Source organism: Aotus nancymaae, unplaced genomic scaffold (genome assembly GCF_030222135.1).
Source record: "Aotus nancymaae isolate 86718 unplaced genomic scaffold, 86718_ANA_hifiasm-v0.15.2.pri h1tg000014l, whole genome shotgun sequence".
NCBI lineage: Eukaryota > Metazoa > Chordata > Mammalia > Primates > Aotidae > Aotus > Aotus nancymaae.
The window spans coordinates 97,492,110-97,564,198 of NW_026988425.1; positions in this window are offsets into that span (position 1 = coordinate 97,492,110).

Genomic DNA, 72,089 nt, shown 5'->3' on the forward strand with positions numbered 1-72,089 from the left:
TAAGAAGAAATAATATTAGTGATTCTTTAAATGTTTGATAGAATTCACATTTAAGTCACCAGGACCTGACGTAGTCTTTGGTGGAGACTATTCTGAAGTTAATAATTCAATATATTGGTTTGTTGTAGTTCAATTCAGATATTCTAATATTTTGCATTAGTATTCATGTTATTTTTCCTTTTTAGGAATTTGTCCATTTAATCTAAGTTATCTAATTTTTTAGAATATAGTTAATACTGGAAGTGACATCCTCTATTATACTATTTTTAGTAATTTGCATTGTTTTCTTTTTTTGTTGTTAGTATAGCCAAAGATTTGTCTATTTTATTATATTTTCAAGGAATAAATTATTGGTTTTTCTGATACTCTTCCACTGATTTTATATCATTTCATTTATTTCTACCTTGTTCTTTATTGTTTTCCTTTCTTATGATTTTTAAAGATTAGTTTGCTTTTCTTTTTTCAGCCATCTGCATTGATTATTAATTTGAGATCATTCCTCATTATTATTACTTTTTTCTAGTTTAAACTTTTATTTTAGATTCAACAGATACATTTGCAGGTTTGTTGTGTTGGTACATTGCATGAGGCCGGCCTTTGGCATACAATTGATCCTATCACCTAGGTAGTGAGCATTGTACCTGACAGGTAGTTTGTCAGCCCTTATACCCTCCCTCTGGCTCTCCTTTCTGAGTCACTAGTGTCCATTGCTGCCATCTTAGTGTCTATGTGTAGCCAATGTTTAGCTCTCACTTATAAGAGGGAACATGTGGTATTTGGTTTTCTGTTCCTATGTTAATTCTCTGAGGATAATGGCCCCCAGATGTATTCATATTACTGCAAAGGACATGATTTTTTTTTTTTTTGTATGGGTGTGTAGTGTTCCATGGTATATATGTACCCATTTTTCTTTATCCAATCTACCATTGATGGGCACCTAGGTTGATTCCATGTTTTTCCTATTGTGAATAGTGCTGTGATAAACATACAAATGCATGCCTCTTTTTTTGTAGAATAATTTATTTTGGGCAGTATATATACCCAGTAATGGGATTGCTGACTTGAGCTGTAGTTCTTTCTTAAGTTCCTTGAGACATTTCTAAATTACTTTCCAGCATCTGAAATACTTTATATTCCCACCTACAGTGTATAAGCATTCTCTTTTCTCCACAGCCTTGCCAGCATCTATTATTTTTTGAATATTTAAGAATAACCATTCTGACTGGTACGAGATTTCTTATTGTGGTTTTGATTTGCATTTCTCTGATGGTTAGTCGTGTAAGTATTTTTACATATATTTGTTGAGCACTTGGATGCCTTCTTTTGAGCAGTGTCTGCACATGTATGTTCTTTGCTTATTTTTAATGGGGTATTTATTTTTTTTGCTTGCTGTCTGTTAGATTAGTTAATTTACAGTATTGTTCAAGAGTCCTATTTCCTTTTAGCTTTCTGCCTAGTTGTTTCATTCATTCACTCTACCTGTGAGATGGTAAATGTACAAATATTGTGTATTTTATGTTTTTCTTTTTGTTTATTGTACTTTAAATTCTAGGGTAAATGTGCAGATCTTGCAGGATTATTGCATAGATACACACATGCCATGGTAGTTTGCTGTCTACCTTCCCCCATCACCTACATGAGGCATTTCTTCCTGTGTTATCCCTCCCCAATCTCCCCACCCTCTACTGTCCTTCCCCTAGCCTCCCGCCTGCAACATACCCCAGTGTGTGATGTTCCCCTCCTTGTGCCTATGTGTTCTCATTGTTCAACACCCACCTATGAGTGAGAACAACAAAAGCCAAAATAGACAAATGGGACCTAATCAAACTCCACAGCTTCTGCACAGCAAAAGAAACAATCATTAGAGTGAATCGGCAACCAACAGAATGAGAAAAATTTTTTTCCATCTACCCATCTGACAAAGGGCTACTATCCAGAATCTGCAAAGAACTAAAGCAGATTTACAAGAAAAAATCAAATAAACCCATTCAAAAGTGGGTGAAGGATATGAACAGACAGTTTTCACGACATTTATGAGGCCAATAAACATGAAAAAATGCTCATCATCACTGATCATTAGAGAAGTGCAAATCAAAACCACATTGACATACCATCTCACGCCAGTTAGAATGGCAATAATTTAAAAATCTGGAGACAACAGTTGCTGGAGAGGATGTGGAGAAATAGGAACACTTTTACACTGTTGGTGGAAGTGTAAATTAGTTCAACCATTGTGGAAGACAGTGTGGCAATTCCTCAAGGATCTAGAAATAGAAATTCCATTTGACCCCGCAATCCCATTACTGGGTATATATCCAAAAGATTATAAATTGTTCTCTTATAAAGACACATGCACATGTATGTTCATCATGGCACTGTTTACAATAGCAAAGACCTGGAACCAACCCAAATGCCCATTGATGATAGACTGGACAAAGAAAATGTGGCACATATACAACATAGAATATTATGCAGCCATAAAAAATGAGTTTGTGTCCTTTGAGGGATATGGATGAATCTGGAAACTATCATTCTTAGCAAACTGACACAAAAACATAAAACATGTATTGTTTTTTAATCACATGCTACTCTCTTCAATTCTGCAATTTTTGCTTCTTATTTTGAGGCTCACTGTTTGGCAAATATATGATTTTAATTGATGCATTTATACTTGTATTATTATAAAAATATCCTTTTTATTCTAGTACCATTTTTTTCTTAAAGTCTGTTTTTCTAATATTAGTATAGCTACTCAAGGTTTTACTTAGTTACAATTTGTATGATGCATTTTAACTTTCTTGTAAGCAACATAGGTTGTATTTGAATACAAAATGTGTCTCTTATAGATAGCTTATAGTTGGACTGTACTTCTTTTTTCTCTTTTGCCAATCTCTGCCTCATTATTTAATCCATTTACTGAAAAAGTAGCCCTAGCATTGCCATTTTCCTTTGTTTTCTATATGCTTTATATCTGCTTTTCTCTTTGTCCATTACTAATTTTTTTGTTGTTAGATATAAGTGCTGTAAATAAAAGTGTAGCAAAATAAGGAGAATAAAGATTAATGAGTCATGCTGCTATTTTACAAATATCGTCATGAATACCATTTTTGATGTTGTGGTGCTTGAGCTGAGAAAATAATCAAAGAAACTATGTAGATAAGTGGGGGAAATAATGCTAAGTATAATTTTAAGCAGTAAAGACCCTATAGGCAGCATTCTTGGCTTGATATATAGATATCAAAAATACCAGGCATAAATTATCCCTTTGATTAAAAAGACAAATAGGAGAAATAAGATACTAGTAGGAGATGAAATTAGAATGATGGTAAAAGCACTGAATTTATAAGAAGTGTCTGATAATAATAAGGGCTTTGGATTTCACTAGAGAGAGATGATACTATTTCAGAGGGTTTTCATGAGCTAACATATGGAATCTCACACTTTAAAGAGGTCACTCAGATTGCTATGTAGAAGGTATATCATAGGAAGAAAGGAGACAATGTAATGAGAGAAATTAGAAATTTACTAAAGTATTTCATGTGATCTTTGATAGAGGCAGTGTTCAATGTACACATTGTAAAACAGAAGACTTATTTCAAAGAAGAGTCATTCTCAAGTCAGTGAATGTCCTGTCATACTTGGCTGTGGTCTTTGAGAGAAAAGAGGATTCAAGGATGACCTTTAGATATTTGGCCTCCACTACTGGCAGAGTGGACGTATTATTTATTGAAATAGGGAAAATGGTGGAAGAAACATATTTTGCAAAGGAGATATTATAATTATGTTTTCTCTATGTGTTGTTTAAAACACTTAATAAATGCTTAATGCTTAATAGATAATGGAGTAAATATGTCAAGAGATCAAGAAGACAAACATGTAAATGTGGAGATAACTGCAATAAAATACCAACAGAAAGAAACTTCTATTCACGTTAGAGAAGTGCACATGGGAGAGTCCCATTTTTAAGGGATTTCTGGAGAACCTCTTGCCAATGCTTTTCAGCAAAGTACTACCAAAAGCACACTGTAGTCTACAAAGTTGTGTATATTACTCTTTGCACATAGAGAGGTTGCTTACTGTAGAAAACTATGAAGTATCTCTGTAAGACAGTATTAGAAAGAACTTAGGACCCAACTTGGGTTCTGGTTTCCTTTCTTAAGGATATATGGATTCATTGTCCATCAGCTGTTGTCAGAAGATGGAGCAATTTCATGAGTAGGTATCTCAATAAATTTTATCTGTGGAAAGGTCAGACTAGACTGAGGACAAATCTGTAACTGATAAATGGGTAGATGTTACTGATTTTAGCAGAACACAGGGACCTTGCTTTTGTCTCACTTCATCATGTTCTTAGAATGACCTTGTTTGATGTTGTGGTTTTCTGGGACATAATGTATGTCCATTAGGAGTATAACAAGACCTAACTATCAGTGTCAGTTTAACTTGTGATAATACTGAGAGGCCTTAGGTCAGAGTGTCAGACAATATTATAATACGACTGAGGCCTATCTACCAGTGTTATGTTAGTCCCCAGATATCAGGGCTGCTTTATTTCTGACTCACCAGGAATAACGTGCTCCTTGAAAATAAAACAGCAATAAGCTTTAAATATGTGCTGCCACCAAAAGACAAGAATCAAATAGACCTTTTCTGTTCCCCACCTTCCTCTCTCCTTCCTCAATTTCTCCAAGCCATCTTTCCAAAAGATGTCAGAGCAATTGAGTTAGAATAAAAAGAAGGATGATAGCTATAGGCACTTCTTTCCACTGAGGTTCTCATGCTTACATCAGGCTTGATTTGAAAAGGGCAGTTTCGTGATATTAGAATTTATCAATTTATCATAATCTATAAAATTGTCAATATTAATTACAATGGGGCTTGGAAAAGATGAAGTTATTATATGATTTCTTTTTTCAAAAAAATGAAGGCATGAAATATGGACCATCAAGAATCTTATTGAGCCTTGTTATTTGAGCCAGTATTCACGCGAGTAGCTTTGCTCCACTTGGAAAATACAGGTCTGCTTGATTCTGTTTGCACATGATCTCAACTACTCATGAAAAATAAGAAAAATTTCCTTCAAAGCCTCATTCACAGAGAAACACTCAAAAGATTTATATCCCAATACCACAAATGTCTTTTTCAGTCTAGTCTTCTCTTTAAAAACGTATTTGATTCTTAATCAGGATTTTAAAAAAAAAAAAAACATAAAATGCTTTTGCATGTCAATCTAAAGGCATTTTATTTGAATATTAGCCTCCTTATTGTTATTATTAGATTATAACAAGGTAACAGTTCTTAATAGCCACAGTTTTCTCTTGTGGGGTAACAGTTGATTTTCCTTTCCTATATGCCATTTGTATGTGCAATTCTAAAACAGATATTGAGAATAACAAGACCCTTATTATTGGGAAGTTGAGTTTAAATGAAAGAGACAAACAATTAAAATATTATGTGATAAAGATATAACAGAGCTAAGTGTAAAAGGAGTTTGGAGGAGATAATGACAGTTACTAGATAAAAGCAGAGTTCTAAAAGTTAAAACAAAATCAGGAATTTATGGAAATTGTTCTTCAGTGAAGGCATTTTCAAAAACTTTTCTGCAAGCATAACCAGGGAAACATAATATTAGAAATGCATTCAGCAAAAATTAAAAATTCCTAAAATAACCTGCTTGCACTTTAATCAGATCAAACACAGAAATGAAGTGGCAAAATATGCCAGCACACCTGGTCATTACCCCCTGTGGCTTAGACACTTTCCAAAAGGTTGGCATTGATGTGTCAAAGTAAGTAGCAGGTGGTCTCAAAGTCTCAGTTCCCTCTGGTGACGGATGTCAGTTGTTTCCTAATTTCTCCAAAGAAGGTGCCCTAAGCAAATTAGCAAGCAAAACCCACAAACCTGTTTTAACCACATTTATGCAAAAGAAAGACAAGAGAGCATTTTCACTTATCATAGAAAGACCTATCAACCCATTGAAATCTGCTTCAGTTCCTCACTGGCAGGTAAAAGCACAATATCTGAGAACTCTAAAACGTTTATTCTCTGTTAGAACAAACTGGGCTTTGGATTTTCTTCTATTCAAAACCTGATTAAACTTTTATTACATATTATGTTGTCCATTTGTTTATATCTGAGACAGATTTATTTTATTTTTATTTAATAGTTATTTAGACCTTGTAATGTGTCAATAACTGTTCTAGGTGCTTTACAAATATAAACGCACTTAATCCACCTAACAACCTCATGGCTACTGTTTCCATTTTACAGATCATGAAACTGGAATAAAGCAATTAGCTAGGTAGCCCAAGGTCACACAGTTACTAAATGGTAGAGCTAGGATTTGAAAGCGGGCTTGCTGACTCTGGTGGAACTTCAGCATATGGTTGTAGTGTTATGTTACCCAGAAGGATTTTCTCAATTTCGTTGATCTCAGCAATTGGGCAACTTGTCATTATGTATGTTTATCACAAGATCAGCTAAATGTAGACTTTTGATCATTATACAAATTGACAGTTCTCCTTTGACTCAAACCTAATAATCATATATCTTGACTTAATGTTAAATAAGGGCATCCTAATGAACTAGTTCCTTTCAACCATGACAGGTTTTAACTTCAAAATTTAAACTAGAATAAGTGACAGTCAAGGTGTTGTGGAACTTGATATTCTAATAATAGCATGTACAATTTCCAAATATGAAATATAGGATAGCTTTAATAATAAAATTTTGTCTTTATTTGTTAATTTAACATACATTAAAAAATCATGCTTATCAAACTTTCCTATAAATACCGTGAAAGTTTTCCAATAGGATTTCAAAATAATTCTTCCTCATACTTGGAGTTCTTATATTCTGATATTATGACATAGTCATGGTTACTTTCATTGCTCCTACCACATGTACTTTTAGCTATTGACAATTCTGCTTTTTAATTGTCTTTTATTGTATTTCTTTATTTCAAGTAGTCTTCATCAAGCCAGTTCTGATAATGCTACTCCATATTATCTGAAGTATTGATGCATAGACAATGTCACTGTCAACTAACTGAAATATATATATTTCTTCATCTCTTTTATATAAATTCTATGACATTCAGTAATAGAAAGTGGGTCTACTTTCCATACAGTTAAAGTACAGGAACTAAAGAACAAATATTAGCAGCCAAAAAACCCTAATCTGCAATTTCCTAAACTTGAAAAAAACATGAAATATTTTATTGTGCTTTAAAAAAATGATCTATCACTTAGGGTACTTTAATTATTTGTCATACTAGAAAAACAGGTGAAATCAATGTATATAGTTTTTATTTTTGTTAATCTCCTGACATTCAGTATCAAGAAAGTATATATGTAAATCAAATACTTTGTTCTTGAAAATTACCTCTTTGAAGGCTACAGTCAATGCTGATTATTATCTTGAAATGAAATAAAAACATACATTTATGCATATAAGCTAATAAAAATATCATTATAAATAATATACATTTTACCAGTTTTGGTATCAAAAAACTACTTTTCATGAAAAGTTTTAAAAAATACAACTGTACCTTAAAAGATAAGAAAATATATAAACTTTATGGTTATCAACATATAAAACTTAAATTACTGCTCTTCCTTTTGTTAATTTTTCATTATACATTATGATTATTATTATAAAGAAGCATTCAAGAAAACTTCTTAGCCAGCAGTTTCTTATGCACTCACTAATGTGAAGACTAGAAAGTAGTTTGGTAGTTATTTTATTGTATTTTGAGAATTTGGGGAGTTATTATCTGTATGAGAGATGAAACTCAGGTAAATAGTAAAAGGTAATACCCTTCCCATTGAAATGAATTTCTATCATAGAAATTTAACTCACATAATCATGTAAGTCTTTCCACCATAACCAAAAGTCTCAGGGCAATACTGAATTTTAGAAAACAGAAGAGAGAACATTAGTAGTATGCTGTGGATATATTTAATGGTCAGTATATATTTATGGAATTGGATTGATTTCAAAGCATGAGACAATTATGATGTAATTATACCAACTACTCTCGAGAAGTTTCTTTCTTAAAACTGCCAAACTATGGCAAGGCAAATTAAGCATCACAAAGTTGTGGGGTTGGAAACAAGGGTAAATAAATTAATATTTCTTGGTTTAATTATATAACCACAGTCTGGTAATGTTAGTGGGGATTATTTCAAGATAATTAATACTCTTAACATGTATTTGTTAGTTACTTTGGAACCCAAGCTACTGTTTCTGTGTTGGTATTTGCATACTTAGAACCTGACCATATGAAAAAAAGTCACAGATTAATTTTACAGATATTTATAAGTATTTCTTCTCCACCATAGAAAGGCAAGAATATAATGGGGAAAAAATAGAATTCAGAAAATTAAGTTCTCTAAAAATTCTTCCATTGTTATGAACATAACTATAAAAGCCCAGTATTTATGCTGAATTGAAACTTAAATTTCAATTTTAAGATTCCAAATATAATTAAACAATAGTGAATTTGAAAGTTAATAAATTCTCACTTTCCCATTCTTGTCTCTCTCATAGACACACACACACACTAATGTATATATAAATTATTCCTAAACATATTCATAAACCTTCACATATTCAGAAGGTGTGATTTTCAGATATTTGAAGCACAGAATTGCACTCAACTGGTATTTTGTAAAGTATAGGGAAGATTTAAAATATTATTCATTAATTGACAAATTATAAAACAATATTTTGAGTGTTTTCAGTATCTGCTATTTGCCCTACACTGAATTTGCTCATTTAAAGATAATACAGTCTGATTTCAGTTTAATGTCCCATAATAAGACAAGTGTACTATAAATAGAGCCTTGATGTTTTTAATTTTCATTTACTAATTATGAATTTTAAAGATTAGGAGAAATAAATTAGATTAATAGCTGACTCTAAATTTAGAATTAAACATAATAATTTATTATTTTTTAGGTTTTCACTCATTGAATCAATCTTTCTGAATGAACTTTAGTTAAATATTTAATAAGCAGGTAACACTTTTAAACTCTTGTAGTAAAAATAAAGTCATCATGGAGGTGGCTATTAACTGATGGAATAAACATAAATGACTAAATATATTTCTTCCTTGTAATTTGTGATATATCTTTATTACATAATTGTTCTAAGTACTTACACCAGTCTGTTACTTTATGTGATCAATAAATATTGCTAAACTTTACACATTTGACCAAGATTTATTTATGGTTATTTACCAAATATATACAGGTTTTCAGAAGTTGTGGGAACAAGTATGAAATGTTAGGTTTAAATTAATGTGATAAACAATAATATTTTAGTAAAAAACAGTAAATGAGAGGTTTTAATATCATAAAAAGGAACAAGATAATTAGAATCATTCAAGATGAATTGTGATTTCCCGTACTTTTTAAAGCTGTTATAACTTAGGTTGGCCTACAACATGTAGCAGAAGTGGAGACTGTCCTTTTCAAGCATAATGTCTAAAGCCAGAGTGAAAATCTTCCATTCTGTCTTTCCCTTGCTTTGATAATTGTGGAAGCAATGGTGTCAAGGAAGAATTTTCTTCAATCTGGATCTTTATTGACTATGATGAGCATAGTACCTTGCTTTGTCACAATAGTTCAGCAGCACAAGTGAGAAATAAAATGATGTTGTCTTATGCTCCTGAGACATTGGGGTTCTTTGTTGCTTCAGCATTGTCTAGTTTTTCCTAATTAATATTGCTTCAGAAGGTGCAGTCCCATAACCTAAACTTAAACTGTGTAGCATTGGCTTAGGAATGGGTACAAACTATAGAGAAACAGATATTGGAGCTTGAAAGAGGGTTATCTGCATTATAGAATGACAGATTTTGGTGAAATATTATCAGCGATAATTTTGAAGACAGATCACACAACTAAAGATCATGTAGCCAGAGATCCACAGGTTGAAAGACTTCTATCTGTGTTTGATAAAAAATTATAAAAAATAAAAACAAAAGAAAATGAGGATCTCAGCAAAAGCTGAAGAATAAGTAGGGTCCACAAATTCAAGAACATGCAGGATAGGACGAAGCAGCTGTTTGTCACTATCAACGTGTTAAAAATAAAATAAGAAGCTTTTAGTAGACAAGCACCTGATAAAATGTTAAATCCAAGGGTATGATGTTTATGCCCATTTTAAAAAAGACCTGAATGGATTAAGTGGTAGGTTCATCTAAGAGTGTAGCATCCACTAAGTCCTTTAAGTGTAATAAAACATTCCAGGAAAAAGACTGAATATGTGTCTACTCTACTAAGATCTGTGAGAGGAAATACAATTATGTTGAGACAAAAATGTATGATGAGATAGAGGGTCAGAGAAACAAAGGAATATAGTAAATCTAGTATAAATATCCAAAAAAATCTTCGTTTATCTATTTATATATGGTATGGATTGAATTCAAATTGATAAGATTATTTGCTTACAGATTGCTGATTTTATGAACTTCCTTTGTCTTGATAATAAATGAATTCATTACTGACACATTATCACAGATATTTGGGTGACTAGGAGAAAAACAGATAGTTCTACACATTATCACAGATATTTTCAGATCAAATAAAGATCAATGAGATTCATATAGAATAATATTCAAGTGCAGAAATTTAAATAAGAAGTATTCTTAAAGAAGAATTTTAATGTGTTCCAAACAATTTAATACACAATCACTTAACATTGCTCTGAGAAATGAAGGTACTACTCATGATATTCATTGACCAGGAAACTTCTAATTATCTTCAGGATGAACGTTTCTTTACCATAAGCATAGTGTCTATTATAACATAAATATTTATTTTCTAAAGTGTAACTCCCTTGGTAGGAGAACAAGATGAATGTGGGCAATGTAGAGTCAAATAGTTCTGATGAGCAGAGCAGCTACTGATAAAATGTCAACCTGATTTTCCACTCTTTAATATATCTACCAATCTAGCACAAAATCTAATTCAGGATTGGATTATCATATTTATACTCTACACTGATATTGAAAACTTGAAATATCATCTTTCAATCTCTACCTAAATTTAATTGTAATCCAATAGCTGTCCATTCTTTCAAAGTAATAGAGAAATTTTTGCAAAGGTCTCCAGGGTCGAGATTCTATGTCAGGAGCCCTGACTGTATTGTCTATATAAAAGAGTAATGCAAAGTCTATTACATTGTGAAAATAATCTTTTAAAAATACACTAATAATTCTGATTTTATATACCAAATGTATGTGTGTACATGTACTGCTTTATATGACATGTGTATGTATGTACATGTGTATGCATGTATATGTACATATAATCATGTGCATTTACATTTTATTCTGAAGCAACTGAAGTATTTTTCCTGAATTGTAGTCTATTAGTTTAGTATTATCTAAGTGATCACTTCACTTGAGTGTTAGATGAGAATATAATTATATTAATAGGTGAAAAATGCCATAAATTCTGCCAAGACCTCTAAATGGTAAAGGAATCACTTCAAAAAGCAAAGAGATTTCTTTTACTATTTTCCTTGCATTTCGAGCAATTAGGAACAATGGAAAACTACTAAGATTTTCAAAACCTTTCAAGAATGCAAAGTAATTTTCAAAACAAGGTAATTTTTAAATATTTTAAATTGCAGCAAAAAACTTGTAAGGAGACAAAAAGATGAAGGGAATGTTATCAAAGTCAGTAAGAAACAATCTGTTGGGGCAGAGTTTTTTTTAAATTACACTGAAAATATTTGGGCACAAAATTAGATGAGGCTTTCCTGTTACTTACTCTTCAGTCTTTTTAACCCTCACTCTTGCTATCTAGGGCAAGTAAGCTGGCAGAAACCACTTCTGCTTCACGTTTGAGAAACTTTAAATCGGGAAGACCATGACAGATCTACACAAGTTACAAGCATAGGAATGGAAATAGCAAACACTAGAGTTTGAAATGTAATATAATCTAATGTTTATTGAATGAGTGCACCCAAAATAAATCCATTTGTGATTATAGACTCTAAAGCTGCAATTTAGATCTAGTTGTATTTTTGCCTTTAACTTAGCATTTTATATTTAGAAACAAATGAGAATTAAAGTGTCTATTTATTTGGAGTCATAACAAGATGTGATATGTATGTCATCTTTCTTTCTTTCAATAGCAAGGCAGATATCACTTATTGATCATGATGCTTTGAGGTTGACTGCAGCCTTAGAATTCATTCCCACGCAATACTTTTTTTAAATGGCCACAACAAGTTGAATGAATAAGAAAGAAAATGAAACCTAGTATTATCTATTTCTTACATTTAAGTAAAGGATATATATAGCAGTACTGCATGCTCATGGTCACACTACTAAGTAGCCAGAAAGCTGAATCCAGAATGAAAGTAACTTTGACGTTATACAAATGTTTGGGGTGAGCCACGAACTCTTTGTTGTACATAGAAACCTTGTAATTAGTATTTGGCACTTTTATTGGGACAATAGAAATATTAAAACAGAAGATAAAAGAAACTATTTTGATATATCAAAACATTGATACCAGCACTAAGTCCAATTTCTCTCTTCTCCCTCCTTCAATCTCCATCTCTCATTCTGAAAACATATTTGTGTGTGTGTGTGTGTGTGTGTATGTGTATGTGTATGTGCATGTATGTGTGCGTGTGTGTATGAGAGAAAGAGAGAGGGCAAGAGAGTCTGAGACAGACAGAGATAATGTAATTAAAGTAGTTCTTCATGTCATGTTACATAAAATCTTTCCAACATTAAACACAATTTTAATAGTTACTGCGTGATACCTTACTGAAGTGAGATTTTGGAAAACATTTTGAAGATATATAAAGAAGTAAATTAACAATTAACAGCAACCTGTAAGCATGCTGCATATTTTTGTAATTATTTAATAATATATTGGCTTTTATTGAGAAAGTTATTCAAAATAATTAAATAAATGCATAGGTCAATGAGAGACTTTCTTTTATATTGAGACCAACCATCTTCAGAATTTACACTGTGTATTACTTCACATGGTAAGTTTGTTGGAGATGGGACATAACAAAAGCTAGGATAAAGGCCTCATTCTAGTCCTGGTTACATTATTTGATGTGATTTATGGCTTTTGGTATATCTGAAACTTTGTTTTCCCTCTGTAAAGTGAACATATTGGCTTTACTAATGCTAAAAGATTTGTCAAACCTACATTTCATAAGTTGTGAATTTACAGTGTGTCTAAAATCTAACTTCATTTATTATAGTATCCACTATAGACAGCAATATTTTAAGTGAAGTAAATAATTTGGAATATGTACATTTTATCTATGATGCTCCTAATAAATAATTTATAAATAATTTATAATCTTTCATGTCTAAATACTTTATCTTATTAAATTATAAAAGATGTTAATACATCTATCAAAGTGAGAGCTTAATATAAAAAGATCCATTTTAGTAAAATAATATTTAATAAAACTTATTTCATTAATGGAATCCAATGTTAAATGTGGCTAAAGCATTTCTCCATCCCTGACATGACACAATGCGGAATATGCACTGTGAAAGAAAGTGTCTATGAGACATGTTCATCACAGTGGAACAGGAAAGTCTGCCTGAAGACAGTGGAGTGGAAATAAAGGACATAGGAGTGTGTTAGACCACACAAAATGACAAAGTCTTTGGTGCATTATTAAACAGTCATTGAAAAAACAAGTGAGAAGTAAATTTTAATCATTTACTTTAAAAGTAACCAGTTTGAAATAATTTCATGAAGCTAACATTTTAACATCATAAAGAGGTTTTTGTAAAGTTGTATATACTAGCAAACATTAGCTATGCCTTCAATATACATACTAAAATATTGGAAAAATATCCTCTAGCAACTTCTTAATGCAAATCATTACACCATATACACTGGCAAAATATGTCAATTATCTGAATTCATTATTTTTCACATAATACTTTTAATTTTCTCCTGCAAATAGGTAACTTTTTTTTATTCATTTGTTTGATGCCAGCATGTGAACATATATTTATGAATGCTTCAAAATTGAAAAACTAGGATTCTTCTGAATCTCTGAAGTGTGCTTACTTTTTCCTCTAATCAGAACATAGACACTATTTGAAATTAATGGTAGATAAAAATTAACAGAGAATTCTAATATCAATTAAGGAAAATTTTGAGGACATACAATGAAATTAAAGGAACACACAAACCCAAACAATGAACAAAAAACTTTATAAAAGGTAGTCTTTCAGACACATGCGGTGGCTCACGCCTGTTATCCCAGCACTTTGGGAGGCCGAGGCTGACAGATCACGAGGTCAGGAGATGGAGACCATCCAGGCTAACACAGTGAAACTCTGTCTCTACTAAAAGTACAAAAAATTAGCCAGGCATAGTGGCACATGCCTGTAGTCCCAGCTATTCGGGAGGCTGAGAAAGGAGAATCCCTTGAACCTGGGAGGCAGAGGTTGCAATGAGCCAAGATTGCGCCAACCTGGGTGTCAGAGTGAGACTCCATCTCAAAAAAAAAAGAAAGAAAAAGAAAAAAGGCAGTCTTTTCTAAAAAAGAGAGGATCTTTTCCCCACTGAAATTATACTTTTAGTCAGAGAAGAGACTTCAGAGAAGACTAAACCATGGGGGAAGAGGGTCACATTTTCTATTATCTTGAGTTTTGTAAAACCAAATGAATTAGGAAATCTAGATTTATGGATTCAAGAGAAATAATAGTATCATTGAAAATATTGATTCTCTTCTCACTGAATAACTTTGGATATTTGGTGTTAATAGGAATGATGACTTGAATTCAGTGTTCCCTTTCACATGTTCTATCTTATGAGTAATAACTCCAGCTACTCTGGTCAAAAGTGCACATCTGGAATCAAATTAACCAAATTCCAGATAGTGCAAACCACATTCATATGTTCAGTATAATTATTTCTAAGATTTGGAGACTCAAGGTTGATTAATTTTTTTGGCTTCTCAACATGACTGTATTGTGCAACAAAAATATAGATGATAGAAATAATCACAGCAATATTGCAACTACAAATAGATATCATATGCATAAAATCAGAATGTAAACAATATTTTAAGAATTTTTTCTAAAGATAAACAACAGTTGTACAAGAAAATTAAAGTAGCCCGACTGATAGGTGAAATCTAATATTTTGTAACCTACAGGAATTTTTATATACCTCAGCCTAATATCTCATGCAAAAGAAAGTAAAACATACCACCTTCTTTTAAAAGGATTCATGATATTGAAAAACTTAGTAGTGTATAAATAACAATCTAAATCACTGCTAAACAAAACATATGTTATACAAAATCACACCATTCATTTACTAGTCTTTCACCCCACATATTAAAAACAATAATAACTGAGTACTGTTATAAAAAGTTCTTGAGTAGAATTTCTATTATACTCTTTTAAAATTATGGAATACATACTTTTAAACTGAGATGTCAGTTCTCTTAAATTTAATGCACAAATATTTGTATAACAAGATTGAATGACTTTGATTAATTGATCTTTATAAGATTTTATCTATCACAGTTGTCTGAGACACCACTATTAAGTTGAGAAGTAAAAAATAACCAAAACCTTCAACATATTACAATAGCTTAGATATGTCCTGAACAGACAGTTTATTACCCTTGACTTGGAATGTTTTAAAATTGCAATCAGATCAATTTATTTTCCTCTTAAATGTTTAACAGATATATTTGTTATAAATAATATACAAGTAATGATTCAGAAAAAATATTAGACATTTTAACTATAATTATGTTGCAGTAAATTGATATTAAATAGTTTTAAGAGAAAAACTGTAATCATATATGTCACATGCTGTTTACTGTGTGTGTTTGTGTTAATGCCTTTTGTTTTCCATATAAGTGAATTGGTAATTATAATTTTTTAATATTTTGCACTTTCTAATCAATGCAGTAATGGATTAAAAAAAAAAACCTTATTTCTCTTTTTGTCCTCCATTTCACATAGCATTGTATAGCATGCTGCTGATTTTTCAAATATTCATATGAAGGAAAAAGAAGGAAGGAGAAGCAGAAGCAGGAGGAGGAGGAGGAGGAGGAAGAGAAGGTGGAGGAGGAGGAATAAGAAAAAGAGGGAGATGAAGAAAAAGAGGAAGAAGAAGAAAAAGAAAAAGGAGGAAGAAGAGGAGAAGGAAGAGGAAGAAGAAGGATGAAAAGGAGAAGAAGGAGGAGAAGGAGGAGGAGAAGAAGAAAGGAAGAAGGAAAAAGGAAGAAAGAAGATGGGAGAAGGAGAAAGGGGAAGGAGGAGGAGAAAGTATTTTAGGCTACTGAGTTACTACTGAATGTTAGCTTTTACTGAAGTCAATTATCCCTTACTAGTTTACAAAAACGTAAAATCTACACTGAATGAGTATAAAGATTTAGTGGTAATTGTGAAATATATATATTTATCTTATTTTTTCTTTAAATTTGAATTTTTAGATTTTTTTCTCATTAGATTACTGATCATTTTATAATTTATCTAATAATGGAAATTCCACTTTTCATTTACCTGTATAACTTGCAAATGAATCAAATTCAGGTTAGATAATTTGAGAAATAATTTATTGGAACTTTCTTTTTCTTCGCTCATAAAGGCTTTGTCATTATGAAGTCTGACATGGACTCTTCAAATCTTATTGACTCACCCCAAATCAGTTTTGTTTGTGTTGTATATTTTTATGTATGCCATCTAATAATTCATCTACATGCTTTTTTACTCCGTTTTTCTCATCACAAAAGAAAGCACTTTTGATACTGAAGCACATTTTGTAGACAGTACATTTTTGTCAGAGCAAATAGGAGAATTATCAGTACATAACATAGACCTACAATAAATTTGTATTTAATTTCTTTGATGTTACATGGTTTGGGGCCCAAAATTTAGTCATGCAGAAAACATAAATATTATAAATTAAAAAAACAACAGTGAGACAAATAAGCTCAAGTGACTCATGGGCCAGACACAATCACATGAGAAATGAGAAACTCCAACTGCAATAACTATATACATAATTTAAAACTAAAGCATGGCCCATATTTTCTCTTTGCTAATTGTGTTGATGTTTGTTTATAGCATGAATGTACATTACATAGACTCACTGAAAACCAGCTTATTGTTTTTGTTCTCAAAGAAAATGAAAAACTAGCCTGTAGTGGGTTATTGTATGCAATGAATTTGGCCAGTACGAATGGTAACGGTCACTAAAATAGTCTACAGTTCAGTTTGCAAAACTGCTCCTACTCAATCTAGAAATAAGAAAAAATATACAGTGAAAAATTGTCAAGGAACTGGGAATCTGAGCATCAACGTAAGCTTTCTACTTACTCTGTTTGAATCTATTCCTCCAACCTCATTGTGGTACTGGCCTCCTGCTTTTCAAGATCATTACATAGGAGCACAAAATAGCAAATGCTAAATTCAAGTGGATAATACGGCTAGGCACAGGGCAATCAGGCAATCAGGGAGATTAACAAATTACACATTACATGCCTGTATTAAAATATCTCATGTAACCCATATATATGTACAACTACCATGTACTCATGAAAATTAAAAATATTAGAAATGTAGAGAAAGGCCAAAATCTTTTCAAAGGTCTAAAAGAATAGTCCAAAACTGATATGTGAAATATGTAAAGAAGAAGATTCCAGCAGACAGTAGAATAAGAGACGCCTTAGTTAATCTCCCTGATCCCCAGTTAAACAGACAAACACAGAGCCAAATCATGAGCAAACTCCCATTCACAATTGCTACAAAGAGAATAAAATACTTAGGAATAAAACTAACAAAAGGATGTGAGGGACTCCTTCAAGGAGAACTACGAACCACTCCTCAAGGAAATAAGAAAGGAAACAAACAGATGGAAAAATATTCCATGCTCATGGTTAGGAAGAATCAATATCATGAAAATGTCCATACTGCCTGAAGTAATTTTAGATTCAATGACATCCCTGTCTAGCTTCCATTGACTTTCTTTACAGAATTGGAAAAAAAAAAAAATCTTAAATTTCATATGCAACCAAAAAAGAGCACCCATAGCCATGACAATCCTAAGAAAAAAAACACAAAGCTGGAGGCATCATGCTACCTGACTTCAAACTATACTACAAGGCTACAGTAATCAAAACAGCACAGTATAGGTACCAAAATAGAGATATAAACCAATGGAATAGAACAGAGTCCTCAGAAACAAAGCCATACTTCTACAGCCCTTTGATCTTTGACAAACCTGACAAAAACAAGCAATGGGGAAAGGATTTCCTATTTAATAAATGGTGTTGGGAAAACTGGCTAGCCATATTCAGAAAGCTGAAACTGGATCTCTTCCTTTTACCTTATATAAAAATTAACTCCAGGTGGATTAAAGATTTAAACATAAGACCTAACACCATAAAAACCCTAGAAGAAAACCTAGGCAATATAATTTAGGATATAGGCATGGGCAAGGACTTCATGACTAAAACACCAAATGTAATAGCAACAAAAGCCAAAACAGACAAATGGGATCTAATTGAACTAAAGAGCTTCTGCACAGCAAAAGAAACTATCATTAGAGTGAATTGGCAACCAACTGAATGAGAAAAATTTTTTGCAATCTACCCATCTGACAAAGGGCTGATATCCAGAATCTACAGAGAACTTAAACAAATTTACAAGAAAAAAACAACCTCATAAAAAAGTGGGCAAAGAAAATAAACAGACATTTCTCAAAAGAAGACATTTATGCAGCCAAGAAACATATCAAAAAAAAGCTCATCATCACTGGTCATTAAAGAAATGCAAATCAAAACCACATTGAGATACCACCTCATGCCATTTACAATGGCAATCATTAAAACATGCTAGAGAGGATGTGGAGAAATAGGAACACCTTTATGCTGTTGGTGGAGTGTAAATTAGTTCAACCATTGTGGAAGACAGTGCGGCGATTTCTCAAGGATCTAGAACCAGAAATACCATTTGACCCAGCAATCCCATTACTGGATATATACCCAAAGGATTAGAAATCATTCTATTATAGAGACATATGCAGACATATGTTTATTGCAGCACTGTTCAAAATAGCAAAGACTTGGAACCAATCCAAATGCCCATCGATGATAGACTGGATAAAGAAATTGTGGCACATATACACCATGGAATACTATGCAGCCATCAAAAAGGATGAGTTCATGTCCTTTGCAGGGACATGGATGAAGCTCGAAACCATCATTCTCAGCAAACTGACACAAGAACAGAAAACCAAACATTGCTTGTTCTCACTCATAAGTGGATATCAAACAATGAGAACACATGGACACAGAGTGGGGAATATCACACACCAGGGCCTGTTGGGGGTTGGCTAGAGGAGGTATAGCAAGGGGTGGGAGGATAGGGAAGGGATAGCATTAGGAGAAATACCTGATGTAGATGATGAGGTGACGGATGCAGCAAACCACCATGGGACCTGTATACCTATGTAATAAACCTGCACATACTGCACATGTACCCCCAAACTTAAAATATAATAATAATAAAAAAGAAAAAAGCTTAAAATATATAGGAAAGTTGGCTGCTTTAAATTTAGAAAAAGAATGATGATTTGTTACTTTGAGGCTTAATATAGCTAACTCATGTATTTCTCCAATATAAGTTCAAAAACTATTTTAAACTAACATAAAAGGAAATCAACATATTTCACTAGTTTATCTTTATGTAAATGAAGATAAATATTCTTACAGATATACTTTGAAGTGAAAAGTACATTTTGATGTCAGTGAGTTATCCATTTCATATGTAACAAGCAAAAGTAGCACTTGAAAAAAGATGAAATGATGCAATTAATAGTCCGTTGGTTATAAATATGCTTAAAAGAAAAATTCCTCTATCATGGCAAACTTTGTGTTGAAAAAGGAAAGTGTCATCAGCCACCACAGAATACCTAAGAGAAAATCAAGTATTCATTTTATTTAAGAGAATATTTTTTAAGAGTTTTCTAACCACAGCTTGGTTAATCCTTTTAAAAACAGAAGAAGAAAATATTTGTCCTACCAAGACATTTTTATTGTTTCTTTCTAAAAATTCAGTTACACTTATATGATACACCTTAAAGGGACAACAGAAACTTCAACTTCAGAAAGAATTGAAAAACATTATAATTTTGTAGTATAATTATGAGTTTGTTCCTTCTGGTTTGATGAAATGTTCTGAGCTATGCTGTATAGGCTGTGCACTTAGGAACATCAGTACTTACATTGTTGTGTAAAACGAACAGCTACTGAGCTCTAATGGGCTTCATTTTGTGTTTTAAAATTCTTGAGTGACTTTGAGATCATTAGCTCTATAAGCACTAATGCATGCTGCTGCTTGTAAAGGAGCATAATGAAGGAAAAGCATGAGAGTAGCTAACCTTAAAATTGCTGTAATTCTAAAAAGAAGAAATGTGTATACATATCTTTTTGCCATCAAATGGGGAAATAAATTTTATAAACATGTGATATGTTATCTATTTGTATATTTAAAAACATCATCTAAAAAGAATAATGAATGCGTAACAAGTAGAATTTTCCTGTGTAAGTTAAAGGCAATTCTCCCTGAGACTTTTTCACCTGAATATCTATATTTGGACCACAAGATAACTATCAATTCAAGATCAGGTAACCATCATTTCTAGTGGCTGGACAATAGTTTGGTAATATTTTCTATACATCAATTTATGCATACTTTTGATCCCTGAAAAATAATGTTTGGGGCACAGCATGGTGACTCATGCCTGTAATCCCAGCACTTTGGGAGGCCAAGGTAGGGGGATCACTTGAGGTCATAAGTTCAAGACCAGCATGGCCAACATGGTGAAACCCCGTCTCTACTGTAAACACAAAAATTAGCTGGGCATAGTGGCATATGCCTTTGATTCCAGCTACTCGGGAGGCTGAGGTGTGAAAATCACTTGAACCTTGGAAGCAGAGGTTGCAGTGAGCCAAGATTGCACCACTGCACTCCAGCTTGAGACAAAGAAAGACTCTGTCTCAAAAACAAAACAAAACAAGCAAATAAAAAACAAATAGTAATGTTTGGGAAAACTCACTGTTGCTGGTAGACCGCATATCATTTTGAGAAACAGTTAAAGTGCCCTCACTCCTTTCTTAGCAATGTATCAATCATAGTGTGTGGCCTTGAAAGTCTGGTTATTTAAATATTCATATCACACCTAAAGCAAGGGAAATATAATTATCTGCTACATAACATATATAACAATTTTATTCTGTGAGGCTTTCCAAACAGTAGGTATCTCAATTAAGAAAATAATGTTTTTTTGATCATGAGCTCCAAATGATGAGCTGACCATGCTTCCATGCATTACAACACATAGCACTGAATTGCTGCCTATAACGCAAATAACCCATAGAAGCTATAAAAGTTATAGCCCTGCAGTAAGTGATGTTGTGTTTTATTGAATAACATGCCTGTATTAAAATCATTTATTATTTGGCATTAACTTAGTTGTATGTAATTGTTTTAAATTCCAGCAAATATGATTTCTATTACTGAAATGAATAAGTATATAATTTCCAAATACGTCTGACAATGATGAGCAGTATAACATTTCGATACTATTGATACAAAAGCAAAACTTATCTTCAAATTTAAATGTCTTTTTTTCACACTAAGACTTTAGTGAGAGTTTGTAAGTTCAGATTTTCTAATCTTATTGGCAAATATATTGCATGTACATTTGTGATGTTATAAAAGACAAACATAAGTGGATAATCTAATCAAATGTTTCTAAGCTATATTAAATTATTCAATTTGTTTAAGTTAAAAATATATCAGTGTTTCATTTCTGTACCTTCTATCCAGATTAGTACCAGTTTATAGAATATAGTCCTCCTCCTCTTCTTATTCACCAAAGCAAATAATCCCTCTTATAATGACAAATGGTTAAAATAATAGAATGTGTGATTTAGTACTAGAAACTTGAGGAAATTATTATGAATACATAACAAATCTGAACATATTTCCCCTAGATAAGTTAAATATGCTTTTATTAGTTAGATATTAGATACATTTCCATTAAGACAAAGAGAACAGAATCACACATTATGTCTTTGAAAGAAATCACTGGAATAAAATAAAATAGATATTATTAGAATCTTCCTTCTAGATGCTCTAATTGGAAAAGGTGGTTATTAGAAATCAGTCTAGGTCATGAGATATAGTCCACTACAATATTCAGGAAGGCAGTTGAACACACCAAAAGGGAAATTTAGAGCAAAGCCTCCGCTATATAAAAATATTAGATATGGAGAGCTTGCTCCTACGATCACCTTGTTCCACTCAAATGGTAATATATTTGAAAAGAAGATTTTTGTTGGTGTTGTTCTTTTCTTTTCTTTCTTTCTTTACTTCTTCTTCTTCTTCTTTTTTTGTTTCCTTAGGAGTACTCTACTACACTGGGGCCTGTGTTCTCAGATCCACCTTCTACCCAACTAACTCACTGAACTGGTTACATAGAAGTATATTATTTAGATCTTCATTTTTAGCATACTAATAAACAATGAAGAGACAAAAGAAAAATGTGTCTCATACTAAAACAAGTATTAATAAGTATCAAGCTAATTAATTTCTTCACATTCAAAGATGTACAAACTCTTCAGAAGATCAACAAAGATTTCTTAAAAATATGAGAGAGGTGATGGAAAAGTCAAGAAAATACTGAAAATAAAGAAAACATTATAAAAACTCTCAGATATTAAAATAGACTATAAAACTATGATGATCAAAATAGTGTGGTCATGGTCAAAGGCCAAATAACAATAGGAGAGAAAACTCAGAAGCAGAAGTTTGAAATATGTATGAATGTGTGCATATTCTTTGATGTAGGTAGTTTTTCATATCAGTTGTGAAAAGACGATTGCTGCAAAGGTGTTGAATATATGCATTAGCTAGAGTTAGTGACAAAAATGTTTAGCTAATTAGCTATACATAACAAATTAACTATAAAGATGTTAATAAAATTTGATGCCATAGAATAGTAATACATATTGATTAGAAATTCTTTATAAGCAATATCATCATTTCCCATAATGACAGCATCATAAAACTAAAGAGAAATATTACATATAAAGGAAAATGCATATAGAACCACCATCAAATAAAAACAAATCTGGACTTAAAAGGCAATCTTATTTTAGAAGACTTGCAATAAGAAGAATTTTCCAATCCTAAGATTTATAAACATGTGGTGCCCTTTCCCTTCCCCTAGGGATGGGGCTTCCTAAGAGCCAAACTGTAGATTGTTATTGCTTTTCTGGATCCAGCCATCCAGAGAGGCTACCAGGCTCTGGGCTGGTACCAGAGAGTGTCTGCAAAAAGTCCTGGGATGTGATTCATCTTCAGATCTTTCAGATCTGGATTCCAGCATTGCTCCATTGATGACAGCAGGGGAGTGAAGTGGACTCTGTGAGGGTCCTTGGTTGTAGTTTTGTTTAGTGTGCTGGTTTTGTGTTGGTTGGCCTCCAGCCAGGAGGTGGGGCTTTTATAACAGCATCAGCTGTGGTAGTATAGGGAGGATACAAGCTTACCCTAGGGTCACCTGGATAAGTATTCAGATTTCTCAGGCAGTGGGCAAGGCCATAGAACTCCCAAGAGATTATGTCCTTTGTCTTTGGCCACGAGGGCAGGTAGAGGAAGACAATCAGGTAGGGGCAGGATTAGGCACATCTGAGCTCAGAGGCTCCTTGGGCATGGCTTGCTGCAGCTGCTGTGGGGATGGGGTATGGTTCTCAGGTGGGCAGATAGAATTATGTTCCCAGGAGGTTAATGGCTGTCTGTCCTGTGTCATACATGTTGCCAGGGAAGTATGAGAAAGCTGGCAGTGATGTGCCTCACCCTGCTCCCATGCAGCTTTAAAGGCTAGTCTCCCACTATGCTCCCCAACCATGTCCAGGCAGAGAGTGAGAAGGGCTGAGAACTTGCCCCAGACTACAATCTTCCCTGCTGAGAAAGCAAGCAGGGCACTCAGGCTTTGTACCTCCCCACGTGCCATGGTGTCTGTGCTCATATATGAATTTTCCAATCACCCCCTCCCCTGGATTCTGTATAGGGAATTTTGCATTGGGTCAAAACTGTTAAAAAGTTCAGCTGGAATTTCCTTCTCCCTATGGTGATTCCCAAATTCCACTGGCAGCCCTCCCCAAGGACCCCTGCAAGATGAAGTCAGGAATGGCTTCCCTGGAGACCTAGAGTGTCCACAGGGCTCTTCCCACTGCTTCCTCTACCCATATCCTTTGCTTCACTTTCTAAATTCATCTTAGCTCCAGGTGAGGTCAAATTCTTCTCCCATTCTCTGGACCTTCAGGATCCCCAGTGAGGATATGTGTTTAGGGGTGGATGCTTCCCCTCTAACACTTTGGGCACTCACAGATTTTGGCTGTCTCATGGAGTCATGGCAAGCTACTTCCTTCAGAGGGTCTATGGATCCTCTCAGTTTTCCAGGTATGTTCCTGCAGTAGTTCTTAGGGCTAAAGTTCACAGTGAGTCTCCACATGCTGCTCTGTCTATCCTAGTGGGAGACACAAGTTAATCTTGCCTCCTGCTGAAATGAGAAAAATTCCCTTATCCCCATTGCAGGGTGCATGATGGGGCTGTAGCTTGCTTCTTTAGTACCCCGCCGCTCAAACTCCTAGGGGGCAGCATGCAGATGGGCAGGTTTGGGGGCTCTGATCCCATGGCAGTGTCTAGGGGTGAGTGTTTATAGCTGAAGCCCCAATAGGTGTGTGTCGCAGTAGGTTCTTTCAGTTTAGCCACTGTAAGCTGTTTGTGTTAGCTCAGTTAGATACTCTGCCAAATTGCAAGGACAGAGGGCTTTCTGTATCCAGAATGAATGGAAGTAGCTCTCAGCAGATGGGGGAGCCAGAAGACAGATGGAGTGGGTAAATGGTTATCCCCTGGAGTTAAGGCCGCTCAGCAGCTGGGCTCCCCTCTGACTGCCCCGGCCAAACTCTAAATTGTTCTGCTCGTCAATGGCCTGCCAGCATGCCAGTGTCTACCACCATCATGCTCTTATGCTGGTGTATTCCTTTAGATGTCTAGCTGCTTGTGTGTTTGTGTGTACATGTGTGTGCTAGGGGTCTTGAGGTTTTTATAGGCACAGAAGTGGGGCATGGCAGCCCAGGGTGGTCTTAGGAAGTGCAACATTTGGGCAGGAAAACAGAAATGCCTGTCCTCACCTAGGTCTGTGGGCACAGGCCCAGGGATGGAACCCTAGCCTTTTCAACCCAGCACTTTCCTGTCCCCCTCCCATATCACTATCTGCCACTTTTTCTACTTTTTCAAAAGGATATTTCTTTTATATCAAAAAGTAAACAAGTTAAAAAGTACTTGTTGTTGAAAAATGGGCTGAGTATGTGGCATGATAAGCAAACTGTTTAGGCAGGTCTTTCTCTGAGGCCTGTCAATTCTTGAAGGGGCTATAAAGGAGGGGGTTTTCCATGTCTCCATGCCTTCTTAACCTCAAAGATGGGTCAAGGTTCAGGCACTTATAGCAAGAGGAGAAGGTTGACTAAAGTTTGGCCAAGTCAAGTCAGCAGGTATTTTGTTCAAGTTGGTCACTCCACGAAAAAAGGTGAAAGTTCCACAAAATCACAAATAACAAAAAGCCAGTTGGGCAAACATTTCCATCTATTGTTGAAGGAACTTTTATCAACCATTAAGAAAAGTACAAATAATCCATCAGAAAGCATGTAAATGCATTTTAAAAGAATCCCACTCAAAAAATCTCTGATTTCATTGATACTACAATTGAATCTCTAGTTTTTATTTAAAAACGTTTTGTCCATGTCGATTTCCTTTAAGAAAAAATAAAGCCTTTAAATAGAACTCCAATATTCTGAATAGAAAGTTCACAATATCATCTGGTATCCAGAATGCTATATAATCAAATTCAATTTTACTTTCATTGAACACTATTACAAAAGGTACATTCTATAAGAAGCAACTATAATTTATAATACGCTGTATTTAGGACTACCATTTATCTCTAAAAGGGGAAGTTTTTAATCTTTTGAGTTTATATGCCTTTTTTCAGAATCTCATAAAATATATAGTTATCTTTCCAGCAAAAATGTGCATGAACACAAGACTCAATTTCAGTTTTTACACATATCTTCTAAACCTATCAATGCTTTCCTAGGCTGTATGTTAAACTGCTATGTAATAAAAGCACCACTGTATCATTCTTAACCAAATTATCCAATGGAACTGGATTCTTCCAGAGTCTGGTTCAGGAAAATAAAGAGTTCAGAACTGCCATGAGAATCATCACATTCTCACTGAAAGGCATTTTTAATACTCATACAAATTCTCTAGCTAAACTCCAGTTGATCTGAATGAATTCTCAATTATAGTCAAATAGGACAAACTATTTTTTTTTTACTTAAAAAGTATAGAGTCTAATGTATCTATATTTGCTGACAACCATTTCCACAGCCTGGGAGTCGCTTTCTTCATTCTCTGCTGTTCTCAAATTGGCACTTTCTTTAAAGCTCAGGACCAATTGTATCTTATCTGTGAAACATTTTTAGTTTTCTACCTTCTTCTCATTTAAAAATTTTGGGGTGAATACTCAATGATTTTGGGAAAGTACAAATGTTACAGTATTTTACATGGCATGGAAAATTTTTCAGTTTCTACGATTCTGGCTACCTGAAGCTTCCTAGTTTAGTGATTTCTATGCTGTTTGCCTTTATGTATCTGTACTTTTGGTACTAGTTTAGTTTTTACCTACAAGATAGTATTCCAGTCTCACTTAGAAATCTTCCCTAATCAATCCCAAAATCTGATTTAGGTGTCTCTATTATGTGCTCTACCAATAACAGCAAATCTCTACTATGGTATTTTTTTCTGTGTTGAAATCATTTACCTTTTCTATATGTCTTTCTTTAGCTGTGGAGCTACTTAAGAGATTATACCATACATGTATTTTTATTCAATAAAGCAGTATAATTTTTTGAATTACATTATTAGCAAACTTAACTATACATTTGCCTTCCCAATCTAGGTCATTTATAATGATATGTCCAGAAGAAATACAAAAAAATTCCTAACACCAATTCTAAAACTTTTCTCTAAACTGGCACTGAGCCATTAATCAGCATCATTTAAATAGGTCTTTTAAATCACTATTACAGGATCAATTTTACCAGCAGCTAGTTCATATAGAACTTTTTAATCTCAACAATAACAAAGATATAAACAAAAACCTACCATTTTTCTCAAAAATGTTACACCTAACATTTTTAATCTTTCTAAATCAACTAATTTAGAAACTCTCTAAAATGGAAACGATGTTGAACTAGCATGATTTCTTTTTTAATTAAACCAATAATATGCCTAGTCATTTATCTAAATATCAAAAATATCCTTTTAATTCAATTTTTTGGAAGAAATACCTAACAGCATTCTTTGTAATTCATTTAAAAATTCCTATTACTTTGTTTAAATCTTCATTCATGTCTGTTTTTAAAGAGACATTATTTTGGTGCCTCTGATTGCCTCTATGATAGTGAATTGATTGACATTGTTTGTCTTTGAATTTTAAGGATTTTAAAAATATAACACCTTTTCTTAACTCTAGTTTTATTTCTCTTCACAAATTTAAGGAGCTCTTTTTTAGAAATTTATAGAAAACAGTAACAATTACTTTCAGGCTACTGTTTTCCATACCAACACAATTATTAACTAGTCTGAGAAAAAAAATTAAAACAGATTAATCTGACATGCACATTAGACTTACCTAGAATATTTTAGAAAGAATATGATGACTAGACCCCACAAACAGGAGATCCGATATAATTTTCTTGAGGTGGGCCAGACCATGGGCATTTTTTTAAACCTCCCCACTGATTTTAAATTTCAGGTAGGGTTTTAAGCCAGAGCTCTGAAGAAAGCAATCTGTTTTTATTTCTTTCCACACTGTTACAAAGACACATGGCCATAATTTGCTGCTGGATCATGATCCCGTGATTTTTTGGGGGTTCTCATTTTTTAATGCAATAAATATAATTTAAAAACTAAAAAATTAATTTACTGTAATAAATTATACTTTTAGCAGAGGAAAATACGTGAATAAATTTGCCTCTAGAGTGAGACGTATTTATAGGTAAAACTAATCTTACATACAATACAAGTGTTCTGTGAGTCTTCCAAATGGCCTTGTCAACTTTTTCACATATGTTTCTTCTCTAGTTACTTAGCATGTGTCTCCATCTTCTACATCTTCTAGATTAAATATTATCAACTGACTTAACCCACATAGAAGCAACCAAAAGAATACTCATTCTCTTTTTAAAAATAAATTAAAATAACAATGATATCACAATAAAAGTAAGAAATTATTAGGAAATTATTTAAAAATTAAGAAAAAAATATTGAATAATGCTCTCAAAAAATAAGAAGAAATGGAAAATAATTTCTTGGGATTCTTGCAAAAAATAGAAGACATATGTGTAATCAACTATCATGAAAGTGCCTAAAGTTGCCCCTGTTGCACTTATTATTATTCATTACTGATTTAAAACAGCCTTACATTTAGAGATTCAGAGTAATTTTGTAGTTTTAGTATCAGAAAAAAGTGTAAGTGAATTTTAAATAATTTCCTGAAATAATACAACATTTTATGTAAACACTGTTACATAATATAGATTCTGAGATACCAAGATTTTTAGGCCTGACCTTACCATATTCTCCATATAGTACTAACATCTAAATGAGAAAAATTTTCATAAAAACTTATATTTGTAAAATCACAATGTCAGTCTTCCATTGTTTTTTGTCTAAGTAACTTAAAAGAGACAGGAAAAATTGCTAAACATCACTTATCTTAATATTTTTCTGTGACTATTATCCAAGGTGAGACTAAAAAATAATCAAAAGATAATATGTACATGAATAAATAGGTCAGTATTTAACTTTTTCTTTACAAAGATGAACTTCAGGCACTGAGTTCCCCACCCTACCCCAAAAAATTATAGAAATAATCTATTAACTCTCTGGTGGCAATTTATATATAAATTAACATGTTCAATTTATTTAACTTTCAAGGACCGTTAAATGTATCAATGTTTCTTTCAATATGCCTACAAATGAAGAGGTTCAAAAAGTACCAATCTTTTTTCTCTGCAAACAGCATTATTTTCTTTCAGCTTGGCATACCCAATATTAAACAGGACTAAAAGAAAGGAACATCTTGACTCCTTGGGCTGTCATAGAATTCAGTACAAGCTCTGTGGAAATTTTATACCTGTTAGTGTCTTGCCATCTCTTCCATGATCAGTTAAGGTCTCATTACCATCATCTCTTGTATGTGGCTCCCCCTTTAACATCAATCCCATTCAGTGTATCATTCACAGAATAAGCAATTCACATTTTAATTACCTTTCACCCAGATGCTTAAATTTTTTCCCTTTCTAGCCTTTATTCATTTAGTTGTGATTTAGTGAAGTGTAACACACACAAAAATTGCACAAAGTATGACATTTCCTGATTTTTAAGACATTAATTTCCAGGAGTACTATCTATGTACAACAAGGATCTAAATATTATGAACATGTTATTTTACATTGGTGGCAATCAATTTTACTTTTTTCTAACACTTTTTTTGAGATAGGGTCTTGCTATGTCACCCAGGCTGATCTCAAATTCCTGGAATACAGGCACAAGCCACGGTGCTTGGCTTTCCTTTATCCTTCTTTTTTTTTTTTTGAGACGGAGTTTCGCTCTTGATACCCAGGCTGGAGTGCAATGGCGCGATCTCGGCTCACCGCAACCTCCGTCTCCTGGGTTCAGGCAATTCTCCTGCCTCAGCCTCCTGAGTAGCTGGGATTACAGGCACGCGCCACCGTGCCCAGCTAATTTTTTGTATTAGTAGAGACGGGGTTTCACCATGTTGACCAGGATGGTCTCGATCTCTTGACCTCGTGATCCACCCGCCTCGGCCTCCCAAAGTGCTGGGATTACAGGCTTGAGCCTCCTTTATCCTTCTTAATAGCGTCTTCATGAAGAGAAGTTCTACTTTTAATTTATTCTTGTATATCAATCTTTATATTTAATGCTCTTTCGTGGGTGCTTAACAAATTACATTTATATCCCAAATTCATCAATATGTTTCTATATAAATAACGCTTCAGAAAGCAGTATTATTTTAATTTTTATGATTATTTCAAAAATTCATTTAGAATTAATTAATCTAGTATATGAAACAGAAGTCATGTTTCACATTTTTCATGTAGATATATAACTAATTAAGCACCCTTTCTAGAAAAACCACCTCTACTGTACTGAAATAGCACCTTAACTTTAATTTAAGTCAATATACATGTGAGTATGAATCTGTTTCTAGACTCTCTTTTCTGCTTCATTGTAATATTGGTTGTTATGCCAGTACAATACCACCTGTCTTAATTACAGATGGATTATAATTAACATTTTATTTAATGGTTAAATAAAATGATCAAATCTAGAAACCTTTATTCCAAGAATTTTGTGTGGAGTTTTTTAATATTATATGATTATATTATGCAGATAATATATGACTGTATTTTCTATTTCTCCTTGAGTAAATTTTGGTATGGTTGGCATTTTTCAGCAAGAAAATAAGAATGATACTCAATAATAATTGGATTTGCCTCAAATCTATATATCATATTATAACAATTGATATATTCATAATATGGAATGATATAATTTAAGAAAGATGGCATAATATTTTATTTAGTTACATCTTTAAAAAAATATGTCAATATCATCTTGTAATTTGGAACAGATGTCTTACAGGTCATTTGTTAGTTTTCTTTGTAGGTGGCTAAAAATGTTGGCATTGTAGAAGGAATCATTTCTTAAATGTACTATAGTTATTTGTTGCTGGGATAAAAAAATACAATTATTTTATGTATATTAACCTTCTAAACAAGTGATTTTGTTAATATCTTTATTAATTTGAAGGAGAATATATTTTTAGAGATAACATATTATAATATCTAAATGTTTTGTTTACCATAACAACAAAAAAGTATAAGGTATTCAAAGAAATAGGAGACTATGACTCATTAAAAGAAACGGAAAGTATAAATGGAGAAAAATCTTCCCTGAGGAGGGTTAGACATCAGAATTACTGACATAGACTTTAAATAAGTTTTCTTAAATATGCTTAAAAAGCTAAAGGAAACCATAGATAAAAAACTAAAAACATGGACAATTATACAAAATACACAAAATAAGAATATTGATAAAGATAAATTATTTAAAAGGAAGCAAACAGAAATTCTGAAGCTGAAAAGTAAAATAACTGAAATTAAAATATTACTTGAGGTTCAATAGAAGATTTGAGCAGGGAAGAGGAAGAATCTGAATTTGAATATACAACAATTGTAATTATCAAATCTGAGCACAATGCACAAAAAATGAAAAAAAGTAAACAGAAAACAGAGCCTAAAGAACTTATGCCTAAAGAACATATTCAACTAGACCAATATGCATATTTGAGAGTCCTAGAAAGCAAGGGAAGAAGGAAAGAATATTTTCAAAAATAATGTTTAAAAAGTATTCAAATTTGATAGAAGACATTAATCTACACATTCAAAAAGCTCAAAAACTTTAAGTGGAATAAGTTCAAAAAGATCTACACTAAGACACAACATAACAAAACTTTTGAAAGACAAAGAGAATCTTGACAGCAGCAAGAAAGAAGTGACTCATCACCTAGTAGGCATCCTCAATAAGATTAAGAGGTTATTTCTAATCAGAATCCATTGAGACCAGAGTGAGTGAGATGGCATATTCAAAGCACTGAATGCAGCCAGCCACACTGTCTCATGCCTATAATCTCAGCAGCTACTCAAGAGGCTGAGGTTATAAAATCACTTGAGACCAAGAGTTCAAGAATATTCTGTGTAATATAGCAAGATCTCATCTCTAAAAAACTTAAAAAAAATTTTTTTTAAATGGTCAATGAAAAGAAAACTGTCAACCAAGAATTCCCTATTCAGAAAAACTATACTTTAAAATGAAGGATAAATTAAAATAGTCTCAGATAAAATCTGAAGAGATTTGTTACCATTAAAATTGCCCTACAAAATTGCTGAAGGTAGTCTTATAGGGTTAAAATAAAAGGACACAAGAGAGAAACGCAAGTCTATATAAAGAAACAAAAATTACAGGTATAGATAATTGCATGAAAAAACATAGAAGCAAGTATAATTGCACTTTTTGTTTTTTAAAACCACTGTTTCCTACAATACTTAAAAAATATGTAAAAATAATTAAAAATTTATGTTACTGGGCACATAAAGAATACAGGGGTAACTTTTGATATTGACAATATAAAACATTTGGTAGAACCAAAAAAGCAGAGTTTTATATGATATTGAATCTCAGTTAGATTCCCTGATTTTGGTAATTTGTTCTCCACTCATTATTAATTCTGTTTCTATATTAGTCTTTCTAAAAATCAAATTTACCTTATTAATTTATCTCTGTTCATTTGTTTCCTGATTCACTAATATCTTATCTGTTCTTATCTTCATGTTTCCATTTCCGTTTCAATGTTAGCATTGTAGGTTTAGTATGCACTCCTTTTTCTAATTTCTAAAATGAATAATTGGATGATCATGTCTCCTTTTTTCTATGTATATATTTGAGAATACAAACATGATTATATCTTAAGTTGAATTTTATTAATTTTTATGATATATACTTATTAACATCTCTTCCAATCAAAGTATTTTGTAATTTATATTATTTTTGCCCATATAATGGATGCATCTTTTAGTACAGTCTTTAATTTTTAAACTTAAGAGATTTCAGTATTTCTAACCATATTCCACTGTGGTCAGAAAACATAATGTTTTATTATTTGAAGTGTATTAGATTAATTATGCTGACAATTTTGGAAGATGTCCTATTTGCATGTGGTAAAAAAGGGAAGTTTTTCGATATTGAGATAATTTTTACATTTATAAATAAGTTTATATTGGTTCATTTTATTATATGCGTCTTCTATATCTTTCATAATTTGCATTTCTTTGCTTATCTTATTAAGGATGATCTTGCTATTGCCTTTTTTCTTCTTTTTCTATTCAGTTATCTCTTCCTTCTCCTTTTTCTTCTCCTCATCCTCTTCCTCATCCTTGCCTTCTACCTCTAATCCTCATAAATCTCAATATAATGCACAAATTTTAATAGTAGAATTTCTTTGTGTGTGCATGTATATATATATGTATATATATATATACACACACATATATATATATATAATGTAATTTATCTGGAGTCTACTTTGTTCAAACATTTGTACAGTTTTCCAGCATTGGAAGGCTTATGCAAATCTGTCCCTAAAGTTCAGAGAAGCTGAGAAGCTGAAGAAATAAACTGACAAATTTAATTTCTTAAAAAGAAACAGTAGTGACTAACAAATAGAAACTATGTCTGTATCTCAGGTGGCTGTGAGACAAGATAATAGTGTGCCATAGTCCCTAGACTCTGGGCTTATATATTATAGATAAGGTATCTGTAGGACAGTTGTAGGGAAAAGCAAGAATACTATATGAATCTACCTAAAGACAAGATTTATGGTCAAGGTTGTTTTGGCCTAAAGATTTATAGTATATACATGCTCTTGTACAGGGAACAATAGTTAGCATAAACATTTTAGAGACATTCCCCAAATTGGAGTTAATCAGAAGTTAAAATGGCAGGTTAGCATCCAAGATGAAGTTGCTTTCATCTATAAATATAAATATACTAGTTTTTTTTTATACTAAACTTTCTATTTTAGAATAAATTTAGATTTAGAAAAAAGTTCAAGATAATATGGAGAGTTTTCATAAACCTAACATAAGTTACCCTATTAACCTCTTCCATTTGTGTGATAGTTTTTCCACAATTAATAAATAAATACTGACACATTACCATTAACTAATGTTTATATTTTATTCAGATTTTCTTACCTTTTATCTAATGTACCTTTTCTGTACTACAGTACCAATCAAGAATATCAAATTACATTTAGTCATCATACCTCTCTTGGTCCTTCCTGAATATGACAGTATCTCAGTTTGTACTTGTTTTTGACCCTCCCAATTTTGAAAAATACTGTTAGGGCATTTTTATGTATCCCTTACCTCTAATATGTCTGACTTTTTTTCATAATTAGACTTACGCATTTTTTCATAGAAAGACAACTGATTTAAGTGCCATTCTCATCAAACCAAGGATACATACTCTACAGATTATATATATATATATATATATATATATATGAACATCATGAATTTTTATTTTTTAATTTTAACTTTATATATTCTTACATTTAAGATCTTTTTGGAAACAGCATTTCAAAAAATCTATTATGATAATCTTATTCATGTGCATGTATATTTTTGTTCATTTAAATTTGATGAAATTACTAATACAGTGGGCTTGATAATCTATAATAAAACTTTATTTTTCTAACATAAATTTGTCAGTTTGTTCTCTCATTTTAGTACATACACATTTAGTATATGTGGATTGATCACATATAAAGGTGTACATTTGACATAAAAAAAGGTTCACAATATTAATCTAAGATCCCACATCAAAAACCTAGAAAGCCAAGAGCAAAATAAGCATAGGACAAAAGGAAGACAAGAAATAATAATTATAGAAAAAATAAATATGATTAAAAGAACAATGATCAAGAAAATTAATGAAATAAAAATGTGGTTGTTTAAATAAGAATAATAAAATTGATAAAGTTCTAGCAAGATGAAGTGAAAAAGAGATCAGAGACAAATTATCTACATCAGGACTGGGACAGGAATATTACTCTACAACCACAGACATCAGCAGAACCAAAACAAAAAAAAACCAAAAAAAACAAAAAAACACACATTAGAAATTCTGCACACCTAAATTTGAGAATTTAGATGAAATGAATCAACCCATTTGATAACAAAAATACCACTACATATCTAATACAAAAGAGATAATTTTTATTATCTCTATAACTCTTAAGAGATTTAAATTTATATTTTAAAAACCCAAAAAGAAACCACAGGCCTACATAACTTTAATTAAAAATTCTACGAAACATTTGAGGAGGAATGGACATTAAACATATCTTAAGAAATAAAGGAAGAGAAAATATTTTCAATCCATTTTATGAAGCTATTAATTTCCTGATATCAAATCAAAGTGCACAACAGAATAATACAGAACAATATCCATAATAATTACTAAGATCAAAATTCTCATTAAAAATTATATAGAATTCACAAGAGTATAAAAAGATTAAAATACAGAAAGAGCTGTTTGATATATTTTGGATATTTGTTCCTACCCAAATCTCATGTTGAAATATAATCTGCAGTGTTGGAGGTGGGGCCTGGAGCTCTTTGAATCATGAGGGTGGATCCCTCATGAATGGCTTGGGCCAAACTCTTGGTGATAAATGAGTTATCACTCTGAGTGGACATGAGATCTGATTATTTAAAAATGTATGTCACTTCCTGCACTCTCTTGCTTGCTCCTGTTCTCACCGTGTGACATGCCTGCTCTCCCTTCACCTTCCACCATGATTGAAAGTTTTCTTAGACCTCCCTAGAAGTCAAGTAGATGACAGTACCCTGCTTCCTGTAGAGCCCACAGAACCATGTACCAATTAAACCTCTTTCTTTAAAAAATAAATTTGTAGACCATATATCCGACAAGGGGTTAATATCTAAAATATATAAGGAACTCATTTAAGGGTTAATATCCAAAACACATAAGGAACAATTGAATAGTAAATTAACAAATTACCCCACTATATAATGGGCAAAGCAGCTGAATAGGTACTTCTCCAAAGAAGATATATAAATGGCCAAAAATATATATATAAATGTGTTCAACATCACTAGTCATCAAAGAAATGTAAATTAAGATCCCAAAAATGTATCCCCAAAACAAATCCCACTGCTATTGCTGCTATAATTTGCTGTAGGACCAAGGTGTGAGCTAGTCTCACACCCCACAGCTTCCTGCCTATGCTGTTCTCACTAGTGTGGTCTCATCTTTCCCAGTGGCAAGCCCACAGTGCAACCACCACTGCCCCCACCTGAACATTTTGCATAACCTTGAGACAATGCTGCCCCTGCCTATCACAGTTAGTGCATGAACAAATTACCAGGGGCATGAAGAGAGGCCCACTGGCCTGATCCTATTTCTCCAGTATCAAGCACACCATCAAGAGGCTTGAGGGTTGTCCATCCCAATTTGTTACTTTGGTCACCTGAACACTGCTCCTGGGTTCTGAGATCAGGCTGACTTAACCTGCCAATTCCACCACAGATGGCATCCACCCACATGTGCCACCTGTAGGCCAGGAAAATGGCCCCTCCAACCCATCACAGCCACCACTAACACCATTTTAGACCACTGGGTTCCAAAAGGGTGCCCCACCACTGCTACTGCCATCACAAACATCATACCCAGGACCTAAGAACTTGCTCATATTTCCAGTCCTTTGCTGCCACTACTGGCATACAAGAAATCCACCTGGAGGCCCAAGTATTGGCCTACCTAGATCCACTAAACTGGGGCCACAAGACACTGCTCTGAGGTTCAAGGACAAACACACTTCACCTATCATTGCCACCACTGAGGCCCAAAGGCTGACCTCATTGGCATCTCAGACCCCAGCAAAACTTCACCACAGCCTCCAATAATAACAAAGCATAAGAGAGTGAAGAAATCAAGATATCACTGTCACAACTTATATCCAAGGAAAACATATAGAGACTACACTGTTACATGCACCTGTAATCAAAACTAAAATGCTCTATCCAACCAACACAGCATATACATATTTATGAAAAAGTTGTCCCATATGAAAGCAAATTTATAAAATTGTAATAAGTATCTGTAACACCAGATGCACCTATATAAATTTAAGAACACATGAACATTTAAAAAAGAAAATTTGACACTTTCAAAGAAACACAATAAATCTCCGTCTGTAGATCCCAATCTAAAAGATATTCATTAAATTCCAGATATATAATTCAAAATATTAATTCTAAAGAAGCTCAGGATTCTGAAAAACAATACAAAGGAATCAGAAAAGCAATTAAGGATATGAACAAAAAATAGATATTTTATATAACAAAATGAAATTTGGAGCTGAAAAATTCATTGAATTAAATACAAAATACCTTTGATAACTTCAACAGTGGGCTAAATCAAGCAGAAGAAAGAATATTGGAACTTGAAGACAGGTCATGTGAAAGACAAAATTCAAAAAAAAAGGAATGAGAAAGAACAAGCAAAACCTTTGTGATATTTATAAATCAAACAGTATTTGAGTTCTGGGTATCTCAGAGGATGAAGAAGTAACAATAGTATTGGAAAACCTATTTTGTTAAACCTAAAATTTAACATAACAGTAAGATGAAAGGTTCTCAAGTCAAGCAAGACATTTAGACATCCAGATACAAGAGGTTAAGAGAGCCCCAAACAGATATAATGCAAAAGTGTTTTTTTCCCATGGTACATTATAGTCAAATTGGCTAAAGTCAAGGAAGAAGAGAGGATTATAAATTTTTTTAAAAAAAGGAAAATTATCTAATCACCTATAAAGAAATTCCCATCAGATTAACAGCAGATTTATCATCAGAAAACTTACAAGCCAAAAGAGGATTAGATGACATATTTAAAGCGCTGAAAGGAAACATTTGCCACTTAAGGATACTACATTTAACAAAATTATTCTTCCTGAATGAAAGAGAAATAAAGCCTTTACCAGTCAACCAAACACTGAAAGAATTTATCACCACTGAACTGTCCACACAAAAAAAGCTCAAGAGTGTCCTAAATCTGGGAACAAAGAGAAGACATTTACTATAAATGAAAACAAAAAAAGAACACAATTTAACTGTAAACAAGACACAGAAATAAGAAAAAGTAACAACTTAAATGGTACCACCACAGAAAACGAATTAACCCCAATCACACACAAAACAACCATGCAAAACAATTAACAATATAGTAGCAACAAAACCTCGTATATCAGTGATAACATTGAATGTAACTGGATTAAATTCCCCACCTAAAAGATAGAGACAGGATGATGGATAAAAATTACACAATCCAAATATATGCTGCCTACAAGAAATGTTTTACACCTACAAAGACTCTTACAGACTTGTAGTAAAGGGATGGAAAAAGATATTTCACAAAAATTGAAACCAAAAGCAAACAGAAATCACTACACTTATATCAGATAAAAAAGAATTTCTATCAAAAACCGTAAAAAAGACAAAAATGTAATTATATAATGACATAAAATACCTAACTCTATGGGTTACAGCAAAAACCATGCTTAAATGGAAATTTGTAGCAATTAACACCTACATCAAATAAGTAGCAGGACTTCATATAAACAACCTAGCAATGCACTTTAATGATCTAGGAAAGCAAAAACAAATCTAAGCTGAAATTCACAGAAGAAATAATAAAGAGCAGAGCAGAACTAAACAAAAATAGAGGCAAAAAAAGCAATACAATATCAACAAAACGAAAATTAATTCTCCAAAAAGATGAACAAAAGTGATAAACCACTAGGTGGACTAACCCAGAAGAGAGAAGATCCAAATAGTCAAAATTATAAATAAAAATGGAGACATTACAACTGATACCACAGAAATACAAAATATTATCAGAGACTATTAAGAACAACTATATGCTGACAACTTGAAAAACCTAGAGGAAATGATAAAATTGTCTAAATATACAACCTATTAAGATTGAATCATGAAGAAACAGAAAGCTTGAACAGGCCAATAATGCTTAGCGAGGGTGAGTCAGTAATAAAAAGTCTCTCAACAAGGTAAGCCCAAAACCACATGGATTCACAACTGAATTCTATTGAACACGTTAAAAAAGAACTTGTACCATTCCTCCTAACAATATTTTTACAAAATTGGAGAGGAGGAAACTCTAATTCATTCTAAAAGGTCACCATTACTCCGATATCAAAACCAGGCAAGGGCACAACAGCAACAATAAAAACTAAAACTAAACAATATACCTGATAAATATAGATGCAAAAATCCTCAACAAAATAATAGAAAACAAAATCCAACAGCACATAAAAAAGATAATACACCCTGGCCAAGTGATATTTTTACTCAGGGATGTAGGACTATTTCAACATACACAAATCAATAAATGTGATGCAAATCATCAACAGAATGACAAGCAAGAAACATCTGATCATCTCAATTGATGAAGAGGAAAGTATTCACTAAAATTCAACATCACTTCATGATAAAAAATCTGAGTAACTTAAGCATAGAAGAAACAAAAGTCAAAATAAAAAACGGTGATATTTGATAAACACAAATCTAATATCATATTAAGTGAGAAAAAGCCAACAATCTTTCCTCTACGGTATAAAATGAGTCTAGGATGATCCCTTTCACCACTTCTATTTAACACAGTAATTAAAGTCCTAGCCAGAGCAATCAGGCAATAGAAAGAAATAAAAGAGAAAACAAATTGTTTCTTTTTACAGCTAACATTTTATATAGCAAAACCAAAATATTCCTCCAGAAATCTCTTAGAACTGGTAAACAAATTCAATGAAGTTGCTGGCTACAAAATTAACATAGAAAAATCAGTAGATTTTCTATATGCCATTAAAGTAAACAAGGCAATCCCATTTACAATAGTTACAAAAAGAAACAAAATAACATACATCAGAATAAATATAACTAAGAAGTAAAAGCTCTCTTCCAGTAAAACTGCAAAAAGTTGATGAAATAAATTGAAGAAGATAAAAATGTAAAGACATTCTATGCCCATGGATCAGAAGAATAAATATTATTATAATGGCCATGCTACCCCAATCTACAGTTTCAGTGAAATCTCTTTCTAAAATACCAACATGATTTTTCACAGAATTAGAAGAGATAGTCTTTAAATTTGTAGGGAAGCAAAAAGGATCCCAGATAGCAAAAGCAATCCTGAGCTAAAAGAACAAAGCTTGAGAATGACACTACCTGACTTCAAAGTATATTACTACACTAGAGTAAGCAAAACAGCATGTCACTGATTTGTAAAAAAAACAGACACATGAACCAATGGAAAGAACAGAGTACAGAAATAAATCCATATATTTAAAGCCAACTAATTTTCAATAAATGCACCAAAAACATACAGAAGAATGGATATCTTTATCAATAAATCATGCTGGAAAATGGTATTCATAATCAGAAGAATGAAAGAGTACTCTTATCATTCAACATATACAAAAATCAGCTCAAGATTGAATCAATACTTAAACATAAGACCCAAAACTATAAAATTACTAGAAAAGAAACATGCAGGGAAAACCACTTTAAGGCATCAGTATAAGCAAATATGTCATGGCTAGGACACTAAAAGCATAGAAAACTATTAAAAAAATTAGACAATAGGACTATATTACATTAAAAAGCTCTGAACAGCAAATGAAAACAATTATTAGAGTAAAAAGATAACCTACTGAATGTGAAAATACGATTTCAAACTATATGACAAGGGACTAATATCCAGAATATATAAGGAATTCAGACAACTTAATAATGAAAAATTAATAATCCAATTGAAAAGTGAGCAAAAGACATGAATACATAAATAGGCATTTCTAAAGAAGACTCACAAATGGCTCATAGAGATATAAAAAATTGTCAACTTTCCTAATCATCAGGGAAATATAATCAAAACAACAATGATATATCACCTTACCTTGGTGATATGGTACGGCTGTGTCCCAACCAAATCTCAACTTGAGTTGTATTTCCCAGAATTCCCGTGTGTGGTGGGAGGGACCCAGGGGAAGTAGTTGAATCATAGAGGTTGTTTTTCCCATGCTATTCTCATGATAGTAAATAAGTCTTACAAGGCCTGATGGGTTAATCAGGGGTTTCTGCTTTTGCTTCTTACTCATTTTCTCTTGCTGCTGCCGTGAAAGAACTAACTTTCACCTCCTGCCATGATTCTGATACCTCCCCAGCCACATGGAACGGCATGTCCAATTAAACCTCTTTTTCTTCCCAGTCTAGGGTAAGTCTTTGTCAGCACCATGAAAATGAACAAATACACATGGTTAGAATGGCTACTTTCACAAAGACAGAATATAACAGATTCTGTTGAGGATGCAGAGAAAAATTAATTCTCCTACACTATTGGTGGGACTGTAAATTAGTACAACCACTAGGAAAAACAGTATAGAAATTTCTTTAAAAACTGAAAATAGAGCTGCAGTGTGATTCAGTGCTCAAACTACTAGCTATTTATGCAAAGAAATATACATTTGAATATCATAGGGATACTTGCACTCTCATATTTGTCATAGCACTATTCACAATAGCAAAGATAAGGAATCAACTTAAGTGTCCACTGAAGGATGGATACATAAGAAAATACTGGTCTAATCAGGGATTCTACTTCTTCCTAGTTTAGTCTTGGGAGGGTGTAAGTGCCCAGGTATTTATCCATTTCTTCTAGATTTACTGGTTTGTATGCATAGAGGTGTTTGTAATAATCTCAAGGACTGACGTTAAGTCAGCAATTAATAGCCTAACACCAAAATAAAGTCCAGGACCAGACAGGTTCACAGACGAATTCTACTAGACATACAAAGAGGAGCTGGTGCCATTCCTTGTGAAACTATTCCAAACAATATAAAAACAAGGAATCCTCTCTAACTAATTTTATGAGACTAACATCATCCTAAATCGAAACATGGCAGAGACACAACTAAAAAAGAAAATTTCAGGCCAATGTCCATGATGAACATTGACGCAAAAATCTTCAATAAAACATGGGAAAAACAAATCCAACAGCACACCAAAAAGCTTCTGGATATGCCAAATACCCTGACAATGATTACCCATTCTAGGAATGGAACAAATACATACACCCAATACATATGTAAAATGTTTGTTTTCATTAACAAAAAATCTGATGAACTATCACCTCACACCTAAGTATGGCTATTATCAGAAAAAGAATAAGTGTTGTTGAGGATATGGAGAAAAGGGAATCACTGTTCATTGTTGATTGGAATGTAGATTGGTGCAGCTGCTATAAAAATTACATAGACACAACTCAAAAAGAAAATTTCAGGCCTATATCCATGATGAACATCGATGCAAAAATCTTCAGTAAAATACTGGCAAATCAAATGCAACAACACATCAAAAAGATTATCCATCATGATCAAGTAGGCTTCATCCCAGGGATGCAAGGCTGGTTCAACATATGCAGATCTATGAACGTAATCCATCACATAAACAGAACTAAAGACAAAATCCACATTATTATCTCAATAGATACAGAGAAGGCCTTCAACAAAATTCAACAGCCCTTTATGCGAAAAACTGTCAATAAACTATGTATTGATGGAATGTATCCCAAAATGAGAAAAGTTATCTATGATAAACCCACAGCCAATATCATACTGAATAGGCAAAAACTGGAAACATTCCCTTTGAAATCTGGCACTTGAAAAGGGTGCCCTCTCTCACCGTTCTTGTTCAACATAGTATTGGGAATGCCAGCCAGAGCAGTCAGGCAAGAAAAAGAAAAAAAGGATATTCTATTTGCTTAGGGAAAGAGGAATTCAAATTGTCTCTGTTTGCAGATAACATGATTGTATATTTAGATGACCCCATCATCTCAGCCCCAAATCTCCTTAAGATGATAAGCAACTTCAGCAAAATCTCAAGATACAAAATTAATGTGCAAAAATTACAAGCATTCCTATACACCAAAAACAGACAAACAGAGAGCCAAATCATGAGTAGACATGATTTGTTCACAATTGCTACAAAGAGAATAAAATACCTAGGAATACAACTAACAAAGGAAGGACCTCTTCAGGAAGAACTACAAACTACTGCTCAAAGAAATAAGAGAGGAAACAAACAGATGGAAAAACATTCCATGCTCATGATAAGGAAGAATCAATATCATGAAAATGGCCATACTGCCCAAAGTAATTTATAGATTCAGTGTTATCCCCATCAAGCTATCATTGACCTTCTTCAAAGAACTTGAAAGAAACACGTTAAACTTCATATGGAACCTAAAAAAAGAGCCTGAATAGCCAAGACAATCCTAAGCAAAAAGAATGAAGCTGGAGGCATCATGCTACCGGACTTCAAACTATACTATAAGGCTACAGTAATCAAAACAGCATGGAACTGGTACCAAAACAGAGATAAAGGCCAGTGGAACAGAACAGAGGCCTCAGAAGTAACACCACACGCCTACAGCCCTATGATCTTTGACAAACCTGACAAAAACAAGCAATGGGGAAAGGATTCCCTATTTAATAAAAGATGTAGCAAAAACTGGCCAGCCCTATGCTTAAAACTAAAACTGGATCACTTTCTTACACTTTATACAAAAATTAACTCCAGATGGATTAAAGATTTTAACATAAGAACTAACACCATAAATCCCCTAAAATAGCCTAGACAATAATGTTCAGGACATAGGCATAGGCAAGGACTTCATGACTAAAACAAAAAAGCAATGGCAACAAAAGTCAAAATAAACAAATGGGATCTAATTAAACTTAAAAGCTTCTGCACAGCAAAAGAAACAATCATTAGAGTGAACCAGCAACCAAAAGAATGTGAAAAGTTTTTGCAATTTACCCATCTGACAAAGGGCTAGTATCCAGAATCCACAAATAACTTAAACAATTGTACTAGAAAAATACAAACAACCCCATCAAAAAGTGGGTAAAGGATATGAACAGGCACTTTTCAAAAGAAGACATTTATGCAGCCAACAAACATATGAAAAAAATATGAATATCAATGGTCATTAGACAAATGCAAATCAAAATCACATTGAGATGCCACCTCATGCCAGTTAGAATGGTGATCATTAAAAAATCTGGAGACAACAGATGTTAGAGAGGATGTGGAGAAATAGGAACACTTTTACACTGTTGGTGGGAGTGTAATTAGCTCAACCATTGCAGAAGACAGTGTGGTGATTCTTCAAGGATCTAGAAATAGAAATACCATTTGATCCAGCAATCCCATTACTGGTTATATGCCCAAAAGATTATATATCATTCTAGTATAAAGACACATGAACACCTATGTTCATTGCAGCACTATTCACAATAGCATAGACTTGGAACCAACCCAAATGCCCATCAATGATAGAATGGATAAAGAAAATGTGGCACATATACACCATGGAATACTATGCAGCCATCAAAAAGGATGAGTTCATGTCCTTTGCAGGGACATGGATGAATCTGGAAATAATCATTCTCAGCAGACTGACACAAGAACAGAAAACCAAACACTGCATGTTCTCACTCATAAGTGAGAGTTGAACAATAAGAACACATGGACACAGGGAGGGGAACATCACACACTGGGGCCTTTGGGAGGGTGGGTGGGTAGGGGAGGGATAGCAGGTGGTGGTGGGATTAGGGAGGGATAACATTAGGAGAATTACCTAATGTAGGTGACAGGGGGATGGATGCAGCAAACCACCAAGCCATATGAATATCTATGTAACAATCCTTCACGATCTGCACATGTACCCCAGAACTTAAGTATAATATAATAATAATAATAAAAGATCCTTGCTTAGGTCTCATGCTGTCTAAAAATTACTTAAAATATAATTTTAAGTATCCTTAAAATGACAGAATTATAGAGATGGAGACTAGACTAGTGGTTACCTGGGTGTGACTAGCTAAGTGTAACATGAAGGAACCTTTATGTAATGGAAATATTTTGTATTTTGACTGTGTTTGTGTCAATATCTTGATTATAATATTATATTATAGTTTTGCTGTTACTGTTGTAAGAAACTGTGTAAAGAACATGTGGTGTCTCTCCACTCTCTTACAACTGCCTGTGAATATATAATTATCTCAAATTTTGAAGGATGTTTAACTAAAAGAAAATCAATTATTATTTTTCACTCATTCATTTAGACACTAATTGGATATTGGGTTCAAACAATATAATTGGACTGAGAAGCACTAAATCTAATGCTTCTTATTTACAGTATTTCTCATTCCTTTTATCAGTAATTGAACTCTAAGCTGCCTCTGTCTGCTTCCTCATCTAGACTATAGCAAGTCTTGTTCTATCCTGTGTTTATCATTTTTAATTTATGTTTCCTTTAGGTCCATGAATATAGAAATTATATTTTAGAGCTCTGCTATCTTTCATATTTGTGTTTTTAAAAAATTAGTATCTATGTGTCTTCATCTATCTATTTACATGTTTATCACTGTTATCTATCTAGATTTCTTTAAGGAAGAGTAGGTGCTTTAAATGTGTTTACTTACTAGGTCATTTTGATGGAAAGAACCATAATAAAATATACATATTTACAAAATCCCAGCATCCTTGTATAAAAAGGATGACAGATAGGCTACTAATCTTCAGGAAAAATAAAAGCACTTAGCATCTAGAGTTTAATAGCTTACAGTTTCGTTGCTTGAAATACATTGTGGCTATTTGAAATACTGAAATTTTTTACATGTTGTTTTCAGTGTTTATTCAGTGTGTGAGAAATGAATGAAGAAATGTCCTCCCAGAAGGATTATAATAGACCAAGTAGGGAGCTAGATGAGCATAATTTCAGGAAAGCATAGACCAGGAGCACTTGAAACATTGTGGAGGCTCAGCATGTGTCAACCGAACAGTGAGAAAACTCTCAGTGGTGGATGCAGCATGGATCACCTCTGCTGGCATAGGAGAAAACCCCACTCTTTTGGTTCTGATCAAAATCAATATCGTCAAAGTGAAGGCAAAGTATACAACAGAGTGATATTGAACTTGTTACCCATTAGTGGTATTCATTCAGTAGTTGAAATGTATTCATTCAAAAATATTGAGAAGGTAGCTACTTGATATTAGGTATTATTCCACATAATGAGATACCATAATAAACAAATAGACTAATTTTTTTTTTTACCAGCCTGGAGCTGTGTTTAAAAGGCAGAAAATATATAACTAAACAAAGATGCCAAAGAAATAGTGAAAAAGTGACAGGAATGCTTCAAGTCTTAAAAGACAAAAATGTGATATACAATGCCTTATGTTGGAGAGGAAGAGGATGGTGTATATCTTAGACTGATTCTTTTTTGTCCAGCTTTATTGAAGTATAAGTGACAAAATGACATGTATTCAAGTCATTTATGTGTGTGTGTGTGTGTGTGTATATACAATGTGAAATAATTGTCACAATTAGGCTAATTAACATATCCATAACCCAACATCCCTAATTTTTTTCAGTATGGTGAGAAAACTTAAGAAATACTCTCGGAGAGAGATCCAAGATGGCTGATGATTAGCAGCTCGGGCACGTACCTCCCAGTGAAAGCGCAAAGGACGAGAGGACGCCACACTTTCAGACGAATATTAGTTGCTCACGGACCAGGAGATTCCCAGTGGAGGAGCTCCACGGGTCGCCAGGGCGACTCTTGTGGCCGGCGTGGCGGTTTTGCTGGTGCCTTAGCACGCCAGTTCTTGGTGCAGAGTCCGGAGATTCCTGGGCAGAAAAGCACCATCAATCTTAACATCGCTGTTTTGGCCGGCTCAGTGGATTGCTCAGATTTCGGCGCAGGGAATCAACAAGTTGGACGTCAGAGACCCAGTTAGAAAGTCGGTAATTATAAAGATGACAGACGGACAAATATATAATGAAGGGAAGAAACCAGCGTAAAAAGGCAGAGAATACTCAAAATCAGAATGCCTCTCCCTCTACAGGGGATTGCAATTCCTCATCAGTAATGGAACAAGGCTTAATAGATTACACATGTGTTCCAATAACAGAAGCAGGTTTCAAAACGTGGGTGATAAGAAACTTCTGTGAATTAAAAGAACTTGTTCTAACCCAATGCAAAGAAACTAAGAACCTTGAAAAAAGGTTTGACGAAATGTTAACGAGAATGGACAATTTAGAGAAGAATATAAGTGAATTGATGGAGCTGAAAAACACAACACGAGAACTTCGCGAAGCATGCACAAGTTTAAACAGTCGAATTGATCAAGCAGAAGGAAGGATATCAGAAGTCGAGGACCAGCTCAGTGAAATGAAACGAGAAGACAAGAATGCAGAAAAAAGGATGAAAAGGAATGAGCAAAGTCTCCAGGAAATATGGGACTATGTGAAAAGACCTAATTTACGTTTGATAGGTGTACCTGAATGTGATGAAGAGAATGAATCCAAGTTGGAAAATACTCTTCAGGATATCATTCAGGAAAATTTCCCCAACCTGGCAAGGCAGGGTAATATTCAACTCCAGGTAATACAGAGAACACCACAAAGATATTCTTCAAGAAGACCAACCCCAAGGCACATAATCGCCAGATTTATTAGGGTTGAAATGAAGGAGAAAATACTAAGGGCAGCCAGAGAGAAAGGTCAGGTTACCCATAAAGGGAAACCTATCAGACTCACAGCAGATCTCTCAGCAGAAACCCTACAAGCCAGAAAAGAGTGGGGACCAATATTTAACATCCTTAAAGAAAAGAACTTTCAACCCAGAATTTCCTATCCAGCCAAACTAAGCTTTATGAGCGAAGGAAAAATTAAATCTTTTGTGAACAAACAAGTACTTAGAGAGTTCACCACCACCAGGCCTGCTTTACAAGAGCTTCTGAAAGAAGCACTATACATATAAAGGAACAACCAATATCAGCCTTTCCAAAAATATATCAAAAAGCAAAGAACTTTAACACAATAAAAAATTTACATCAACTAATGGGCAAAACAGCCAGCTAGCATCAAACGCCGGTATTAAACTTATATATATTTTAATTGGATAAAAAGCCAAAACCCATCGGTATGCTGCATCCGGGCCCATCTTACATGCAACAATACACAAAGACTCAGAGAGAAGGAGGAAGATTTACCAATCAAACAGAGAGTAAAAATAAACGAATAAACAAAAAGCAGGAGATGCAATTCTCGCCTCTGATAAAGTAGACTTTAAAGCAACAAAGATCAAAAGAGGAGAGTAATGACATTACATAATGGCAAAAGGATCAATGCAACAAGAAGAGCTAACGATTCTATAGATCAACGAGATAGAAAATTAACAAGGATATTCAGAACTTGAACTCAGACCCGGAACAAGTAAACTTAATAAACATTTATAGAACTCTCCACTTCAAATACACAAAACATACATTACCACCTCACACCTATTCCAAAGGTGACTATATAATTGGAAGTAAATCACTCCTCAGTAATCGCATAGCATTTCATAGGTTTAAATGAAATATTGGTTGGCTGTTTGTTTGTTATCTTCTTCCCTTATTCCTTCCTGACTACATCATTAAGTATAATTATCAGTATAAAAGAGGTTTTCAATACCCATTACTAAATTGCATTCTAGCCTGGGCAAGAAAGCAATACTCCCATTCTCTCTCCCTCTTTCTTTTCCTTCTCCCTCCTCTCCATTCTCTCTCTCTCTTTCTCTTCCTTTTTCCTCCTTCCTATTCTCTCTCTTTAAAAAAAAAAAAAAAAAAAAGAAATACTCTCAGCAATTTTCAAGTATAAAATACAGTAATGTGCTGTATGACATTTCAGTCAATGACAGCATATACGACAATAGTCCCATCAAATTATATTGGAACTGAAAAATTTCCATCATCCAGTGACTTCATAGGGCATTAACCTTCTTATGTCTAGAGGTACAAACACTCAATATTGTGTTACAATTGCCTGCAATAGTCAGTGCAGTAACATACTGTATAGATTTGTAGCATAGGAGCAACAGACTGTACCACATAGCCTAGACATGTAGTATGCCATTCAAGTTTGTGTAAGTCTACTCTATGATTCACACAGTGATGAAATCACCTGAAAACATATATCTCAAAATATATCCCATCATTAAGTGACACATGACTATACTATACATGTGTACAGTTATTAACAACAGCCATCATGTTGTACATTAACTCTCCAAAATGTATTCACCTTATAACTGCAAGTTTGTACCTTTTGACCAACAGCTCTTTATTTCCTCCAACCTCCAAGCCCTGGTAACCACCATTCCACTCTCTGCTTCTATGTATTTAACTTTTTTAGATTTCATATATAAGTAATATTGCAGTATTTGTCTTTTTCTTTCTCACTTATTTCACGTAGCATAATGTTTTCCAGGTCCATTCCTGTTATTACAAATGCCAGACTGTCCTTTGTTTTTAAGGTTGAATTACATTGTATCTAAATATATGCTAGAATTTTTAATCCATCTGTAGACACGGGTTGTTTCCATATTTTTGCTATTGTGAACAAAGTTGCAATGAACTGTAGAATGAATGTATATCTTTGAAGTAGTGATTTCTATTTTCTTTAGGTATTGCTGAAGAGGGATTGCTGATTATACTGTGGTTCTATTTCTAATTTTTTTAGGAACCTTCATACTGTTTTCCGTATTGGCTGTACCAATTTACGTTACCACCAACTGTGCATTATTCTATTTTCCTCACACCCTCACCAATCCTTATATTTGATAATAGCCATCCTAACAGATCTGAGTTAATAATCTCATTATGGTTTTGATTTACATTTCCCTAGTGATTAGTGATGTTGGGCACCATTTCACATATCTGTTGGCCATTTGAATATTCTTCTTTAGAAAAATGTCTATTTGGTTGCTTTGCCTATTTTTTTAAATCAAGAGATTTGTTTATTTGCCACTGAATTGTGCGGGTTCCTTATATAACTTGTATATTAACCATTTATTAAATACATGGTTTTAACATGAATGAAAACAATCAACAAAATAAAAGAGCAAGCATGGATTGGTAAAAAATATTTGCAAGCTATATCTCATAAGGGGTTAGATTGCTTCTCAAGGACATAATCTCAGAAGAAATAACAATTTAGCTGAGTTCTGAATAAGAAAATTGGCCCATATATGAGTTTATCTGACCAGAGAGCCTTTTAAGTAAAGGTAATAAGTTAAAATATTTGAAAATAAAATTTGTGAATACATTTTCATCAAAAATAGATGAAATAGGGTAAGAACAAAAATACGTTCTTGCTAAATGTGTAACTTTAGTAAAACCAAATAAACTCACTCCTTTGTTTTTAGCAGTTCCTCAGTTACAATTTTAGATGTGAGAATAGCTAATTGTACCTGAGAAAGGTACAAAGTTGCACTATGTTGAACTGTCATCTCACAATATATAAATGCACATTAGGCTGCTATCTTTATTTCTGCTAGCCTTGTGTCCTAAATGCTAGGAACACCTTGGCAAAAGGTGTAAAGAATTTGAGGGCTACATAATGTCTGCAAATGAACCATTTTTTACTGTATATTCTAAAAGATTTTAACACCTAACAACATTTCTTGTCAAAATGCAGGGCTGAATAATGAACATAGCTCCATTTTATTGGTGATTTTTAGGAAGCAAGACTATTAGTTATTTCATGAATGAGCTGAGTAATGACATGGATATCTTCCACAGGGCCAATGCATCAACCACATTTTTATAGATTAATAGCTTGCTGCAGTAGGTATTTTCTACCGTATTTTGAAAATATAGCTCATATCCTGGAACCAATTGACACTATGAATATGTCAGCAGGGTAACAATGGAGAATTGGGCTTTCTAAAATAAAGATGAGTAGTTCAATCAGAAAAAGCTAGGAAGAAATAGAAATAACATTGAATCTGTAGATTGCTTTGGGCCATATGTCCATTTTAACAATATTGATTCTCCTGACCTATGAACGTGAGATGATTTTCCATTCATTTGTAAGATAACTTCTTTCATCTGTATTTTGCAATTTTCCTAGTAGATATTTTTCACCTCCTTGGTTAGATGTATTTCTAAGTGTTTTATTTTTTGTGGCTATTGTACATGGGATTACATTCCTGATTTGCCTCTCAATTTTAATGTTGTTAGTGTACAGAATACTACTGATTTTTGTGCATAGATTTTGTATCCTGAGATTTTACTGAAGTAATTTATCAAGTCTCAGGAACTTTTAGCAGAGTCTTTAGGGCTTTCTACATTACAGAAGCACATAATCAGTAAAGAAGGCTAATTCGACTTCTTTTCCTATGTGGATGTCTTTTATTTCTTTCTCTTGCCTGACTGTTCTAGCTAGACTTCCAGTACTATTTTGAATAGGAGTGGTGAGAGAGGACATCCTTATTTTGTTCCACTTCTTAAATGGAATGCTTCCAGCTTGTGCCCATTCAGCATAACTGTAGGTTTGCCATAGATGACTGTTATTATTTAGCGGTATGTTCTTTTGACATCTAGTTTGTTGGGGTTTTATAAAGAATGTGTAGGGAATCCATAAGCCCCACATCACCCGTGGGTTCCCCAAGTTCAGTGGCGATAAAGGAGTAAGAAAAAGACAGATTAAGAGAAAAAGTGGGACCAGGGGATGACAGTGGTGTCACCTTTTGGAGGTGACAGTGAAGGCCTTGAGCTCTGATGATCCACATTATTTATTGATTACAATCACTTCAATCTACAGGGTAGGGGTGGAGTGATGATGGAGTGAATCAGTGAGCTGGAAGTGAATCAGTGAACCAGAACTGGTCTATCAGTCTAAGGATTGATAACAGTGGTGGTTTGGGAGTTTCCAAAACAAGAACAAATGGTTATATTTAGCTTATTATCTATGTACAGCTGATGGAACACAGACCTTAAAAGAAGTCTACAAGTCTGGCTGTGTCATGGTACGATGAAGGGGTTTTACGTCCTTGAGCACAATGTTTATGGTAACAGAGCCTAGATCACTCTGCACTGGAACATGAGACATGGAGAGGCCTTCCTCCTCAGAGGTCTCCCATGGCCTTCTGCAGTTTGTTTTTCCTTGTTTAAATGTTACTCATAACCAATTTATGTAGGCACTCTGTAAGTCCTTTCTCCTTTGCTGTTTTTCCCAAAAGAAGGGATGTTGGATTTTTTCAAAATCTTTTCCTGTGACTATTGAGATGATAATATGGCTTTTAAAAAAATTCTGTTTATGCTGTGAATTGCATTTATTGTTGTGTATATGTTAAATCAACCCTGCATGACAAGAATAAAGCCTACTTTATTATGATGAATTAACATTTTTATTTACTGTTGGATTTGATTTGCTAGTGTTTTGCTGAGGATTTTTACACCAATGTTCATCAGCAATTCAGGTCTGTTGTTTCTTTTTTATGTCATGTCATTGTCAGATTTTGTTTAATTAGAGTGTTGTTGGCTTTATAGAATGAGTTAAAGAAGATTCCCTCCTTCTCCATTTTTTTGAAATGGTTTCAGTAGAATTGGTACCAGCTCTTTGTACATCTGGTAGAATTTGCCTGAGAGTCCTCCTGGTCCAGGTCTTTTTTTGGTTAGTATTACTGATTCAATTTTAAAAGTCATTTATTGGTTAGTTTATGGTTTCAATTTCTTCCTCATTCAGTTGTGAGAGGTTGTAATTTTACAGGAATTTATCTATTTCCTCAAGATTTTCTAGTTTTATGCATAGCAGTGTTCATAATAGTCTCTGAGGACATTTCACATTTTGTGGGATAGGTTGTAATGTCATCTTTGTTGTTTCTGATTGTGCTTATTTGGGGTTTCTCTGTCTTTTTCTTTGTTAAGCTAGCTATTGGTCTATTGATCTTGTTAATCCTTTTGAAGAACAAGCTTTTTGTTTCATCGATTCTTTGTATGGATTTTGGGGTCTCAATTCCATTCGGTTCTGCTCTGATTTTAGTTATGACTTTTCTTCTGCTAGCTTTGAGGTTTGTTTGTTCTTGCTTTTTCTAGTTGCTTCAGACATGATGTTAGATCATTAATTTAAGATTTTTCTAACTTTTTGATCTAGGCATTTAGTGCTCTAAACTTTCCTCTTAACACTGCTTTTGTTGCATTCCAGAAATTTTAGTATGTTGTGTCTGTTTTCGTTTTTTTAGAGTTTTAAAATTTCTGACTTAATTTCATTGCTTACCCAAAAGTGATTTAGGAGAAAGTTGCTTAATTTTGATATATTTGTGTGATTTTGAGGGAACTTCTTGGAACTGCTTTGTATTTATATTCCACTGTGGTCTAAATGTATGATTGATAAGATTTTTATTTTTCTGAATTTATTAAGAATTGCTTTATGGCTGACCATGTGGTTGATCTCATACTATGTTCCATGTACAGATGAAAAAAATATATATTCAGAGGTTGATGGGTGAGTGTTCTGTCAATGTCTATTAGACTCAATTGATCAAATGTCAAATTATGTCCAAAATTTCTTTGTTAGTTTTCTGGCTCAATGATATGTCTAGCCTTGTCAGTGGAGCATTGCATTCCCCCACTATTATGGTGTGAATGTCTCTAAGTCTTTTTGTTTTGTCTCTAGAAGTACTTGTTTTGTGAATCTGGGTGCTCCAATGTTGGGTGCCTTATATTTAAGATAGTTAAGTCATCTTGTTTGATTGAACACTTTATTATTATGTAGTTGCACCTTTATTATTATGTAATACCCATATTTTTTCTTTTCTATTGCTGTTGGTTTAAAGTCCATTTTCCATTTGCATGATAGATCTTCCTGCAGTCCTTCACCTTGAGTGCGTGAGTGTTGTTAAATGAAAGACGGGTCTCTTGAAGACAGCAGACATATGAATCTTATTTCCTTATCCAACTTAATTCTTTGTGCCTTTTAAGTTGGGCATTTACATTCAAGGTTAATATTAATGTATGAGGTTTTGCTACTAGTGTGGAATTGTTACCTGATTGTTTTGTAGTTTCTATTGTGTCATGTCTTTAACAGGTCTGTGACCTATGTACTTAAGTGTGGTTTTGTATTAGCAGATATCATTCTTTCATCTCCATGACTAGAACTCCCTTAAAAATCTCTTGTAAGGCTAGTGATAATGAGTTATCTTAGAAATCACTTATCTGAAAAAGATTTTGTTTCTTCTTTGCTTATGAAATTTAGTTTGGCGGGGCATGAAATTTTTGGTTGGAGTTTGTTTACTTAGAGAATGCTGAAAATAGGCCCCCCTGGTGTCTTCTGGCTTGTAGGGCTTCTGCAGAGAAGTCTGCTGCTAACCTGAAGGGGTTATCTTTGTATATAATCTGACCTTTTTCTCTAGCTGCCTTTAAATTTTTTTTTCTTTAGCATTGACCTTAGAGAGTCTGGTGACTATATGCCATGGCGATGTTTCTTTTGTATAGGATCTCTCAGGTATTCTCTGTATGTCTTATAACCAGATATCTAATTCTAGCAAGATTAGGGGAATTTTCTTGAATTATTCCTTCAAATGTGTTTTCCATGTTGATTGCTTTTTATTCTTATCCCCCAGAAATGCCATTAATTTATAAGCTTGGTAGCTTTACATAATCTCATATTTCTCGAAGACTTAGTTCATTAAAAGAAAATCTTTTTCCTTTATTTTTGCCTGACTGAGTTAGCTTGAAAGAACAATCTTCATGCTCTGAAATTGTTTATTCTATTTGGTCTAGTCTATTGATAAAAGTTTCCGTTGTATTTGAAATTCATGAGTTTTTCAGTTGCATTAGCTCAGATTAAGTTTTTTTCTTTTTTAAAGATGTTTACTTCTTCTTTTATTTTCTGCATTGCTTTAGATGTTTCCTTTTGTTGATTTTCAGTCTCATCTTGGATCTCATTGAGTTTTTTTGAATACATAGTTTGGAATATCTTTCACTTCTCTGCCTCTATTTTGGCTAGGGACAATTGCTGGAGAGCTAAAGCAAGCCTTTAGTGGTATCGCATTTTACTTTTCATGGTGGCAGAAATGTTATGCTCATATCTTATCTGGAGAGGGTTGTGTTGGGTAAGGTCTTTTTACTTTGCTTCTATAGTGTCACACACTTCTGTCAGCACATTTTGAATTGGGCTGTAGGTTTGACCCATGGGCCAGTACATGGCATTGGCAGGTAGGAGACAGCTGCCACACAAGCAACTGTATGAACCTGATCTTTGTTTACTGTAAAGTGCCCTTTGTTGTTTCAGGTGAAGGGCTGGACAGTGGAGTGCCCAGTGCCCTGAGCTTCATATTCCCTGTGGGTGGTGGGATACTGTTGTGCAGATGGAGCCTCTGACTTTCCCATGGATATCCCAATGATGAGCACAATCACCAGCCCTAACCAGGGTGGATGGAGGGAGCTCATGATGAAGTGCGCTGAGGTCTCTGTTGGGTTGTGAGAAGGCTGCATTGGCTCCCCATCCTAGATAAACATGAATGCAATCTGTTTCCCTATCACATCCCTGTTCTAGAACTTGTGACTTCTAGTTCAGATGCATACTGTAGTCTATCTCTGCACTGTAATGTGGTTGGGAGCCACAGGGAATGCCTGTTTTGGTAGTCTTTGTGGGAGTGGTTTCAGGGCATAACGTCATCATGCAACTTGATACAGAAAGCTCTAAGGCTTTGCTCATCTCCAATGTTGTTGGGCCTGTGGGAGTGGGTGTTAGTTGTGGTGATGTCGGCTGGTTTGGTCATTGTAAACTCAAGCCATGGTGGAGGTGATTAGGTTCCAGCAGAATTGGAATGGGGTTGGTTTCTCCTCCAATTCCAAAGCCCCTACATGGCCTTCTGGACAGTATATATGATGGGGCTGGACTAGAGTTAGGTTAGCCCAGAGTTCAGATGCTGTCTGTAACAAGAAGATGCGGACTGTTCTGCAACTCGCTGGCCAAACTCTTAAGCAGTGGCAGACAAAATTCTTAGGTGGTGGGAGCCTGAGGGAATACCTTACATTGTCTCTTAGATGATGTACTTGAAGAACTGGTATTTATTCATCACTTTCTTTCCTCTCCATGAGAATGGCATATAGTAGCTTCTTCTAGTTAGTCATCTTGAACATATCCCTCAGTGATTAAGTTTGAATACATGCATTTGGGGGGATACATTCAGAACATAACAGTCTTCAATACTACTTTATATTTGAATTGCTTTCAGAATAGTTGGTTCAAAATCTCCCTTGCAATAGTGAGGTGACAGAACCAGTGGCCTATCAGTGACACTTACTGTTCACAACACTATGTAGTAAAGCCTATGGGACAATGTGGGTCTTTTCTCTAAAGAGGAAGGCAGTGACTTGAAAACATATCAATATCGTACCACTTAAAGAGAAGTGTGTGGTAAAATTAGTTACTGGATTAGTCCTCTGAAAATCACTGTCCAATCACAAAGGCTATTTGAAGTAGGTATAACTCTTTAATACATATTTGCCCAAACTCTATGGGGAAAAATGAAAGCCCAGATTTCATAAAGTGTGGGTTTTAGTGGCTGAAAATGAGTAAAATAAGCTGGCCATTATTTCCAGTTGATGCTCCAGACATTATAGAGCTGAGAAAAAAACATCTCTGTGTACTATATACAAATTCCTGACTTAAAAAGCCATGAGTGTAATAACATGTTTTATAATGTCAAGTTTTTGAATAAGTTGTTACTTAGCAATAGGATACAGAACACAGATACTTCAAGAATGAGGGAAAAGCAAGGGATAAATTAATAGCTACATTGAAAACAACAGGGGCAAACAGGAGGAAGGATTTAATTAACTACCTGTCTAACATGTCTTCACACTGGCTGACAGATTTAAATGACTGTGATACTATGCATTGTTAGAAATCAGTGTTACCACATAGTCACTAGAGACCTTGAATATTTTTAGCATTTTTCTTCTTTCAATGTGAACTTATCCAAGTAATTAGACACACACATTTTAGAATAAAACTTAAGAGAAAATTATGCATTTCTGACTCCTTATGGGTATTGAGACAAGAGGGTTGACTTCAATTGCACTTCTTTCATCAGTGATATCGTTTGTCTGTGTCCCTACCCAAATCTCATCTTGAATTATAAAGCCCATAATCCCTACATGTCAAGTGTGGGACCAGGTAGAGGTAATTGGATCATGGGAGTTGTTTCCCCCATGCTGTTCTTTTGTTAATGAGTGAGCCTCATGAGATCTGATGGTTTTATAAGCATCTGCCATCTTACCTGCTGGCACTCACTCCATCCTGCCACCCTGTGAATAAGGTGCCTGCTCCTCTCATTTGCCTTCTGCCATGATTTTAAGTTTCCTGAGGCCTTCCCAGCAATGCAGAACAATGAGTCAATTAAACCTCTTTCCTTTATGTATTATCCAGCCTCAGGTATTTCTTCATAGAATTGCAGGAATGGACTAATACAATCAGTATCTCCAACCAAGAAAGAAGAACCGGTAAGGAGTTCCTTTTTAATGCTTTAGTAACAGCTGACCGGTTAATTCTGAACAATTCTTCCACTAAGGACAATTAGAAAAGTTAGGGCACTGACACTTAAAGGAGTCAGAAAACTAATAATACAGTGAGGAATAGCCAGGCCAGGATAAGGAAGAAGAGGTAAATCTGGGATATTGATCCCATCATCTGTGGCTATTTGTGCTTTATAGGCTTTTGTAAACTCCTTAAGAACCAAGTGAGTGTGAGCAGCACATATAAAAACTACATAATAAATATAAGTATGTGTAGAAAACTTGAGATTTGTAAAGGACTATATAAAAAGTTGTATTAGCCCATTCTCATGCTGCTATGAAGAAATACCTGAGACTTTGTAATTTATAAAGGAAAGAGGAATTGACTCACAGTTCCACATGGCTGGGAGTCCTCAGGAAACTTACAATCATGGTGGAAGGCACCTCTTAATAGAGGGACAGGAGAGAGAATAAGTGACAGCAGGGGAAAGGTCAGACACTTAGATAACCATCAGATCTCCTGAAAATTCACTCAGTTTCATGAGAACAGCATGGGGAAAACCATCCACATGATTTTACCTCCTACTGGGTCTCTCCCAAAACACATGAGGATTATGGGGATTACAGTTCAAGATGAGATTTTGTTGGGGGCATAGTCAAACCTTATAAAAAGTCATAAGGCAATTTCTGACAAATTTCAAAAACTGATATACAGATTATATGAAATAAACTGGCATTTTATTATATTAACACGTTAATTAGAAAAATTGTATATGTTTGTGCTATATTCTGAATTGCTTCCCACCCCATATATTCATAGGCTAAAGCCTTAACACCCAATTTGACTGTGTTTGGAGACACAGCTTTTAAGGAAGTTATTAAGTTTACATGAAGTTAGAAAGCTAGGGCCCTAATTCTATTACACTGGCATTCTTATAAGAAGACACACCAGGAGTGTGTGCACATAGAGAAAAGGCCATGTGGGAACATGGTGAGAAGGCAACTGTTTTCAAGTCAAGGAGAGAGGCCTCACCAGACATGAACCATTGTTACAGCTTAATCTTGGACCTCCAGGCTCCAGAGCTTTGATAAAATAAAAGTCTGGTGTTGAATCCATCAAGTCTGTGATATTTTTTTATGGCAGTCCAAGAAGACTAAACACAGTTTAGAAAATAAGGAATGCATTTTTAAATAACCCAGGAGAATTACATTTTCTGTCATGAAAAAATAAAATGGTCCAAAATTATCCTTTCACCATAAACAAGTAGACACTGGAGAAATTACAAGAAACAATTTTCAGTCATAGGCAATAGACAATGAAATACTGCCATCTCTGAGAAAAGGAAAACAAATTCATTGAGTCCTACCATTATGTACTTTTGGAACATGAAACAATTCTCAATGTCACAGGAGGGAAAAACAAAAATGAACACAGAAATTTTTCTTGAAAGAGAACACAGAGAATAGAGTTCAAGGAATATGAGATACCTAGAATTTGTGGGGCAGATAAGTCAAATTGAGGGAGCTACAGAAAAGAAGAATTTTAGAAATCTGCACAGGAATCCCATTAAGTCTTCAGGTGAATACCAATCGTGCAGGCAAAGGGTGAAATTAACCTAGGGTAGAAAGGAGAGAATTTAACAAGAAAGGAAACAATTACTTAATAGCTATAATAATAAAAACTCCCAGAGCTCACTTGGGGTTACAGATAGGTTGAGTTTTTATCAGTCAGAATGTAGAGATACTAGTGAATACTGAGGACACATAACAGAAAACTCAAAGTTTTGTACCTTTAAAGTAGAACTCAATTGGCCCTAAGACAAAGGCAACTATAAGCCTGCACAAAAAGAGCTTAGAAACGAACCTTGACATGATGAAACTGGTTATCAAGCCAACTGACTTCAAGAAGTTGAACTCTGTTTAATGGTATAAAACAGATGGTCCTCAACATTTAAACTGCATTAATAATCACTACAGGTATAAAGAAAGAGTGAACAAAATTTAGGAGGAAAATGTCAATAAAACAAAAACAAATGAGAGAGGTAATAAATTCATTTAAAAAATGAAAGCAATTGTAGATATGTTCCTTATGTAAAAAGATGAAAAAATATGTAAATATGATGAAAAGAAAAAAAACTAAGTTAAATACAATATAGAAATTGAACTTCTAATGATGCAAAACAAAGAGTGAAAAACGCTGGATGGAATTACAGCAGATAAGACCTCAAAGAAGAAATGATTAGTATAATAGCAATAAAAATCCAAAATAAAATATAGGAAAAAAAACCCTGAAAATAAATGAATAGAGCATTAGTGGCCGAGAGAAAATATCAAGCAATTAAGCAGTGTAACATATATTTGAGTGGAATCTCCAATGGGGAAGACAAGTGAGAGTAGTGGGGGTCATATACAAAAACATTATTTGAAGAAATAGTAGCAGAAAATGTTATAAAGGCTATAAAAGCACACATTCTAGAAATAAAATATTAAGCAGAATCAAATTGTAAATAAAATAATGATAGGAAAAGACATACTAAAGCAAATAATAAATGAATTGCTGAGAAGTAATGATAAAGAAAAATTCTTAATTGTAGGCAGAAAAAAGAAACTGCAAAGAATATAAATCATAATTGTAACAAATTTGTTATCAAAAAGTGCAATCTAGATGATAATTAAAAGTAAGCCTTAAAGTACTGAAAGAAAGAAAAAACTATCAACCCAGAATTTTGGCAAAGTGAAAATATCTCATAAATTGAATGTGAAATAAAGTATTTTCCTTCATGCAACAGATGACAAAATCACTGGCAACAAAGGTAACCTCTTAGTCTTTTATGTGAAAAGGAAATAATACTCCATTAGGGTTTTACAGAGAAACAGAGCCAATAGATAAAGACACTGACACACACACACACACACACACAGAGACACACACACACACACACACACACACACACTGCAGGAAAGACAGATTTTAACTAATTGGCTCATATGATTGCGGAGGTCGGTAAGTTTGAAGTTCTGAAATTTTGTAGGCTCAAAATCTGGAGTTAGTTTTACAGCCTTGAGTCCATAATTAATTCTACAATCCACAGGGCAGGGCAGCAGGCTGTAAACTCAGGCAAGGTTTCTATGATTCAGTCTTGAAGCAGAATTTCTGTTTCTTTGTAAAACCTCAGACTTTCTTCTTAAGGCCTACAATGGATTGAGTGAGGCCCACAAAATTAAGGAGGTAATCAATTTTACTTAAAGTCTACTGATTTTAAAAGTTAATCAGATATAAAAAAACTTTCAGAGCAGCATGTAGTGTTTAAACAAACAGCCAAGCACCATAGCCCTAGCCACAATGACAAGTAAAATTACTCATTATATAGCCCATTTAAAAATGTCTATCTACAAAATTAAATAAATAGTACTGGTAAAAATAAATGTGTGAGTAAATATAGAACATTTCAAATTTACAAGATCTCATTTAAATATCATTGAGTATAAACCTAAAGCCACAACTAAGACTGTAACAATAAACTGTGCTGTAACATGTAGAAGTAAAAATGTGATAATTGCAAAAAATATGAATAAATTAATTTATAAATTATATATTTGTAAGATACTAAAGTATCTATGAAGTGATACAACATCACTTTAAGGTAGAGTATTGTCAGTTAAATATGCATGATGAAAACCCTAGGGCAACTACACATGAATGCACACGAATACACATGAAAAAGTATATTTCATAATCCAATAGGGATGATAAAAATAAATTTTAAAAAATTCATATGAGAAAAAAAGAAACCAAAACCAAATGGAACTAACAGAAAACAAATAGCTCACAATATAGTTAACCATAATCATCTTAAAAGTTACATAAAAACTAAATGGCATAATTATACCCATTAAAGATAGAGCACCTAAATGTGAATGCAAAGTGTTACCTAATATTTGCTGCATATAATAAAGTCACATTAACTATAAATGCATAGATATTTAAAAACTAACAGAACAAATAAAGCATATACTATGCCACCATTAATCCAAAGAAAGTGAGTAGCTATATTAATATTACATAGACTCCAGAATAAATATTATAGTTATAAGGAACAAATTTTATAATGATAAAGTGGTAAAATAATTAAGAATATGTAACAAGCTCAAATATGTATGCAAAGAACACCACACTGTATAGGGAAAGTCTAATATAACTGATAAGATAAATAGAGAGATTTATAAATATAGTTATGATTTCAAAAAAATTCTCTAAAATATGTGAACAAAAATATTTGTAAAGATATGCAAATCTTGATTGACATTATCAATGAAGATCTTATCAGACCTTTGTAGAATGCTTCCCTCAACAACATCATATGTGTATCATTACAAGTGCAAATAAACATTCACTGATGTAGATAATTTGCTGGATCTTGTTAGCTTTTTTTTAAATAAAAGTATTAATAAATTTAAAACAATTTAATTCATGTGAAGTGAATTTTTTGATCACAGCTATATTCCCATATATTAGAAAATTCAACAGTACATCACTAAGCCCATTGATCAAAGAATAAATCTCAAAGGAAAATAAGAAAAAAAAATTGAAATGAATGAAGATGAAAGGAGTATATCAAAATGTTAACACAGTGTTTTGCAGGGATAATAAAAGCTTATATTAAAAGGCACAAGTCAGAAATTTTTTTAAAAAAAATCTAAATTTATACCTCAATAGAAAGAGAGAAATTAAGCAGAATTAAAAAAATAAAAATAAACGAAATAGTATATATTCAAAGAATAGCAAAAATCAAAGAAATAAAAGCTGGCCCTTAAAAATATAATTAAGATTGATAAGCTATTACAGTAAAAGATTAAGATAAATAATTTATTATAAATGATCAACATTAATAATAAAGGGCTAAAGCCCACATCTTAATATTAAAATGCTGTTTTTCCCTACTGTTGAGTGTTAGGAACAAAGCAGTTTTCAGCTCTAATAATTTCTGTTCAATATCCTTCTAAAGATTCTAAAAAATTCAAGAAAAAAAAATTTTAAAAGAGAAGAAGGAAGAAAGAAAGAGGGAGGAAAAAGATCAAAAGAAGATAAATTTGAGAACAGATAAAGTAACTCAAGTTTTTGTGCAGACATTATAGGCTATGTATAAAATTGTAAATTTTTAAAAAAGGAATCAGTACCTATAAGTAGGTTTAGAAAAGTATTATGATACAAGGTTAGTATAAAATTTACACATATTTCTACATACTAGTAATATCCCATTGAAAATTGAAACTTTAAAAAATTATCATGTACAGTAATATAAAAAAATAGAATACTTGGGACAAACAATAAAATATGTACAAGATTGCATAGTAAAAAGAGCAAAATATTATTCAGATGAACATTAGAAGACCTGAATAAATTCATTTATTTCATTTAATTCCCAAGATAAATCCCAGTAGGCTTTCCATTGAAATTGAAAAATTAATTTTAAAATCTATATGGAAATATAAAGGACTTAAAAGAACCAAACGGTTTTGTAAAAAGGAACAACAAAGTTGAAGGATTAACCATCCTGATTTCAGGATTGATGCAGCTTCAGTAATCAAGACAGTGATTGAGGCACTGGTTTAGGGATAGACATCTAAATTAATGGAACAGAATAAGGGGGCCAGAAGTAGACTTACACTTAAGTACATGTGTACTTATACATTTGATTTTTCACAAATGCACAAAGATAATTACTGAGGAAATAATAAATTATTCAAAAAGTTGTGTTTGAGTATCAGAAAGCACCAGAAAAAACAAAATAAATTTGAACTATTACCTGACAGTGTAGGTAAAAGTTAACTCAAAATGAATCTCAGACTTAAATGTAAAAGTAAATTACCATATTTTTGGTCATTTGAGGACAGAAAAATATAAAAATTAGGAATCTAAGCAAAACCAAAATTCTATTTAAAAATTTACTATCAAGAAAATGAAAAAGAAAACCAAAAAACTCATGGAAATTATGTACAAATCACATATGTAATCAAGGACTTACACCAAGTACATATAAATTCTTTTGGTTCAATAATGAAAAGACAAACTACCCAAGAAAAAACAGGCAAGTATTTGAACAAACACTTCACCAAAGAAGATATATGGATAAACACATAAAATAAACACATAAAATGTGCAATATTATTTGATATTTAAAAATGCAAATTAATACCACATAGCATTATTACTACACATGCAATAAAATGAATATAATTTAAACACTGACAATACCAGGTCTTGGAGAGAATGTGGTAAACTGGTACTTACATACATTGCTATGTGAAATACAAAAGATATAGCCATGTTGAAAAGAGTATTGTAGTTTCTTGTAAAGTAAACATATACTTACCATACAATATAGTACTGTACTCCTGGGACTTTAATCAAAAATAATTCAAAATATTGAATATTCATAGCTACTTTATTTGTAACAGCTAAAATGTAGAGAGAGCCCAAATGTCCATGAACTAATGAATGAATAAACCAGTTGTGGTGTAGCCACTCAAAGGAATACTAGTCAACTATTTAAAATAAACTATTAATACATGAAACACTATGGATAAATTTCAAAAGCATTAAACTAATTGAAAAAGTAAGAGACAAAGGTATCATTTATATAAAATTCTGATAAAAGGAATGACTTTTGTGACAGAAACATCAATTACTGCTGGAATCTTGGTTTGGGGGAGGGCTTTCAGGGAAAAGCGGCACATTGGAACATACTGGAATGATGGAAATGTTCTATATCTTTATAATAATTGTTGGTTTAACATTGTATTTATTTCTTAAATAATCAATCCCTATAGCCATAATGTGTAATTTTTAATTTATCTATATAATTTTAAACTATACCTAAGTTAGCTGATTAAAATGTGTAACTATGATATAAAAGTAGAAATTTAAAAATACTGTGATTTGAGTAACAGAAATAGTAGTACACATAAAAAATTGAGGAATGCAAGCTAAGTCATGCTTAAAAGGAAATTTGTATACTTTAATAAATACATTTTTAAAAAGAATAAAGTTATAAATAAAATGTCCCAATTTTCCCTCCTTATATATTGAATACATAATAGCAAATTACTATAAACCAAACATGGTAGATGAAAAAAATTAATGTTGTTCTCTACATTTGTATTAATGAGACAAGCAAAACAAATTTGGTTTCTTTGAATAACTTCTGAAAAATTTGTTAAATAAGTATAATCAGAAAAAAGTTTTAAAAAAATTTTCTACTCTTTCTATTTAATACTCTTCTGGAGGTCCTAACCAGTAGAGTAAGGTGAGAAATAGTAGTAAAATTCTGTAAAAGATATGTGAAGCCCAGATAGTTTAATGGAGAAATTTTATGAAACATTTCATGAGAAATAATACCAATTCAAACTCTTTCAGAAAATAGAGAAGAAGCAGAGACTTTCCATGAGGCTATAATTATTGTCATACCAAAACCAAAGGTATTACAAGTAAGAAAAAAAAAAAACTGCAGACTAACATCTTCCATGAATATATGCAAAAATTTCAAGCAAAATGTTTGTAAGTCAAATCTGAAAATACATAAATATATATTGTGAGCAAATATATATTGTGAGCAAAAACAAAATATAATGATTAGAAATAAATAAATATTCATGACTAATGTGATGTTATATGTAAATCAATACAAAATACTCACAGATCATACATTCAAATCAGTAAGAGTATAGTCATGTTTACAAGAATAGTAGAGTTACTCCGAAAGTTTGCAATCTATTGCCTGTGCTCATGGTTCAGAGACTATGCTTCCAGTCCATAAAGAAGATAACCCAAATATCCTTGTAAATATATTGACAGACCTCCTGGCAATCAAACAGTGTTTTCTTATAGTCGAACATCTGGGGCAGTATAAACCTAGCCTGTCCACAGATACTTACAAAATCTATTAATGACATAGATTTTACAGAGGGAGTCACATAAATCAGTACTCAGCAAACTTTTCTCTGTAGGGTAGCTACATAGTAAACAGTTCAGGCTTTGCAGGTCACACGAAACCTCTTTTATATATTCTTTTTTCTCTCTTCTTTTTGACAATAATTTTAAAAGCCATTCTTAGGGCTATACAAAATCATGGTAAGCTGAATTTGGCCATTGGTCATAATTTGTCAACCTTATACAAATTATAAGAAAATAATTGAAGATGTGTCATGCCCAAAATGACTCCTCTATGAAAATTATGCATCTGCATGTATTACATAGAAACTTCATGTTAATCTGGGCAAGCATACCTATTACTGCAGCCCAAAATGAAACTTTAAGCTGTATTGGTGAACCCAGACCTCCTCTACTGTGCATTGCAATCACTTATATCCTGGCAACAATTAGGAAGGTTTGATACAGGGGAAGCTCTCTGGTATGTATGAGTCTGATTGACAATCTGAATGTGTGAAATATCACATAGGCAAGATGTAACAAACAATTGTATTCTTCTCATGAGGACTAAAGTAGCAGAAAGAAAATTAGTTTCCCACCTTTAACATGAAAAAGTCAGACAAACTATATTTTTAAAGAATAGTTCTCAGGCATTGGTTAGCAGGAAGCATAAGGCAGGATTCCATCAGCAAATGGGAACAATGAGTAGAGCCCAATGACTAAGTGAACACCTGGCCTGGAGAGTGTTTCAGGCTAGAGTGCGTGAGAAGTCAACAGAGCCTGGCTGTCTCCCTGATTCCAGAAGATAAAGTTAGGGTGGCCAAGGTGTCTAGAATTCCTAAAAAAAGTTAAGTCTACAAGAAAGACACCTTGAATATATGAACTCAGGATAATATAAGACAATGGGAAAACTGTGCCATGTTAGTACTACTCAAGAGAAATCTGAAATCATATAATAAAACAAAACAAAATAAATTTGAGTGCATAAATGTTACCAGAGAAAAAGCGGATCATTTCAAATAATAAAGGAGTCCAATAAAACTAAATATATAAATGCAAATGAACCTATCATGAAGCATCATAAAACAAAAATGATACAAATAAAGTAGAAATAGACACATTTACAATGGCAATTGAATATTCCAATACCACTTTTTGATAACTGATAGAATAAGGCAGAAAATCAGTAAAAATCTAGACGATGAGTAACATTATCAACACTGACCTAATGGTAATTATGGAAGACTCTATCCTACAGCAAAATAATGGGTGCTAATGTTTCAGGTGCACATGGAACATTTTCCAAGGTAGACCACATCTGATCCCACAAAACAAGTCATAGTGAATTTTCAATTAGTAAAATAATATAGAGCTTATCCACTGATAAGAAAAATAAATTAGTAATCTGTAAAAGATAGAGATCAAAAGTACCAAAATATTTGAAAATTAAACAATATATTTCTGAATCAACTATGGAACAAAGAATCATAAGAAAATTTTTTAAATGTTTTGAACAAAAATTAAAATGTGATGTGTTCAAAGTTGTGGGTTGCAGTTAGGAAAAAAAGAGCATTTCCCAATCTATGAACTAAGCTTCCCACAGTAATAAACTAAAAAGTAAATAAATTTTACACTAGCAAAGGAAAAACAATAATTTTTCAAATGTAAAAATCAACAAAATAGAAAAAAGAGTCACAATAGAATTAATAAAATCAAAGCCCATTGTTTGAAAAGATTAATCTATTTGATAAATTTTCTAGTAGAATTATCAGGAAAAGAAAAACAGAAATAACAAGGTAGTATTATCAAGAACGATAAAGGAAGATATTATTAGAGATCCTAAGAGCATTTAAAGTATAATAAGGAAATATTATAAATAATTCTTTGGTATTATATTTCGCAATTTAATGAAATGGACAAATTGTTTTAAGGCAAAAGCTACTGAAGTTTGCTGAAGAAGAGATAGATAACTTGAATAGTCATAAATCTATAATACCACTTCAATTCATAGTAAAACAAAAATTCTATAAAAGATATGTGAGGCCCAGATAGTTTAATGGAGAAATTTTATGAAACATTTCATGAGAAATAATACCAATTCAAACTCTTTCAGAAAATAGAGAAGAAGCAGAGACTTTCCATGAGGCTATAATTATTGTCATACCAAAACCAAAGGTATTACAAGTAAGAAAAAAAAAAAACTGCAGACCAACATCTTCCATGAATATATGCAAAAATTTCAAGCAAAATGTTTGTAAGTCAAATCTGAAAATACATAAATATATATTGTTAGCAAATGGATTTTATCCTGGAAATACAAATTCGATATAGCATTTTAATATCAATTAACTTAATTCACCATATTTACAAACTAAAAAGAAAGCAGCATTTGATCACCTCAATAGACACAGACAGTTTTTGGCACAATTTAGCTCTAATAACAATAAAAAGCAGTGGTTAAACAGGAATAAAGATAGTTTCTTCAACCTAACAAAAGACATGCATGAAAATTCTATAGCTTATGTCAAAATAATGGTAAAACTGTGATTACGCTCATCCTAAAATCAATAAGAAGGCCCTAGTTAGCTGTATTCCTAGGTATTTTATTCTCTTTGCAGAAATTGTGAATTGGAGTTCACTCCTGATTTGGCTCTCTGTTTGTCTGTTATTGGTTTATAGGAATGCTTGTGATTTTTTCACATTTATTTCATATCCTGAGACTTTGCTGAAGTTGTTTATCATCTTAAGGTCATTTTGGGCTGAGATGATGGTGTCTTCTAAATATAAAATCATGTCATCCATAAATAGAGACAATTTGACTTCCTCCATTCCTATTGAATACCCTTTATTTATGGCCAGAACTCCCAATACTATGTTGAATAGGATTGGTGAGAGAGGGCATCCTTGTCTAGTGCCAGTTTTCAAAGGGAATGCTTCCAGTTATTGCCCATTCAGTATTATTTTGGCTGTGGGTTTGTCATAAATAGCTTTTATTATTTTAAGATACATTCCATCAATACTTAGTTTATTGAGAGTTTTTAGCATAAAGGGCTGTTGAATTTTGTCAAAGGCCTTCTCTGCATCTATTGAGATAATCATGTGTTTTTTGCCTTTGGTTCTGTTTATGTGATGTATTATATTTATAGATTTGTGTATGTTGAACCAGACTTGCATCCCCGGGATGAAGCTGACTTGATGGTTATTAATAAGCTTTTTGATGTGCTATTGTGATTCCATTTGCCAGTATTTTATTGAAAATTTTCACATCAATGTTTATCATGGATATTGGCCTGATCTTTTATACTTGTATCTCTGCCAGGTTTTAGTATCATTGACCTTCTTCACAGAACTGAAAAAAAACAACCTTAAACTTCATATGGAACCAAAAAAAGAGCCTGCATAGCCACAACAATCCTAAGCAAAAAGGACAAAGCTGGAAGCATCAGGCTATCTGACTTCAAACTATACTACAAGGCTACAGTAATCAAAACAGCATGATACTGGTACCAAAACAGAGATATAGACCAGTGAAACAGAACAGAGGCCTCAGGAGTAATGCCATACATCTACAACTATCTGATCTTTGGCAAACCTGATAAAAACAAACAGTGGAAAAAGGATTCCCTGTTTTATAAATGGTATTGGGAAAACTGGCTAGCCATGTGCAGAAAGCTGAAACTGGATTCCTTCCTTACACCTTATGCAAAAATTAACTCCAGATGGACTAAAGATTTAAACATAAGACCTAACACCATAAAAACTCAAGAAGAAAACCTAGGCAATACCATTCAGGACATAAGCATACACAAGGACTTTATGACTAAAACACCAAAAGCAATGGCAACAAAAGCCAAAATAGACAAATGGGATCTAATTACACTTAAGAGCTTCTGTACAGCAAAAGAAACTATCATTAGAGTAAACTGGCAACCAATGGGGAAAAATTTTTGCAATCTACCCATCTAACAAAGGGCTAATATCCAGAATCTACAAAGAACTAAAACAAATTTACAAGAAAAAAACAACCCCATCCAAAAGTGGGTGAAGGATATGAACAGACACTTTTCAAAAGAAGACATTTATGCGGCCAACAAACATATGAAAAATGGCTCATCATCACTGGTCATTAGAGAAATACAAATGAAAATCACATTGAGATACCACCTCAGGTCAGTTAGAATGGCGATCATTAAAAAATCAGGAGACAACAGATGCTAGAGAGGATGTGGAGGAAGAGGAACACTTTTACACTGTTGGTGGGAGTATAAATTAGTGCAACCATTGTGGAAGACAGTGTGGCAATTCCTCAAAGATCTAGAACCAGAAATACCATTTGACCCAGCACATTTCACCAAAAACCTTAGTGTAGTAAGATGAGAAAAATAAGTACAAATTGAAAACGAAGTGGTAATGCTATCTTTATTTTCAGAAAACACATAATTGTCCATGTAGATAATTCTAATTCAACTCCAAAAGCAAAAGAAAACAAAACAAAAACTATTAAAACCAACAATTGAGTTTAGCGATGTTAGAGGATAAAGTCAATAGAGAAAAATTAGTTCTATTTTAAATGTGCAGAAACTGAAAATTTTAAAAAATACATACAATTTAAAATAGCATCATTAGACATTAGGTATTAAAAAGTAAGTCTGAGTGACACTATAAATGACCTATCCCCTGAAATCCATAAAACATTTCTAAGATAATTTGAAGACAAAAATCATTGCAGAGCTATATCATGTTCTTTGATTGGAAAAATCAATATGTGTAATATGTCAATTTTATATAAGATTTTGATTGTGACGACATGCATTTGATGTATATACACTCGTGATTCCAACACTATAATCAGAATTAACATTTCTGTCAACACCAAAACTTTTCTAATTCTTATTATCACAGGATCTTTCACATGTCACTTCACCAGCTGGAAACCTCTGTGGCTGGCGGTTCCCCTGCTTAAGTTTTACTTTCACCCGCTGGGCTCGTTCCTCCCACTTGGCCCACCAGGCTGCCTCAGTTTGCACTACTGGGCCAGATTCCTTTGCCCTTCTTCAATTGTGTACCAGGCATAGAGCAGCAAAGGGTGTACGAGTGTCTGAAGTGGTGTATGAGCAAGCAAGTATGGGGTTTGGCCTCTGTCTATAGCCAGGCGTGTTGGCAGCTGCAGGGGGCCAGACAGCTGAAGGTGCCAGCACAGGTGCCGGATTTGTGCAAGACTGTGGCTGAACTAGGCATACCACAAGTGGATTTGGCAGCGAGTGCCAGCATCTGGACAAGGGTAATGCGGTGGTGCCTAAAAACTCAGAGATGCCAGCAGCCATGAAGCCCCAAGGGGTGGGGAGGGAATGTTACAGCGCTCTCATTCCTGCTGCCCACAGCTTTTTGAATCGTGGGGGTAGGGGAGACATGTTTTCAGCTTGGTTAGTCCCACAGCCTCACTCTAGCCCAGGGCTCCCAGGCTGGCCTGGCCCTGCCACCACTTCCTGTCATGTGGAGCAGCCACCCGACATTGGCGGAGGGAAGGAGGGATATAGTATTACAGTTCTGGCTCCGGGATTCCCGAGGTCTGGGCCGCGAGAAGTTTGGCAAATGGGAGCTTGGAGAGCTCACCAGGAACATGTTACAGCTCCTTTCACTCTTACCTGCAGCTTGGTGATCCATTCAGGAAGGCGTTACAGCCCTTTTTGCACCCGCTGTTCGGTGGGTCCCAAGTTCATGTCCTGTGTCCAGGAAGATTGAAGTTACAACATAGTCAAATAAAAAGGGTGAGCAAGGTGGGGAAGAGGTTTTTTGTTTGTTTGGTTTTGTTTTGTTGTTGTTTTTTTTTTTAGATGAAGTCTTACTCTGTCACCCAGCACCCAGGCTGGAGTGCAGGGGCGTGATCTTGGCTAACGGCAACCTCTGCCTCAGTATCCCAAGTAGCTGGGACTACAGGCACACACCACCATGCCTGGCTAATTTTTGTATTTTTAGTAGCGATGGGGTTTCACCAATTCGTCAGGTTGGTCTTGAACTTCTGACTTCGTGATCTGCCCACCTCCACCTCTCATAGTACTGGAATTAGAGGAAGAAGAGTTTTATTAAGTGCCAGAACAGCTTTCAGCAGAGAAAAGATCTGAAGCGGGTAGCTCCTACCCACAGGCAGGTAGCCGTGATCTGTGGCTGAATCTGGGATTTTTTATGGGCTCAGAATGGAGAAAGTACATGCTGATTGGTCCATGAGTTGGTCTGGAAGAAAAACCCTTTGATTGGCTGAAAGACATCAAGGAAGTTCTCACTTTGGGTGATGGATTCTATCTTGAACTGGCAGCCCAGTTTTCAGGCCTCAGGCAGTCTTTGGCTTGAAGGTTGGGTTTCACCAGGTACCCACCCCTATCTGCCTAAGAATTTGTCTGCTTCCTGCCACTACCACTATTATAAAACATACCTTCCTCTAACTACATATGCAGGGAACCACTGATTACTTTCTGTCAATATTATGTATTCTCTAGAATTGTGATAAAGCGAATCATACAGTATGTGTTCATTTTGCCCGGCTTTTTTATTCAACATACTTATTTCAAGATTCAGCCACACTGATATATGTAACAGAAACGTGTTTTTTTTTTTTTTTTTTTTTTTTCTATTTATTGCTGAGTAGCAGTCCACTCTACGGGTATACTAAAATTTTTAGCCCTTTTGTTGTTAATAAGTTGTTGATGTACTACTTATTTGGCTCTTACAAAGTTATTATGAACGTTCATGTACAGATTATTGTGTGGACATATGTTTTTGTTTCCTGGCATAGACACCTAGGAATGAAATGGACTGGTTCTCTGGAAGAGAAAATTTAAATATTCAAGGAATTTCAAACATTCTTCCCAAGAGGATTTATTGGTATTCATTC